Here is a 62,642-nt window from a genome sequence, read left to right as displayed (position 1 = left end):
CAAACAAGACTGTACCAAATAATAACATAATGTGGCACTTCACATACCTCTGCATGCTGGTTTCATCAACCAATTGTAATCTTTCTTTTAGATCTCGATCGAAGCCAGGTCAGTTTTATGCAGCTTGCTCTACAGTCTGACTTCCTTGGTGCAATCCCAAATTACTACAAACACTCCGTCTCTAAGGCTTCAAAACTACTCATAGTCATCCCTATGACTGGAAGACCGTTTATTGGAAGACAAAGGATAACAGCAACATCTTCCAGTGTCACAGCATATTCACCAACAAGAAGGTGAAAGGTATGTGTGTTTGGGTGCCACCTTTCAACTAGTTCATTTACCAGTACTTTTTGACATCGAACTACTCCAATTTCGAAAACATGCAAGAAACCAGTAAACCGTAAAAGCTCCTCAACCCTATCATTGTACCAATCTGGAGGGAGAGGGTGATCACATGTCAGATATCGTAAACTCTACAAAAACATATCAGATTATTAGTCAAATCATTAACAATGACTAATTTACTACTAAAAGATAATAACCATCTATGATATATAATTTAAATAATTTCCACAATTAACTAAACAAGACATAATAATTCAAATCGCAATTCTATGATATATAATTTTACTAAATCCCATTCAAACAAAAAATATTTTTAAAAAAATAATATTCACAGACACTATATAATTATAAAAAAATAAGTGAGTCTATAATTATTGTTAACTAAAAACATAATTAATTTAAGAATGAATGGGCTTATTATTAAAATTAAACTAAATTAAATAGAAGTAAGTTATTTGCTAAAAGAGATATATATATATTAATTTGCATATATATTAACAACAAGTTTAAGTGGTTGTGAGTATCATTTTTCTTCTTGAAGAGGGGGTTCGAACCCCATCTTCCACTTTTTGAGGAATTTTGAAACTCAAGCGGTTTGATCGAACTGGTCTAACCCTGTTTGACCAGCTTTGACCAATTCATTCCGGATTTGACCGGTTCGTTAACTTATGCAGTGACATCATCAGACCGGACCGATTTTCAATCCGACTCACCAGTTTCTTGATCGAACCGGCCAATCCAGTCCGGTCCGATTTTAATAACAATGCCCTCTGCTACACTAACATATTTATTTCAATTAAAAATCTAACAACAAACAAAAATTTATTACAAAAAATTCTGCCTAATTTACTCTAAATTTTCCAAACCATTTTCAAAAGTTATTCAACTTAAACGTAATAATTAATTATAATTTTTAAAATTATTACAAAAAATTCTAAACATATATTATTTTTACTAATCTATGAGATTACATCAATTTAAATATTATTATTAATAAAAAAGTTCACTAATCAACTACAACTATACATATACACATATATATAGACTGAACAACAAATTCCTAAGTTCTAACGATAATCACAATCTTAACCTATATGTTCCTAAATTCACTTCCTAACAAAAATAATATTAACTCTATAACATATAATATTTACTTTATTTAAATATATATTCCTAAACTTTTAACAATAATAATAATAAATCTGAAATATAAAAAATAAAAATTAAACTTACATAATTAGAATGGCTGAGATAATGTATAATATGAAGTTCAGGACGATCAACATCTTTATATTTTTGTTTCTTAGGCATTGTGAATTTTTCCTTCAAGCTTGCATGAAGAAAAATGGAGTTATGGAAGCTGAAGAAGAAGAAGAAGAATAAAGGAAAGAGATTGCTCGTGGGGTTGTATGAAAGAGACTCAGAGGGAGTGAGTTAGGCGTGAGGAAGCATGTTGGTATAAGGGGCACCGTCCTGGAGAGCAACGAGCGCGCGTCACGTGGCTGGGCCATCACAAAGCGGACGGTCCGAGTTGCTCCCTCTAATTGGACCGTCCGTGTTCCTGTTTCCAACTCCCTCGGTCCGAGTTGTGCTCCCCTGACACCACGTGCAGGTAAAGCATCTGTGTTCTCCATAACGTTGCAACACACTAAACTCTCCTCCATATTAAAAATAAAAAGCTTGTTTTTGTTGTTTTAAGAGTATATGGTGTGTTACAAAAATTACTACGAAGGATTTTATTTTTAAAAAATAAAAATCATTTTTCACGATTTCATGACTTAATTTTTAAAGTGGTCTATCAGATTTATATCTGTTCATACCCTGGCCCAACTCTAAGGCCCAGGTCCAAACTACAAGATCCAACCACAAGGTTGGGCTCCTCAGAACACCGACCTTCTCTTTAGAAGTCGGTTCTCCCCACGACTTGCTCTAAAGAAGTTGGGAGCAAAGATTAACTGGCAGATAATAACTGCCCCTAAAATCTCTCAACCCACTTCCAGGAGTCATATCGTAACCTTCCTAAGATAAAGGGATGGTTATCCACCCTAAAAGGTGGAACCACTCCAACGGTAGTTATTGGTTCACCACTATAAATACACTAACATCCCTCAGGTATCTCTAAGTCCCAATACTCTCTAGACCTGCTCACATTCTCGCTAACTTAGGCATCAGAGTGTCTTTGCAAGTATCACCCCCCATTCACTCACGCTCACAAGTCGGAAGGAGTCTCCAAAGGCGCAAACCCGCTCAAAGGATTCCTCCCTCATACGATTGGGCCAACCTAATGAGTCCAGCCCATTAACCTCCGGTTACCCAACGTAACATTGGCGCTGTTGCCGGGGACCCGAGGGATCAGCCCATAATGGCGGACAACTCACCAGAAGATGGTCATACAGCGTCTAATTCTGAGCAAGAAAATCCAAATATAGGAAACAATGACGCAGACCTGACCCTTCATCAAGGAACCAGTGACCAACATAGAGAAGGCACATCTGGACTCAAAAACCCAAAGATAAACTCCTCGGAAGGACGAGAATCCGGAAAGGAAGGGCCACCCAATGCGACCGAACTAATGGGGCTGGTCCACGGCCACCAAGGTTGTTTAGAGCAACTGGAACAAGAACTAGAACGACAGCGAGAGGCGGAACGAAACCTCCGGGAGGAAATAGAACGACGAAAAGACTTGGAAGAAAAACTCTTAAAACTTGAATCCTCCCTCAATAGCCGGAACTCCCGCAGCGACCGAGAACAGTTGCCCCTGGGAGGAGAGGACCCGCTCAGTGAGGACATAATGAGGGCGAAAGTTCCAAGAAACTTCAAAAGTCCTGCTATGAATCTCTATGACGGAACCACAGACCTGAAGCATCACTTAAGCAATTTCAAAAGTCGGATGTATCTGGCCGATGCTTCTGATGCAACTCGCTGCAAGGCTTTTCCGACCACCCTGTCGAAAGCGGCGATGAAGTGGTTTGATAGCTTCCCTCCAAGGCCGGTTACCAGCTTTGAGGACCTCTCAAGAAAATTTCTAATGCGATTCTCCATCCAGAAGGATAAAGTAAAACATGCGCCGAGCCTCCTGGGAGTTAAACAGGAGGTCGAGGAACCTCTGCGCGATTACATGGAAAGGTTCAACAAAGCGTGTTTGGAAATTCAAGATCTGCCCACAGAGGCAGTCATCATGGGATTAGTAAATGGACTTAGAGAAGGCCCCTTCTCTCAGTCCATATCAAAAAGGCACCCGACCTCTTTGAGTGATGTACAGGAGAGAGCAGAAAAGTACATCAACATGGAAGAAAATGCCAAGCTACGGGAGCCCAGCTGGCGATTGGGGCCCCCCCACTCAGCAAAAGAAAAAGAAAGGGAGCCTAAGAAAAAAGAGGAGGTCGGCCCCGACAGGCCTAGGAGATATCACTCCTACACTCCTCTAAAAGTCTCGCTAGTAGACGTACACAGAGAAATCTGCAACACTGAAAGATTGCCGCCCCCCAGACCCATCAAAAATAAAAAGGGGGGAGTCGCAGCGACTACTGTGAATACCATAAGATATATGGCCACTCAACAAATGATTGCTATGACCTTAAAAATGTGATAGAAAGGTTGGCCATGGAAGGCCGACTTGATAGATATCTCACGGATAGGTCGGACAATCATGGAGAAAGAAAGCGAGAAGATGAAGACAGAAGAGACCCGCTGCCACAAACCTCCGAGAGACACATGCATACAATCTCGGGAGGATTCGCAGGAGAGGGCTCACTAAATCATCTCGCAAAAGACACCTGAAGCGAGTTTATCAAGTTGGAAACGAATCTCCCGATCTCCCAACCATCTCGTTCACTAAAGAGGATGAACAGGGGATCGTCCCCGGGCATGACGACCCGGTGGTAATAACCATGATCTTGGCAAATGCCAACCTCCACAGGACCTTGGTGGATCAAGGGAGTTCGGCAGATATACTTTTTAAATCTGCATTCAATAAGTTAGGGTTAGATGAAAGGAAGCTAAAAGCTTACCCGGACAGCCTATATGGATTAGGAGACATGCCAATTAAGCCATTGGGATACATCCCCCTTCACACAACCTTCGAAAAGGGGGAAAATTCCAAAACTCTGAGCATTGACTTCATCGTCATTGATGTCGGATCGGCGTATAATGCCTTAATCGGCAGGACTACGTTAAATCGGCTCGGAGCGGTGGTGTCAACCCCTCACCTTTGCATGAAATTCCCAACACTTAAGGGAATAGCGACGGTACGAAGAGACCAAAAATTGGCAACAAAATGCTACAATGAAAGCGTAAACCTCCGAGGAAAGAACAAGGAAATCCACACCATAGAACTCGGGGGAATAAAAGCAAGGGAAGAGCTGCGACCACAATCGGGTGGAAGAACTGAAGAGGTTCAAATCGGAAAAGAGGAAGAAAAAAGAACCAACATAGGGGCCAGCCTAGGCGAAGATCTGAAACAAAGGCTAATAAAGCTCCTACAACAAAATTCTGACCTCTTCGCCTGGAAAGCTTCCGACATGCCAGGGATAGACCCTCGGCTCATGTCCCACAAGCTTTCGGTACACCCCGGATCACGACCCGTACAGCAGCGTAGGCGTAAGCTCGGCGCAAAACGAGCTCAGGTGGTGAAAGAGCAAGTGCAAGCCCTCTTGGAAGCCAACTTCATCCGATAGGTCAAATACCCGGCATGGCTAGCAAATGTAGTGCTAGTTAAAAAGCAAAACGGCAAGTGGAGGATGTGCGTCGACTATACCGACCTGAATAAAGCATGCCCCAAAGACACGTATCCACTTCCCAGTATTGACACCCTAGTAGATGCAAGCTCAGGGTATCAATACTTGTCGTTTATGGATGCTTACTTGGGATACAACCAAATCCCGATGTACAAGCTGGATGAGGAAAAAACTTCATTCATCACACCTAGAGCGAATTACTGCTATGTGGTGATGCTATTTGGGTTAAAAAATGCCGAGGCCACATATCAAAGATTGATGAATAAAGTGTTCGCCCCCCACCTTGGGGACTTAATGGAGGTCTATGTAGATGACATGCTGATAAAACTAAGGAGGAAACCGACCTTCTGACAGACCTTTTGCAAGTTTTAGACACCGTAAGGTCGCATGGGATGAGGCTAAATCCCACAAAATGCACCTTCGCGGTGGAGGCGGGAAAGTTTCTAGGGTTTATGCTTACACAAAGGGGAATCGAAACAAACCCCGATAAGTGTAAAGCCATCTTGGAAATGAAAAGCCCGACCTGCCTGAAGGAGGTTCAATAATTAAATGGAAGGCTTGCCGCCCTTTCCAGGTTCCTGGCGGGATCGGCACTAAGATCCCTTCCACTATTTTCCCTACTAAGAAAAGGATGCCAGTTTGAATGAACTCTAGAATGCGAAGAAGCTTTTCGGGAGTTCAAAAAGTTCTTAAGCCAGCCTCCAATCCTGACCCGACCCCTAGTCGGGGAAGAGCTCGTCCTATACCTGTCAGTAGCAGACAAAGCTATAGCATCAGCTCTAATACGGGAAGATGAAGTCGGGCAGCATCCTGTGTACTTCACTAGCAGAGTTCTACAGGGCCCAGAACTAAAGTATTAAAAACTTGAAAAGTTTGCATACTCCCTAGTAGTGGCCTGATGATTGGATTTTTGACGGTTTAGAATTTCACTAAGGAAATCTCGTTGCAAGTATAGTTTCTAAACCAATCAATAATCCTTTCATACAAAAAGTTGTTTGTCACTAGTACAAACCCCTAAAATTTATAAACCGAAGTATTGGACCTCGGGTCGTTCTCCCTAGGAATTACAATAAAGTGTCTTGTTATTGGTTGTGAATTATTTTGGGGTTTTGATAAGAAACATGAAAGATAAATGGCAAGAAAGTAAACTAATGGCTAAAAAGGTCTTGGCAAGGGTTGGTGGTCAAGGATCTCTATCCTAATCACTAACCACAATATGAGAATTGGCAAGGATTAATCTCATTAAATCATCCTCTAACTAGTAGTAAAGGAAAGTCAAATGAGCTATATCAATCCTAGTCCATAAGTCCTAACTCTCCACTAATTCAATTAGTGAGAACTAGAGTCAATGGCTCCCAATCATCAATCACTTGGTCATTAGTAACTCAAGAGGTCCTAAGTGACCTTTCCAAGCCAAGAGTATAGAATCCTACTCTAAAATCCAACCAAGCATTTCATCAAACACTTGAAAGGCATAAAAGGAAAACATAGTAAATCAACAACAAGAACAAAATCTAACAACAATTATTGAAAGGAATTAACAACACAAATCAAAAGGAACACAATTATTATGATTTACCTTGAATTGAATTGAAAGAGGAAGGAAGAAACAAAAGTAGATCTACAACAAAACACAAAAAAACAACATAAAGGAAATTACAACAAAAGAATAGAGGAAGATGAATGTAGCAACAAAGAATTGAAAGGTAGAAGTAGAAGAAAGCAAAGACTAAAACCTAGATCTAAGAATTAAACCTAATCCTAATCCTAATCCTAGAGAGAAGTGAGAGCTTCTCTCTCTAGAAACTACTTCTAAAACTAAACTATGACTAATGGTAACTAACATATGGTAAAGTATGAAAAGTATGTTCATTTCCCCTTCAATCCTTGGCTTAAATAGCATCAGAAATGAGTTGGATTGGGCCCACAAGGCTTTAGAATTTGCTGGCCACGTTTTGCTTTAAGTGAACCAGGTGGCAGCAACGGTGCGTGCGTGTACTTTGCGCGTGCGCGCCACCATACGTGTAGCAAATATGACAAATCTTATATCGTTTCGAAGCCCCGGATGTTAGCTTTCTAACCCAACTGGAACCGCATCATTTGGACCTCTGTAACTCAAGTTATGGTCGTTTAAGTGCGAAGAGGTCGGCTTGACAGCTTTCCGGTTCTTTCATTTCTTCATGAGTTCTCCAACTTTTCATGCTTCTTTCTTCATTCCCTTGATCCAATCTTTGCCTCCTAAACCTTAAATCACTTAACAAACATATCAAGGCATCTAATGGAATCAAGGAGAATTAGATTTAGCTATTTTAAGACCTAAAAAGCATGTTTTCACTCTTAAGCACAATTAAAGGAGAAGTTATAAAACCATGCTAATTCATAGGCTAAATGTGACAAAAGGTTATCAAAATACTCTAAATTCAATACAAAATAAACCGTCAAATTGGGGTTCGTCATGGCTTCACGCCGATTACGGCCAAATTTCCAAGCACACACGATAAAAGTCCGAACGAACCAGCCCATAAAGCAAGTACTTTAGAAGACAGACATTGCGGGAAGAATGGTCCAATGGACAATAGAACTCTCCGAGTTCGACTTGAAATACGAAGCCCGAACGGCAATAAAAGCTCAATGCCTCACCGACTTCCTAGCGGAATACGCGGGAGATCAAGAGGAGAAATTCACTGCATGGGAGTTATATGTAGATGGGTCCTCCAATAAAGCTGGAAGCGGGGCATGCATAATATTGGTCAGCGAAAGGGGAATGCAAATTGAAGTTTCCCTCAATTTCGAGTTCCCAGCTTCCAACAACCAGGTAGAATATGAAGCCTTGATCGCAGGGTTAAAGCTGGCAGAAGAAGTCGGTGCGACCAAAGTAATAATATACAGCGACTCTCAGGTGGTGACCTCCCAAATAAACGGAGAGTATCATGCCAAAGATCCCAACATGAAAAAATACTTAGACAAAACCTTGGAGCACCTTAGGCACTTTGAAGAGACCGAGGTAAAGCATATAACTCGGGACCTCAACAGCAGGGCAGATGCCCTCTCCAAGCTAACAAGTACCAAACCAGGAGGGAACAATAGAAGTCTGATCCAAGAAACTCTCCCTGAACCCTCCGTGGACAAAACGGAGGTTGCTCAAGATGTCTTTGAAATCACCGGGTTAGACCTCGGATAGATGAAGCCCTTTGTCGAAAACGTGAAATTAGACATCCTCCCCAAAGAGGAAAAAGAGGCCAAGAAAATCTGGAGGGAAGCACAAAGCTACACGATGGTGAAAAATATCCTCTATAAAAGGGGGATATCAACACTACTACTAAAGTGCGTTCCGACCTCAAAAACAACTGAGGTGCTAGAAGAGGTGCACAATGGAATCTGCGGGAACCATCTTGGAGCAAGGTCGTTAGCTAGAAAAGTAATCCGAGCTGGATTCTACTGGCCGACCTTACAAAAAGACTCCACGGAATTTGTGAAAAGGTGCCAGCCATGCCAAATGCATGCAAACTTCCATGTAGCCCCTCCCGAGGAACTCATTAGTATAACTTCCCCATGGCCTTTCGCAAAATGGGGATTGGACTTGCTAGGACCATTCCTACAAGCGCCGGGGCAAGTAAAATATCTAATAATGGGAGTGGATTACTTCACAAAGTGGATAGAAGCAGAACCATTGGCCACCATCACCGCTCAGAGAAGTCGAAAGTTCCTCTACAAGAACATTATCACCAGGTATGGGATACCCCACTCCATCACCACTGATAATGGCACTCAATTCACCGACTCGACCTTCGAAAACCTGGTAGCCAGTATGAAAATCAAACATCAATTCACATCAGTGGAACACCACAAGCAAATGGACAAGTCGAGACTGCAAACAAAGTCATATTGGCAGGGTTGAAGAAAAGATTGCAGGACGCAAAAGGAGCATGGGCCGAGGAACTACCACAAGTGCTTTGGGCTTATCGGACCACACCTCAGTCTGCCACAGGAGAAACACCCTTCCGACTTGCTTACAGCATAGAAGCCATGATACCGGTTGAAATCAACGAGCAAAGCCCAAGGGTGAACTTCCACGACGAGGTTGGAAACATAAATGGGCACAAAGAAGAACTTGAACTTCTTCCTGAAGTCCGCGAACGAGCCCATATTAGAGAAGTAGCATTGAAGCAAAGGATGACGAACAGATACAACCAGAAAGTCATTCGAAGGAGATTCACCTCAGACGACTTGGTCTTAATTAGAAATGACATAGGAGTCAACAAATCTGGGGAAGGAAAGCTCGCCGCTAATTGGAAGGGACCATACAAGATTAGTGAGGTCCTAGAAAAAGGTTATTATAAGGTGACCGACTTAAACGGCACCGAGTTACCCAAGTCGTGGCATGCTTGTAATATGAAAAGGTTCTACAGTTAAAAGCGAACTCTACTCCCTGATGTACTCTTTTCCCAACTTCATGATTTTTTCCCAAAGTAAAAGAGTTTTTTCTAAAGAAGGGTTTTTAACGAGGCATCACAGTAGAGACTAAGAGGTCATAGATACCCCGAAACCCTTAGTAGCGATAAAGTACATTTGCAAATAAATAAAGATCTTTCTCAAATATTTCTTATAAATTCCTTCTCGCTTTCTACGAAACGCACCGACTTAAGTTCGACAAAACGTGAAAATCCCATGAACCGACCTAAATGGTCGTCAGGATAAAACGACGAGGTACAAGTCGGTGTAAAGAGGTTATAAAAGACGATCGTGAATAAACTCGGAAATTAACCGATTAACAAATCGAAAATTCCGAAAAACAAAGAGATGCATCGCAAAAATAACCTAAGTTATGAAAAATCAATATATCAAAAATTGAGCACAAGGAATACTGAAAAGAGGTCAGAAAACTCATGGAAAGCAATAAAAGACTGTCTCAAACCTTCAAAACTCAAAAAGCTTAAAAAAGACAGCCGACCAAGAAAAGGTTTTCAAAACAAAAGATCAAAAAAGGGGTTTTTTCTTCAAAACCTAAAGAAGAAAAAGCATGCACACAACTAATAAAAAATAACCTAAACCCTTGTCTAAAAAAGGGTATTTTTAATTGTTCTTGCCTGGTAATCCCGAGGTATAGCTCGTCCTCTGGTTATCGCTTGGAATTACTTCCATGCAACCGCTCAGATCGGGTTTTTCATAGGAGAGAGGATTTTGAGAGTTTTTATATGTATAGTTGCGTGTTAGAGGAATTGAGGGTTCGACTCCCTTTTAGCCAGCTCGAATGTGATATTCTGAAACAATTGAACTGTGCTCCTTCACAAGTTCATCCTAACGGTTGGGCTTTCATAAGGTGTTTTCAGATTTTAATGGAATTTCTGGAGATTGAACCAGATTTGGAACTTTTCTTTTCTTTATTTCAGGCAAAGGGGGTATGGAAGGGGTTGTGGGTAAACTTGAACAACACACCTGGTTTTTCTATTTTCAAACTGTACAAATCTTCCTTTAAAAATTTTAAAGAAATGTTTCTGAAAGTCAAGTCTGTGGATGAGGATTTTCCTTTTTATGTGGACGAAAATCTTGGGGAAAAGTTTCCCTTGTACTGGTGTTGTCAACCTCAACAAATTTTGGGTCCTGAAATGATATCTGAAAGAAATGAGTGTATCATATCCTTTTTGATTGAAATGGTATCCAAGGGGGGATTGGTATCTGTGTCGGAGTTGCTTCCCTGGGAGGTTGATAGGTCGGCTGTTGTCGATTACCTTGGTGAGGTTATCAGGGTATGTTTTTGTTTTGATTTTTACTTAGATGAGGATTTTATTATGCTGATGATGTTGGTTCTGTTTCTGTGGCAGGTGGGAAGTTCCCTGGAGTTACCGCTTCGACTCTTAGGGCTCGATTTAAGACGAAGAACTTCGAAGGTTCCTCTTCGAATGCGGAAAAGGTGGATGTTGGGGGAGAGGTCGATCAGCCTCTCCCAAGAAAGAAGGGGATTGTCTTTAAGAAAAGAAAGACAGAAGGTACTGCTACCTCTGGAGATCAGGGCAAGGAAGCCGTTATTCAACTTGATGACTTATCGAGTTTTAGTGCGAAGCAGGAGAAGCTTCACGTTTTTGACAACAATGGAGATAGTTCATCTCTTTGGGACCAAGGCTTTCCGTTTAATGTTATTGCAGACGAGGTTGTGCAGGGCGTTGCTGACATAGCTCAGGTGGAAGAGGTCGGGGATGTTGGAGTTGATCAGTTTCTGCAGGTAAATTCATTCTAACTATTGGTTCTGTTTAACTACTTATATTTGTAAGGTTTTTAATAGTTGGATATTTAAATCTCAGGTGTTGGGCTTTCAATTGGCTTGTGTTGGCCGTAGCCAGGAAAAAAGGCATAAGAAAATGGCTACCGAGGCTGAACAGGTCGGCTCCCTAAAGGAACAATTATCGGCTAAAGAATTAGCCTTAACAGAACTGCAGAAAAAGTTTTCTGATTTGGAGAAGGAACTAAAGGTTGAAAAAGAGAATCGTGAAAATGATGCTGAACTGTTAAAAAAGAAGAATAGTGATGTTGAAAATATGAACAAGCGAGTTGTTGATCTTACCACTCAGATGAAGGAATTCAAGCAAGTAGAGAAGGTGACATTCTTGATGCTTTTGCCGAAGGATTTTACCGTGCTGTGACGCAGGCGAAGTTTCTGATGCCTGATGCCGATTTTGGGGAGATGGATCCGGGCAAAGTGATTCGGGACGGTCAGCTTGTAGATGACGAGGAAGTGATTGAGGAAGGTGGTGATAACTTAGTTAAGTAGTAGTTGTAGTATTTTAGCAGTTTCTCTGTTGTTTTGTAGAACGAATATTCATGACTGTTTATTGTTAACGATCTGCGTAATTAGGTTTTGGATAGTCCTAATTACTTTGTCTGATACCCGTAAATGGGGCTGGAATGATATTTTGATGACTTGTTTGTCTGTAACGGGAGTTATTTGGTAACAAACGCCTCGTGATATTGATTGATCATATAAACTCGGTTAGACAGAACTTGTTAAAAGTATATAAATGCATGTAAACTTTTTCAAAGCAGTACCTTACAATTTTATCTCGGGCAGGCTGGCCTCGTTAAAACCTCCTTGAGCAAAACCCTTTTTGGGAAAAATCTCAAGTGAGGAAAAAGAGTACCAGCACTCTGCTTTGCGTTAACTGAAATATTGCTTTAAAGAGCTAACATTCCATGAACTCGGAATCTTAGTGCCATCCAAATGTTCTAGTTTGTAAGCTCCTCTGCCGAGGACTTCGAATATACGGTAGGGTCCGTCCCATGTTGCTGCAAGTTTTCCATGGGAGGGTGGTCGGCGAGCCGCTTCAGTTTTCCTCAGTACCAGATCTCCGACATTGAAGGACCTTGGTTGAACTCGTTTGGCATGTCTTCGACTTAGTTGTTGCTGTAGAGCTTGGTGGCGAATGGCTGCCGTATTCCTAATTTCCTCTATTAAGTTAAGTGCTGCTTGGCGAGCTTGATCATGATTTTCAGCTAGGGCTCTTAAGGATTGTTGTGAAACTTCTAAGGGAATCATAGCCTCGGAACCATAGACCAACCTAAAAGGGGTTTCTTTGGTTGATGTATGCACCGTAGTATTGTATGACCATAATACCTCTGGGAGCAGTTCGGCCCAGAGCCCATTGGCGTTGTCGAGCTTTTTCCTTAAAGCGTGCAGGACGACCTTATTGGCGGCTTCAGCTAAGCCATTAGATTGTGGGTGTTCCACCGATGAAAAGTGGTGATTTATCTTCAGTTTTTGTAAAAAGTCTTTAAAATTATGATCGGTAAATTGCCGACCATTGTCGGTGATAACATGCCGGGGAATTCCGAATCTGCATATAATGTATTTCCAAACAAAAGATATCATCTGGGAGGATGTGATTCTTGCCAGGGGTTGTGCTTCAATCCATTTGCTGAAGTAATCAATAGCCACGACCAAATATTTCAACTGCCCGGGTGCGGTAGGGAATGGACCGAGGATGTCAATCCCCCACTGGTTAAATGGCTAGCTTACTACGGACTGGTGAAGCTGCTCGGCTAGGATGTTGATGATCGGTGCGTGCTTTTGACACTGGTCACAAGTTCTGACTTTCTTTCTGCTATCCTCCCACAGACTTGGCCAATAAAAACCGGCTCGAAGTATTTTCTGTGCCAGGCTTCTTGCCCTCGAGTGTATGCCACATATTCCTTCATGAGCCTCGGCTAGTGCAAGATCGGCCTCATTCCTGTCCAAACATTTCAAAAGTGGTCGGGAGTATCCCCGCCTATACAGAGTGTTATTCATTAGCGTGAAGAAAGAAGCTTGTCGTCGAAACCTTTTCTTATCTGAGATCTCTTTCGGAAGAGAACCCTCTTTTAAATACTGTATGTAAGGTAGTTGCCAACTTGTTTCATTGAAAGCGTTTAAAGTGCTCATGACATATATGCTCGGCTTGTCTAAAGTTGACTGTAATAATGTTGCTGTGTGTGACTGTGTAGTAGCTAGTTTTGATAAAATGTCAGCCCTATGATTTTTTTCTCTAGGAATGTGGTAAATTTTGAATTTTTGAAAGGCATTTATCAATTGCTGTACAAGCTCTAAGTATTTCAATAAAAGCTGATCTTTTGTTTGAAAGACCTGATTAACCTGTTGGACTATTAATAGAGAATCGCAATAAACCTTTAAGGTTGTAATGTGTAAATCAATTGCTAACCTGAGCCCGGCGACGAGGGCTTCGTACTCGGCTTGGTTATTACTGGCTTTAAAGGAGAATCGAAGAGAATGTTCGAGGATGATACCTTCAGGACTTTCGAGTAATATTCCTGCTCCTGACCCTTGGGGGTTTGAGGCTCCATCCACAAACAGGCTCCAGTCCGAGTTCTGTTCATCCATACTTGGTTGGGTAAGCTCTGCAACGAAATCGGCTAAGTGTTGGGATTTAATGGATCCTCTTGGTTGGTATTGGATATCAAATTCAGAAAGTTCAATTGCCCATTTGATAAGTCTGCCTGCTAATTCCGGCTTTGAAAGGACGTGCCGAAGGGGTTGTTCGGTCCTGACGATGATAGTGTGTCCCTGGAAATATGGTCGGAGTCGTCTTGAGGAGAAGACTAAGGCCAACGTCAGCTTTTCCAACCTTGGGTAACGAAGCTCGGCACCCTGCAGTGATTTACTTACAAAATAGATCGGTTGTTGACCTTTCTCCGTTTCTGTTACAAGGACAGAACTAATTGCTGTATCAGTAATAGACAGGTATATACATAATGGCTCATTAGGTCTTGGCTTTTGTAAAACAGGTGGTTTTGAAAGGAATTGTTTTAAATTTTGAAATGCTGATTCACAGTCTTCAGTCCATTCAAAATGTTTTGTTTTCTTTTTTAAACATTGGAAAAAGGTAAAAGATTTTGCTGCCAAACAGGGTAGAAATCTGGATAAGGCGGCGAGGCGTCCTGTGAGCCGTTGCACCTCCTTTACCGTTTTTGGGCTTTGCATATCAAGGATCGCCTGACACTTTTCAGGATTTGCTTCAATTCCTCGGCTGGTAAGAATAAATCCGAGGAATTTTCCTCCGCGTACTCTGAATGCACACTTTTCAGGATTCAGTCTCATGTTATATCGTCGGATCTGCCCGAAAATCTCGGCTAGGTCAAGTATGAGAGAGTTGCCGACTATGGTCTTTGCCACCATGTCGTCCACATAGACTTCGATATTCCGACCTATCTGGTTCTCGAAGACCTTATTCATTAATCGCTGATATGTTGCACCTGCATTCTTTAGACCAAAAGGCATAACATTATAGCAGTAATTGCCATATTCAGTTATAAAGGCAGTTTTGTCTTTGTCTGATGGATGCATGAGGATCTGGTTATAACCAGAGTATGCGTCCATAAAACTTAACGAACCATAACCGCAAGAATTGTCAACTAAAGTGTCAATGCAAGGTAAAGGATAAGCATCTTTGGGACATGCCCTATTTAGGTCAGTAAAATCGACGCACATGCGCCACTTACCGTTACTCTTTTTTACCATAACAACATTGGCGAGCCATGTTGTGAACCTGATTTCTTTGATGAAATTTGCCGCAATGAGCTTTTTGACCTCGGCAAGGGACGCAAGGCGTTTTTCTGCTCCGAGGTTTCTTTTCTTTTGAGAAACTGGGCGAGCTTCTGGATTAATTGCTAATTTGTGGGTGATAACAGATGGGTCTATTCCGGGCATATCGGCAGATGTCCAGGCAAACAAGTCGGCATTTTGTCGCAAAAACTTTATGAGTGATTCCTTCTCCTCCTTGCTGATTGACGTCCCCATAAAGGTGTATTTGGTGGGGTCTTCGGTCAAGGCTACCTTTGTTAAATCCTCGTTTGGCATGGGCCGATCTTCAAAGTCGGCTCTTGGATCGATTTCTGTTAAACTCGGCTGGTCGGGTTGGATGGAGTTGACCTGAACCATGTGGTTCCTTTTGATGGGCTTCAGGCTTGTATTATAGCATTGCCGAGCTTCATGGAGGTCGCCATGTATCGTTGCCACTAAATTGTCCTGCACAGGGAACTTAACACAAAGGTGAACTGTAGACACAATTGCCGTGAACTTATTCAAAAATGGTCTACCTAATATGAGATTGTAAGGACTAAAACAGTCGACAACAAGATATTGAATGTCTTGTGTCTTAAATAATGGTTGCTCACCGAGTGTGGTTTGTAACCACACGGAACCCAAAACAGGGACTCGCTCCCCGGAAAATCCGACCAAGTCTCCATGGTATGGTTGCAAAATTTTGTTACTTAGTTTCATCTTTTCGAAGGTGGTAAAGAATAAGACGTCTGCACTACTTCCGGGGTCGAGAAGTACTTTGCGGACTATTAGATCCCCCAACTGGATAGAAATCACCACAGGATCGTCATAATTAGCATCGGTATGATTAAAGTCGGTTGATCCGAAAGTCATTTCTGGGAAATCTTGGGCCGGCTGAGGAACTTTGGGGGCATCTGTGACGGCCAACATGGCCCGATAAGTTCTCTTGCGGGCTGAGCGAGTATGTCCACCTCCTGCATATCCTCCTGAAATACAGTTAATGATTCCTCTGGGTTGGGCTGGTGCCTTATCTTTTTCTTTTGATGAGGGACTTGCTGTCCCAAGGTCGGAAGCCGAGGTTGCATTCTTCTGCATACGCCCGACAATGAACTTGTCGAGATGTCCTTGTCTTGCGAGGCGCTCTAGGAGATCTTTAGCGATCACACATTCATCCGTTGTGTGACCGTGTTTCTGATGAAAGGTGCAATATTTGGATTTATCAACGGTCTTGGACTCCGGATAAGTGCCGGCTTTACGAGGAGGCTTGATTAATTTGGAGTTGAGTATTTCTTTAATAATATCATCTCTCTTTGTGTTGAATTGAGTGTATGACTCATAACGGGGAACTGGCATGAATGCTTTCTTACTGTCGCGGGGCTTATCTTCATCCTTAGCCGCGGTTGACTTTTCTGTTTTGCGGGCTTGCCAAAGTTCTTCCACATCTATCTGTCCCTTGGCTTTTTCACGGAATTCGGCCAAGGTTTTCGGTTTACTCACAGCTATTGTCTCCTGAAACTTGCCCGGACGGAGGCCGCTCTTAAATGCATGGAGATGGACTTCTGGATGAAGGTCGGGGATCCTCATGGCGACTTTTGTAAAGCGTGTGATATAGTCCTTCAGGCTCTCTTGCGGCCCTTGTTTGATGGTCGTCAGGTAGTCAGAATCGTGCAGGTATATTGCAGATGCTGCGAAGTGGTCTTCGAACTGCTTTGCCAATTCTTGAAAACGTGATATTGAATCTGCAGGCAAAGAACAAAACCAGTCAAGTGCAGGACCGTCTAAAAAAGATGGGAAACAACGGCATAAAATAGGATCAGATGCACCATTAACGATCATGATAGATCGGAATTTCTTAATATGCTGCTTGGGATCTCCCAACCCATCATAAGGGGTCAGAGTGGTCGGCAGGGTGAACTGTCGGGGAAGCTGAAAATTCATAATGTCGGCCGTGAATGGTCCGGCAGAATTGTCGCGCTCATCTTCCTCACCCTCTGGTCGGGACCTTTCTGTTTGGTGGGCTTCTTCTTCTTCCTGTTGTGGTGTTTCAGAAACATGGGTCGGGATTGACCGACGTTCATGATTTTCCTCTCGGTTATGAAGATCATCATTGTGTTCCAGCCGATTAGTGACCAATTGTGCAATTTGTTCCTGCATTCTTCGGTTTTCCTCCGCCATTTGTTGATTTGCTTGTTGAAGCTCGGTCACCATCCGAAGGAGCTCGGATGGGGTCGGGGGAGGAGCGTCAGCCATGGTAGTATTTTAAGGGTGTCTTGGGACCTTTGCGAATGGGTTTTCAAGTTGCTCGGCCCCACGGTGGGCGCCAAATGTTCTTGCCTGGTAATCCCGAGGTATAGCTCGTCCTCTGGTAAGATCGGCGGACTCCTAGAATGGACCGAGGTATACGTCGGCGATGGATGAACGGCGAGGGCGGGTACCTGCAAAGGCACTCCGACGCTCAAGTAAGTATTTGAAGGGATAATAGTTCTTAATTTAGAAAAGTGACGTACCTTCTTTTGGTCTTTTGCCTGCTTTATATTAGCAGGAGAAGTCGGCCGTTATCCTTTTGATGTAACGTCTAGGGAGAGGATAAATTGTAGATCCGACGTTATTGATTTGGGGCCATTTATGGCCATGATGAAATCGTCGGTTATGATTGGGCCTGAAGTGTAACCGAGCTATAATGTGTAACCGATGTTTACTGGTCATATCATTAATTTTTTGTTTACAGCCATAAAAGGCCAAGAAAATGTCAACCACCTACCACGAGAACATAAAGATAAATAGTTTAAAAAAGTGGGGACCCACAGGCCAGGCCCCCATATAGCCAAAGATAATTTTTCAAAGAGCATCACCATCACCACCTGGAAGAGTAATCAAAGCACCACCAGAGTCAGGGAGAGAGACATCTATAGGAGTTGGAGGGAAAGTTTCAGGAACCTTGGAGGAACTCGGAGCATCATCTGGTTTGGGAGGAGACTCTATAATTCTCTGGCCCCAAGTCTTCAGTTCGGATTCAGAAACAGGTCGAGGAGGAGACACGATCGCCCTATCAATTATAACCTTGTCCAGGTCCAAGGGTGAGAGGTCCAAGTCGGGAGCAATAACCCCGACATGTTCCCTAAAAACCCTCCAAGCTTCCTCGGATCCCTCGGCAATAGAATCCTCCAGCTCCGCATAAGCATCCCGAGCCTTCATTAGATCTTTTTTGACCTCCACAAGGTCCTGGAACAAACTCGAGTAGCTCAGTTCCGCCTTCTCCCATAGGCCCTCCGCCATAGAGCATCGGCTCATCAACTTTTCCCCCTCCGTTCGGAGATTATCCCTCTCTTCCCTCAACTTGGTGACCTCCTCCCTCAGGCTCCTCTCAGACTCTTGATACAAAAGAATCCTCCCCTCTAGCTCCTCAACCCTCTGGGATGAGCCCAAAGAACTAAGGGGAGTCTTCCCAAAGATGTCAAGAAACTTAGTGCACACCCCCACCGCCCTAATATTCTCCTAGGCCAGAATAGTAAGGTTGTTTCGAAGAGAAGCATCATCCATACTTATACGAGTATAAGGATAAATATGCTCCTGGATGAATTGACGAGCATCCACCTTGACCTCACCTTCAAAAGGAGAGCCAGACTCTAGAGCCTTGCGTTTTTTCTTTTCTGGCTCAGGAGAAGGTCGGGAAGAAGGGGGCAGCAGAGAAGAAGCCAAGGAAGAAATAACGATAGGTCGGGCAGGGGTCCCCAAGCCGTGAAAAGAAGGGGGAGGAGAAGGACCGGTCGCCCTGGCACCACCAACCCTGGCGCGGGATCTAGCCTTGGCCTCCTGAACCCTCTGGTAAGACTCCCTCGAATTCCTCTTCGCCATCTCTGCAAAAACCATTAGGTAAAAAGCCAACAAAGCATATCGAAAAATCAAGAAAAATAACTCGGAAAGTCGAAAAACCCAACAAACCAATACGACACTACCTAATTGGGCCTGCACAAAGGTCGGAGAGCCCTGAAGGAACTTATTGGTATCCAAATAACGGGCTCTCCCCCAAACTTCTCGGAGGAACCCAACGATGGCGGCCTCCACCTCGTCCAAATTTATCTAAACTATATTTCTCGCAAGGAGAAGCCTTTAACCAGTACAGAGGAAAGCGATGGGAAGAATTTTCATCTAGGAAAAAAGGGTGGTGACCCTCTACAGCTTGCACTTTGAAAAAGAAGTTCTTAAAGTCATGAAAGGATTCATCAAAAAGGGTAAAGACTCTCCGGCCTTGTATAGCCCGGAAAGAAACTCATTGTTGTTTGTTATTTTGCCCACTGAAGGGCTTAGTCATGTGAAAAAAAAATAAAATCCTCAAAGAAGTCAGAAAATCTAGGGCATGGCTAATGAATTGATAAATTTTTAAAAAACCCCAAGAGCTGGGGTGGAGTTGTGTAGGAGCAACACGGCAGTGGCCTAAAACATCCATTTCAAAGTCGGAAAAAGGGAGAAAAACGTCCAGGCGGGTAATCATACTCTCATACATATAGAAAAAATGAGGGGCTGCCTCAGAGGCCCTCCCAAAGCAAACCCGGTCTTCGGGACTCGGGACAACCAGTTCATATTTCGGCTCGTCCTCATCAGAAGTACAAAGCCTATGATGAGTGCGGAGGTTGGTGATGAAGTCCGTGTCAACAAGGGGTTCTTCCCCCAAAACCGTGACATCCACCCACTGAGCGAGAATTTCAACAGAAGACATTTTTTATTTTTCTAGAAAAAACCTACAAAGAAAAAGAAAATGGGATAAAAAATAGGGTCTCTAAGGGGGCCTGAAGTCAGATCCCTGACAAAACAAAGTCTACGACCGACTCTCATCTCAAATAAAAAAAAACATGCAACTCTACAAAGAAAGGATAAGAAGCTGACCTTTTTTTTTCTTGCAAGAAAATGGAAGCAACAGCACTCGAAAAGGAAGGAGCTTTCTTCTTTCAATCAAAGGGTGCAGATGGAAAAGTTTTCAAAAACGAAACAAGCAAGAAGAAGGGAAAGTATTTATACACACGTTAGGGGCATAAAAGCAAAACGACACAGGCCATTCAAAAGTTGCACCGTTACCAATGTGACCGCCCCCGCGCATAAATGGTCAAACCCCTAAGTGACGCGATGTTTGATTTGACGAGACTGTTGAAAACTTTTGAAACACGTCAGTTCCGAAAAATCACGTCGGATCCTCATCAAGTTGGCTACGGTCCCGAGTTATAATACTCGACCCCAATCCTTAAAAGGAATTGGGCTCGAGTAGGGGCACTGTTCATACCCTGGCCCAACTCTAAGACTCAGGTCCAAACTACAAGATCCAACCACAAGGTTGGGCTCCTCAGAACACCGACCTTCTCTTTAGAAGTCGGTTCTCCCCACGACTTGCTCTAAAGAAGTCGCGAGTAAAGATTAGCTGGCAGATAATAACTGTCCCTAAAATCTCTCAACCCACTTCCAGGAGTCATATCGTAACCTCCCTAAGATAAAGGGGCGGTTATCCACCCTAAAAGGTGGAACCACTCTAACGGTGGTTATTGGTTCACCACTATAAATACACTGACATCCCTCAGGTATCTCTAAGTCCCAATACTCTTTAGACCTGCTCACACTCTCGCTAACTTAGGCATCAGAGTGTCTTTGCAGGTACCACCCCCCATTCACTCACACTCACAAGTCGAAAGGAGTCTCCAAAGGCGCAAACCCGCTCAAAGGCTTCCTCCCTCATACGATTGGGCCAACCTAATGAGTCCAGCCCATTAACTTTCGGTTACCCAACGTAACAATATCTTACATTGATTTGGTCTTTAAATTTTTAACTTTATTATTATAGTATTTAAGAGTGAATTTTAAACATCATAATAATTCATTAATCTCTTTTTAACAGTAACTCAGTAAATAAAGTGATGAGCTAATATTTTCTTACCACGTTAGACACTACAACAATCATATAAGATAACAAAATTTATATTATGACCCAATTTGATTTTTCTCCCTTTATAACCCTAAATCCCTACAATTTCAAACAATATAAAAAATAACAAAAAACAGCATAATCTATTTTTTTGAGATATTGTACACATCATAATTAATCAAACTCTCAAACCAAAATCTATCATCATATACTTCTACTCACAAACAAAATTCAAGGCCATTGACCACAATTTTGAACAAAAAGAATTATAAAAAATATATAATTTTTTTTTTTTTTTGGTTTCCCACGGTATCCCCCAGCCCGGCTGACCAAGGACTAATCCGCCGCGGTATATAATTTATTGACTCTGGCATCTCCTCACACAATACACATGTCCCTTCACCCTTATTAGTTTGTTTTTTCTATTCGGCCCATTTATTATTACAAATCACATTAGCATTTCAATTTAAGGTGATACCAATCCTCTTTATAGATTATCAAAATATGTTTCCTAATTGGCTCTCATATATCTTCTTTTCGACTACGTTCGTGAATGATTTCACATTGTATCTTCCTTACTAGAGACTCCATATTCATGATGAACCAATCTATACCTCATAATCTATCATATATAGTGATATTCTTTTAATTTGAAAAAACAAATAATCTTAAAAATTTCTCTCGTAATAACACATTCTCAACCTATATATCTTTTCAAAACCTCATTACTTCACCATTTTCAACACATTTTTTTCATCTCTCATTACATATACATCTCTTTTTTCGTGATCTCCTTCCAAAAACCCATTAGATCTTTTAAATTATTATGCTCTTCCACTGGCATGTTTTTATCCACATCATAATACAATTCGATCATTTTTTTTTATAGTAGTTCATTTTTATTTGAATATTTCTACTACCATTTAAACAACATGATTGTATTTTTTTATTTTTATATATCCAACTCCAAGACTTCCTTGCTTTTTAGCTAGGCTTTTGAACAGTGTTTTATTTGGTTGTTGGCATCAATTTCTTTTATATTTTTTTTTCAAAAGAATCTCTTTTGTTCTTGTATAATTTTTTTTTAACTTTTTTTAGCATCTTGAAGAGATTAAGAAAAGTACATAGATAAGCTATTTATAATTGATTTTATAATTATTAGTATCTCCGCCTTTATTAACAAATTTGACTTCCAACTACTTAGTGATATATTGCATGTTTGAGAACAATGTATTTGGTTAATGAACTTTTTTATGTGACATGTATGTTATGAAGTTATGAATGGTGAAACAACATTATTATTTGTATAATTTCGATTGTTTATGTTAGTCTAATAATATAATATAATTAATTTTTTATGTTAAGTACTTTTTTCGTCCCTTACGTCTTGGGTTAAAATTAAAATCATTTCTGACATTTTTTCGTTATTAATATCATTCTCCATGTTTAAAAATACTTTAAAATCATTCTTTTCCTAATTCTTGAACCAAAATATCCTTCATCATCATAATCCTCCTCTTCACCTTCCTCACCCCACCACTTTCATTGCCACCAACATTGCCGGTGAGAAGAAGAAGAGGAAAAAGAAAGCTTCGCCGGCGAAAAAACGACGTAGCGACAGCATTGGCAACCCGCAACCCCTCCCTCATTAGCATCGCTTCTCTCTTTCTTTTCCGATGAACTAGCGGCGGCAGCACCTCCTTCGCATCGCTTCTCTCTCTCTCTCTCTCTCTCTCTCTCTCTCTCTCTCTCCTCCGACGAAACAGCGACCCCGCGACAGCAGCAACCCGTCCCTCCCTCTCTTCGCATCGCTTCTCTCTCTTCCCTGATGAGCCAGCGGCGACAGCGCCTCCTTCGCATCGCTTCTCTCTCTCTCTCTCTCTCTCTCTCTCTCTCTCTCTTCTCCGATGAACCAGCGGCAGCAGCGACCCAGCGGTAGCAACGACGACCCTGCAGCAGCAACGGCGCCCTACAACAGCAACTCATCTCTCCTTTCTTCGCATTGCTTTTCTCTCTTTCTATTCTCCGATGAACCAGCAGCGACAGCGGTGATCTAAATGATGACCTTGTAGCGGCAATGGCAACCCAGTGGCAGCGGCAATCCAATGGCAGCCCCTCGCTTTGTTATGGTGGCAGTGGATATGGTGGAGGTGGTGGAAGTGAGGAAGGTGAGGAGAAGGATGATGGTGATTAAGGGTATTTTAGTCCAAAAATTTGAAAAAGGATTATTTTAAAGCGTTTTTAAATGTTGAGGATGATTTTAATAACAAAAAAAAGTTGGGAACGATTTTGATTTTAACCCAAAATGTTAGAGACGAAAAAAGTACTTAACCCTTAATTTTCCTATAATTAACATATTATATATGCAAATATTGTAATTGTTGATACAAAAAAATTAGATTTTTTCCGATAAGAGGGTGCGTCGACTGCCAACGATATTGACTACTAAAAGATAAGTTGAAGTCGAAAAATGATGATGCAAAGAGTATCGAAGTCAAAAGGTAGTTATTGCCTTTTCTTGAGTAGCAAGACTTACTACTCGACCTTCCAGTTGAGTGGAGAACATGTGTGCGAAATTTGAGGAGCGTGCTAAAGAAAACGTGAGACTTGAAAACCAAGAAAGACATGGTTGTCAAAACTTAGGGGTCAAGATTCTTCATGGTCAATAGGTCATGGCTGAGAAAAATGAGAAAGTAAGATCGTAGACGGCATGCTCCATGGCAAGTCTATCTTCATGGTTTATAAATAGTAGAAACTAAGAGTTCTAGGACATCTTCAAAAACACTATATCATCACACATAAGCTTCCATTGAAATTCTCAGTCCCAGCAATGCAACGGAAGATCATGGAGCACAAATGCATGTGAGTGTTGGAAGTTCACTTTTATTTGTTTTTCTTTTATTTTTTCTTTTCATTATTTGCTTTACGCATTTTATTTTTTATTTTTTTTCTTTAAGTATTTTGCTTTCTTTCAATTGTAATTTTAAAGTTTCATCTATTATATTACAATTTTTTATTATTTACTATAATTTAAACATCTCATACATTTTGATACTAACACTAAATAATTTTTTAGTCAAATTCACTCTTTTTTAAAGAAATTATATCTATTTTTTAAATACTTAAAATTTTAATACAAATTTAATTTAACATTTTATTAAAAAATTATATTAAAATTTACTAAAAATCAAGTGAAACAATAATAAAAAGTTAAACCATTTAGAACTGAGTTATATTTAAGTAATTGTTAAAGTTGTGACAAAAATGATGCAAACAAACATCATGAATTAAAAGAGCCAATGTGCCAACAAAAGAGTCACAATCATAGGGGTGCTAGAAAAAAGCTACATAAATAAAATAAATAAAGGGTAAAATATATCTTTTATTTTTAAAATTTTGTTAAAAGTTTTTAAAATATCTTTAGATTTTATTTTGTTTTAAAAAAATTTTATTTGTATTAAATGTATTTTTGGCGATTAATTTTTAAAAAAATTTAGGATCAATTCAATAACAATTTCACAATAACAACTTTTAACACAAGTAAATTAGACATAGTTGTCATTAGGGATGGAAATGAATTAAGCCAGCTCGAACTCAACTCGTTAATAGCTCGATAAGTTGAACTCGTAAGCTGATGAGCCGAGCTTAACCTTGGAATTGAGCTCATAAATTAAATAAGTCGAACTTGAGTTTGAATAAGCTCAATTTATTAACTCGTGAACTGGCTCAATTATATATAATATTAAAAGTATAAATTAAATACATATAAGATATTCGTATTAATAATTTAATATATATATATATATATATATATAATTTTACATATATATTACTGTTCTTAATTATTTAAAATTTTATAATAATTTTTATATATAATTTTGACGTAGGATATAAATAAAAAATTTATAATTGATAGATAGATAATATATAAAATTAATTTTTTTTAATATTTTTTAATATATATAAGTTATAATTTTTAATATAGAATTATAGATTATGTTCCTATTTGAGTCAACTTGTGAGCTTTCGTTGAGTCGAGCTTGAGTTTACGAAATAGGTTCGATTGTTAATGAATCGAGTCATGAGCCAAGCTTAATTTTCGTGAGCCAAATTTGAGCTTGGTTTAGCTCGATTCAACTCGATTTATTTCTAACTCTAGTTGTCATGCATTATTATTGGATTCGTTATAAAATTTTCGAAATGTTAACTATCAGAAATATATTTGATGCAAATTAAAAATATTAAGAATAAAATTTAAACATAATAAAATCTAAGAATGTTTTAAATTTTTTAAATAATATTTAAGAACAAAAAATATACTTTACCCGTGAATCAACTATCATATTTTTTAAAGTTTTACCAAATACATGTAAAACAAAAATTTTTTGTTCTTCTTTTTTGATATTGTTCCCGAGCTAGTCTTTGCATGGAATTTATCCGAGTAGAAGTTGATAATGGAAAAAATCTTTTTTATTGTGGACAATTTTCAGACTTTGTTAAAGAAAAAGGGATTAAATTGAGCATAATATAAAGGTGAATGTTATGGTATTCTTAAGAATGTATCTAATTTATCAAAAAAGGTAAATAGATAATATTTAATAAATTTTAAATATTTAACTTTTTTAAATATTTTATTTTTTTATCTTTAAAAATAAGTTAGATAATTTAGACACCATAGCACCATTAAAATCTTATGAACCAAATTGATATACAAATTACAACATAAATACGAGAATCACTATAAAAATCTAGTCTAATTTTACCTTTTTTTTTTTAATTAGAAATTATTTACAATTTCATTACTTTTTTTAATTTGAAGAATAGAACTTGCTACCAACCATTTCGCTCTGCTAGTATACTCCATATTTCAGTAAAATCCGAAAACAACTACCCTTTGGTATTTTGTGTCTCCCCAAGCATGAATTTAAATATCCCCCCCCCCCCCCCCCCCCCCCTTTTCTCTCTTCTCTCGTCTTCCTTTTTTTTTGGTCTATTTGAAACGGTGATATTAATCGCCTGCTAATCCCCGCTTGGCGTGGCACAATGTTGGCATGAGCTCATTCTAGAAAGAAGACAAATGAGATTTTCTTTGATATCACAAGGTTGAAACACATGTTATGTGGCCAAATGTACAAAAACAGTTCATCCATTCACCAACCCCGTCACTTCATCCTCCTTAATCCTTTATTATTTCTCTCTAAATTCTTATAGCCACCAAACCCGCAAGAAAATAATAAGAACCCAACGTTATGGCGGCACACATACATATATCTGCCACCCCCTCTATGTGGTCCAGGAGCCAGGAGGTTCTAAAGAGAAAGCACATCCACCATATCACATAATGCGATTTATGCTTAGTACACCACCACACATAGACATTTGTCATGTTCCATGCAAAACAAATTCTTATGATTCGGTTCACTCTTGTTCAACAACAATTGAATTCATTCGCCTTTTATCTCTGTCCATAAAAACTAACAACAAATTAATTGCTATTCACTCAAAAAATGATAATCAGCCTAGGCTATTGTGAGGATAACAATGAAGAAAATAGCTGCTAAGGTTGACTAATTGAACGGTAGTAATTAAGTTGAAAGAATGTTGTTTAAGGCATTGTTATTGTGACTTGTGAGTTGTGAGTGATGCTTTCTTGTATCTGTTGATAGAATTGGAACCACGACTTCCATCCCTTTATCGCCGACCAAACCAAGAGAGTCCACCACATCTTCCCTGCTCCAACCCGCACGCAGAAGCACCAAAGACAGCACCCTCGCCTGCCACGTCATCCCCTCCATGTCCTTCACCCTCACATTCACCTTCTTCTCTTCTTCCTCTCCATGATCACCACCGTCGTCCATGACCATCATCATGTCGCGAATCTCCTCCTCCCTCCACCCTCCGTCTCTCAGCTTCCACACCGCCCCTTCCATGCACCCTCCAATCTCCCCTTCAAACCTTCTCCACCACCACTTGTTTGCCAATTCCCCCTCCACCACCTCTTCCGCCATCTCCGACCAAAACCTTATTCTCCTCGCACTCTTGGCCGCCCAAACCGGCTCATCCTGTTCCCCTTCCCACTCCGACATGAACTCCGCCTTCTCGAAGAATCCCGCCACGTCGAAACTCAACAACCTAAGATCGCCGCCGTGATCGACGTAAAAGACGGGATTCCCGGCTACGTTCGGCGACGCAGGGATGTAGCAATGCCGGTAAATAGGTATGAGCTGCGGAGCCTGGTTCAAGATGCGCCACGCGGAGCTGGTGGCCCGGGTCGGGTCACTGGGCTCGGGGCCCCAGGAAGGATGCCAGAATCCGGTTTTTGAGACCTGACGGAGGATGGAGGAGGTTGGGAGGTTGAGGAGAATCTGGAGCTGCTGATCGGAGGAGGAGCGCCAGTTTGGGAAGCCCGGCGAGATCGGGAGGCCGTGGTGGAGGATGGCGCGGAGGTCCGGCGGAAAGGTGATGTTGAATTTTGATTCGAGTTGCGAGAATTCAGCATCGGAGAGGCCATCGGAGACGATGATGTTGGAGGATTTGAGGCGGTCCATGAGAGCGGCGGCGTACGCGGCGAAGGAGAAGCATATCCGGTTGGGCCTTGGTGGCTTCTTTGAATAATTGGTGGTGAGGTTGGGCATGGTGGAAAAAAAGCGAAACGCAGTTATGAGTGTGAAGTTTGAAGAGATGACAAGAAAAGTGAAATGGTTACGTAAATGATGTTGTTGTTGTCATCAGTCATCACTGTTCCGTTTTGAACGCAGTGATGCACCGAATAAGGCGTAGCGCTTAATTGAGTTAGAGATCGTCGATTCTTCTTTTATACCATATGTAGTGTGGAAGACATTAAGATAAAGACACTTTAAACTTTTTTCTTAATGATATTTTTTAACTATTAAAATTAAATTAAATAAATTAATTTGGTTGAAAAATTAGTGAATTGAATTTTGAATTGATTTAACTATTAAAATTAAATTAAATAAATTAGTGTGTGTTTGGATTTTAGTTTGAAAATGAGAATTTGTATAAAATTATTTTGTAAACATGATTTTGATTAAAAGTAAGTTTGTATTAAAGTGATTTATGTTTGATAATCTTTATATCAAAATAGATTATAGTAGAGTAAATATGATTTTGATTACACTACTCAAAATTATTTTTAAATAAAAAATTATTAAAATAGACATCAATTTAAATAAATTTTTTATATTATTCTATCATTTTAATTTAGATATTTAAATAGATATTATTAATTAATTTTATAATAAAATTAATATTTACTTACTAAAATAAAAATAATATATAAAAATTGGTAAAAAATATTTTTATATCAAAAGCAAAAATAATATATAAAAAATATATTAAAATATATTTTATTATATTATATTACTTATAATTTTTTAGTACTTTTGGTAATTTTTTATTTAATATTATTTTAAACTATAAATTTTAATTATTTATGATTTTATTGTTAGTTATAATTAGATTTTTATTTATTTTATTTTTTTAATGGAATTAATAATTTATATTATAACAAAATTATAATAATAAATTATTGTACAAAAATTACATTTACAAATTTTAATAGAGTCAAACAAAAAATAAATTTTTTTATACAAAATCAACAGTAAAAATTTAATAAAAAAATATAATTATATATTTAAAATACTTAAATACTAAAGAGACTACAAGCAAAGAAATAAAATGTAAAATTGATAAGAAAAAATAAATTTAATACTAACGTGATTTTCTAAAAGCATTAGCTACAAATTCTAACTTTTTAAGATCGTAAAATTACGTTGACGTTTAGAGAAAAAAATGGATTTGAATTCTCTAAAGTTTGAATTTCACTTTAAAGAGTAAAGTATGATTTTTCACCATTTATTTCATAGGTGGGACCAAAAATAAATATAAAAGAGAAACTATTCAAGGGTAGAAGATCACACTCTACTCTTTAAAATAAAATTCAAACTTTAAAGGATCCAAATCTAAAAAAAAAATACCCAAACATAAAAATGAAGCGTTGAATGCATTCAAATGTGTTTCTCTTCTTTCTAAACCAAACACAGCCTAAGGCTTAGCGCTTAATTGAGTTAGAGATTGTCTATTCTTCTTTTATACCGTATGTAGTATGGAAGACATTAAGATAAAGACACTTTAAACTTTTTTTAAATGATATTTTTTAACTATTAAAATTAAATTAAATAAATCAATTTAGTTAAAAAATTAGTGAATTAAATTTTGAATTGATTTAAATTAATTTTTTTAATAAAAAATAATTACAATTATCTTTATTATAAAAAGTAATTTAAAATATTTTTTATGATATATATACATATTAATTTTAAAAATTCAAAATTATAATTCTATGATTACAGAAAGAAAAAAAGATTAAAATTTAAAATTTTTAAAATTAATATATATATATAATAATAATAATAAGAATATTTTAATTACTTTATATAATAGAGATATTGTAATCATTTTCTATTAAAAGGATATTAATTTAGACTCATTTAAAATTTGGTTAATCGATTTTTTTGTTAAATCGATTTATCCAGTATAATTTTGATAATATAACATAATTTAATCAATTATATGTATTAAATTTTAATAGCTAAAAAATATTTTTTAAAAAAAGACATTTTAAACTTCTTTATCAAAATAATTTTCATATAGTATTGTCTTTTTCTTATTTTCTACTTTTTTAAAAATATTTTTAAAAGTATATTGTTTGTTGTTGTTACATTGGGAAGATGCATAATTTATTGAGATAATATCCTAATCTACATATTAGTCTCAATTTAATCTTTAAAATTTTAATTATTTTTATTTAATTTTTAAAATTTAAGAACATGATTTATATTAATTTCGAAATAATTTTTGACACACAAATTTAACAGATCATTAACGTAAACATTTTGTTACTATATTGGATTTTATAAAATCACCACGTTTTAATTTTAGTATTTAAATAACTCAAAAATAATTTTATAAGTAGCTTGAAATTTTTCTTCTCAAAGCAACTAATATGGTGTTATTTTTAAATTATTTGTCAAAATTAAAATGATATCATTTTACGTTTTTTAGTGTCACATATATTTATTATTTATGTCAATACTCTATTAATGTTTTGTATGCCAAAAATTATCCAAAAACTACTGTGAATCACATTGTGTACAAATTTAAGAACCAAAATAAATATTAACTCCAATTTATTTTACTTTTTAAATAAATGTGTAGAATAGATAGAAAGTCCTTTCTCTTTGATCACTTTCTTTTTATTTGAAGATTTTATGTTTTTTTTTTTTTTTAAGTTAGGAGCGAGACTCGAACTCGCGACCTCTAAGTAAGTATGAAAAAACTATGTCATTTTTTTTCTCAAAGATAGATATTATTTTATAATTGTTTCCATAAGGAAGTATAAAAGAAGTTGGGTATTCCCAATTATCACCAAATGTGATCCGAAGACAAATAGCTTAAAAAATAGTAAAGTAAGAATAAAGAAAATTTTTTAGCATTTATCAGGTATGACTATTAAGTTCACGCATTAGACTGCTGGCTTCTTATACTATCTCCGGTGTTGGACTCATTAGCTTCTCAAAGACACACCTATTCCTCGCTTTTCAAGTGTTCCAACAGAACGCTGCGATAAAGGAGATTTTTTTCTACCTTCGATTTGAATTATACCTTCGATTTGAATTATAGTTGATTGACAATTTTATGTTATTTTTGTTAAAATATAATAATTTTTCCTTTTTCTTTAAAATAATTTTGTTTGAATAAAGTAAAGTTAGATATCATTGAATTTTGATAATTAAATAAATAAATATTAATTATACATGCTTATTTATTTTAAATAAATCCATCTATTAATATTATATTATTTTATACAATACCGAATTTCATTCTTATTTTTTGACTGCAAGAGTAGTGCTAGATTGAAAGGTTGAAAATTTATTTATTTTGGTAGGTTAAGGTAGAGAATTAATTCCAAGCATAATAAGTGTATATTATTCTGAACCTTAATTATTTTAATATTTAATATTTAATGTTTAAATTAAAAATTAACTAAAAGAATATCTTAAACATATTATTAAAAGAATTAAATAAAAGTTCTCTTAAAATTATTTAAAAAGAATGTTTATGCATAAATGATCAAATTGGAAATGTTTAAATTTATTAAAAATAACTTAATTCCTCAAATCATTATAGATAGGGTCATAGAGACAAACGTAATTGACATTGATAAATTTAAGAAATTAATTTGAGTCATAAATAAAATTTGAGAAACTCATTATTTATTGAATATTTTTTGATTAAAAAATCCTATATGTATATAATATTCTTGACAAATATCTACAAAAGAAGCTCTTAACTTAAATCATATTAAGACTATTAGATATCCATCTTTATCTGTCCCAAGATTGATGACTTTGAGAGAGTGTTTGCGGCCATATGCAAATTGGCACTGGCGCACGTGGTAATCCTCCATTGGCAATTTATTTGCTTTATTATTTGTCATATAATTGGATTTCCTTTTTGTTCTTTGTATGAATGGCGGTGCCGGCGGTGAAATGGTGTTCTTAGGTTGCACTCTACACTCTATAGAGTCTAGGCTTATTTCATCCTATAATAATTGGTTACGACATCTCTCTTCTAAATCGGGCACATCCAACTTTAGGTAAAAAATACATGTCAAATGACATAAAATACATGTATTAATATTGATATAATATAGTGTCCATTCATAGCTTTTTGACATTAAATAAAAATGATTCTCTTCTATATTGATTTGTAGTGGCATTAATGTAAATTTCCATAGCTGGACCAATGACGATTCGGGTGTATTGTATATTTGTATTCATGGATTCTTAAAGAAGAAATGAATACTACGACATTTAAATACAAGTCCCATGTGACATTATTTATTTATTTATTTATTTTTGTTTATCCAAACGGTATCTTCCAACCCGACAAATTAAGAATTAATCTGTCGCGAATTTGAGCTCTATTTAAGGATTTACCGTTGGCCAATAAGTTGCTACATATACAAGACGGAGTTTGAATTCCCGACACTTACTTAAGCAGACAAGTGAACTGACCACTCGACCAACACAAGTTAGTTACCTTATTATTTATTTTGTTAATCACTTGGACTCCCCATTATTGCGGTCACTGTTTCGAAATTTCCACATCTAAATTCCCACTATGGATTAGTCACCTTAATACACGGATCACAAATGTTATACACCATTTTTTGAAACCATTTTTTGAAAATGACAATGCTAACCAATTTTTTGCACTTTTTAAAATCCGGTGCGTTTTCCACATCTAAATTCCCATTATGGATTGGTCATCTTAATGCACGGATCACAAATGTTATACACCATTGTTTGAAAATGACAATGCTAACCAAATAACCAATTATTTGTACCTTTTAAAATCGGTGCGTTCCTTTCCATACTCACTTTGCCATGGGGCCTTGAAATACTCATATCATAGTTCGTAGTTATTCATATTTACTATTTATGAACCAAAAAAAAAGTACTCGTATTTTTGTATTCTCCTTTCCCGTGTACTTAAGAGTTATGAAAACTGATTTTCTTCTTATAATATAGGTTATTTGCATTTTTCTTTTAACGTTTCTAAGCAGATTATGTTTACGCAATTGACTTTATATCAGTTAACACTTAACAGTTAACAGCTAGGGGAAGACTTTTCTTCCTTTCTCCTATTATTTATTTATTTTATTTTTTTAAAGAAAAACCAATTAAACAATTTTTTTTTGGTGTCTAAACAAAAGAGAAGACCAAAACAAATATCTATCTTAAATAAAAACTGATGGTTTTTCGAAAAATATCACTAGGCTCTGACTTAAACAATGCCTTATGAAATACATTTTTTCAAGTATAATAAAATACAAGAGTTGAATTTAGGCATTTTTTGGGTCTTAACAAAAAGGAAGACCTATAAGGTTTGATGTTTTAAAACAATGAATAAAATCCCATCCTGACCTTTAATCATTTTGCGAACTTCTATTTCGTCCACATTAATTGAAAAATAACATTGCGGTCCTTAATAATTGTCTCCGTCAGACCTTTTGTCCCCTTTGTTAATGTCTCCGCCTATAATTAACGATGTTACTTACGTGTACTATTAGCTCATGTGTCAAACAAATATTTAAAGAGACAAATCACCTCTTGATAACTCAGCAAAACACTGCATTTTAGAGAGGTCAAGAACACTTTACTTCTTCCTTTCGTTGATCAACTTCATTGTTCCATTTTTGCTTCTTGCAGAGAAAAACAAACATCTCAAGACGTCAATCAAATCTATCATTATCTAGCAGAAAATCATCCAAGTCATTTGAGTCAAAGGCTACAAAGAAGCTTATAACCTATCATTATCTGTCATTATCCTCACCCTCAGAATGCTTAAAATCAGACAACCTCCCTCCTCAACCTTCTCTTTCTCTCTTTTCTCCTTGTGTTCCAACCTCAATTGCACACCAAAATTATCAAATTGATTCAATCCCCCACCCTCACCACACAAACACAATCCACCCTCCAATTTTACATCACTATTACTTACTATGCGCATTGAATCTTCTCCCTCCAAATCCGATAACCCATCACCCTCTACTCTCTCCACATCATCCAATTGATCTATTCCACTTTCCGATTTCACATCACCATCACCAACCCCACAATTCTCACTAACCTCAACCATAGCATTACCATTATTATCATAATTCCCAATCCTAACAACTCCGACGAATCAAGCACAATCATAGCAAGCTCATCACTGCAATCTCTGTACAATTTCAATCTGCTAGAACCATACCGGAAGCTTTGCCTTCAATCACCGTCGTGATTTGTTTCTTCCCTTCCTCCTCTGCCAAGAGTGAAATGATCTAAACCGATAGCGAAATCAGCTTTGGAGAAATCATTGAAGAGGGGGCAACAAAATGCAGCGTTTTCATTGAGTCATAGGGGGCCAATTAGTCCCTTCAAATGGTTGCTTGACACGTGTTGAGTTAACGGTACACGTTAACAACATTCTTTAACTATAATGGGGCAATATCATTCTTTAACTAAAAAGGTTTGGCAAAGACACTGATTAAGGGCTGCAATATCATTTTTCAATTGATAAGGGGTGGAATGGGAGTTCGCAAAATGATTAAGGCCCAAAGTGGGGTTTTACTCTAAAACAATTTCAGAAAATAGAAAAAGGGTTCTATGAAAATCTACAGCTTCGTCGTCTACAAGTAAAAATTCATCAGGGACATAAGAAGACTCAATGTATCTAACTGTTCCGTATTAGACACGTATTATGTTGTATGATGCACAATAAAAATAGAATATCTCAAATTCTTTTACAACCATCGAATAGGATTCATTATTTTCTGAAACAAAATGCGGATCTATAGACTATAGCATCTAACAAATGCAGTTTCAGATAAAAATAAAGAAAGAATAATATTTTTTCAACTTCTAATGATTAATACATGCATTTCCTTTTCGTGCAGTATTTATTTATACTAAAAATTAGTTCCAAGTAGTGTTAATAATAAAATAATCAAAGTAATCTTCTTGGTCATGGCATATATAAAATTATTCGAAATGCATGGAGCGCCTCGATTAATATGGTGAAATATTATGGTAATCTACATACTGATACTGGTCCCTAGTTCCTACCAAAACTCTGGGAAACCATTAAAAAAGTTAGTAAGAAAATGGTCCCATTGCTCAGTTTACTATAGTCAGTGATTTGGAATGCAAAAAGACTTGAAATAATACTGTCAACTATTATTCATGGTGCACTCACCCTCATCTTTAGGCACATCAGTTTCTTCAGCACTGGAGCCAGTGTCATCTTCCATTTCATCCTCATTTTCATCTTCGGCTGATCCTGAATTAGTATCTTCCGCCTCCTCTGTTTCATTAGCAGAACTCTGTCCAGGTGATACCTTTGCTCCTTCTTCTTGTTCTTGTTTGATAACAATGCCATTATGGAAATGACCTTTACTTGCTGCATTTAACAGTTCCTTAGCAGAGTTTTGAATGGGTATGCAATGAGTTCCCCCATGACTCCCTTTATCAGTATCTCCTCGGTATCTAGCCGAAACAATCCCGTTACTCCATCGTACTTCTTTTGGATTTGGAAGTACACAATAGGCTGTTACCATGTCTAAATTTTTAAAACTAACCCATGCTCCCGAAGCATAAGCGCTGCCACTAGCATATGATTGGGGTCCCTGATATTCCTGATAAACTTCGCTTCCGTGTGTAGGCAACAATGATTTGCCTTGATTGTTTTGGATGTTGCCACTCACTTCTGGTGTTACGGCATCTAAGATCTTTTCATTGGTTTGCTGCTTTGCCATTGTAGAGTGATTTGGCACACCTTGATCATGTGGCTTAAGGATAACTTTCTCAAAGAGAGATGGTTTAATTTCAAAGTGAGGCTTAATTAGTGGCGCTGGCTTTCTACACTGAGTTTGTGGTTGAGATTCTTGATGGATTGGATACGGATACAGTATATCCAGTGGCCGCTTACGTGGCCTCCCTCTCTTTCGTGGCTGTCCTGTTCCAAAAGGGATATTTCCATTAACTTCCCCTAAAGGGATATTACCTTTAACTTCATTACGGGGAGGCACTGCCGCTTTAGGGATATTACCCTTAACTTCATTATGGGGAGGCGCTGCTGCTTTTTGTTTGAGTGATGAAACTTCTTCTTCAAGCCTTGTGAGACGAACCTTGTAATCAGAAACTTCAGCCTGCAATTTATCTATTATGCTCCAGAGCTGGACATTCTCTGCTGACTGCAAGAATAAGCTTGTTGATATTATTAATACAATGAAGTAACAATAAATTATTAGTGCAATGCAGGAGTGAGAATTTGGGAAGAAAATCATCCACCTGAGCTTCCCAGAGTTGCTGGTGCTTCTGAGAAAGATTTGCAGGTGGTCTGATAGTTCCTTTATGGGAAGATTGCTCTCCAGAAGCTGAGAAGCCAGGCGCAGTAGGAGCTGCCGAAGAATAGCCATGCGCACCAGGAAAATTGTAAGCATAGAGATGCTGTAATTGCTGCATTTGACTCAACCAAGATGATGGATCACAAGGACCTGTAGAGTGTAGGCAACACCTTAACCTTAATAATACATTATACGAACACCCTGAAATGCATCCGAACATTGACAAGTATAACATGGAAAATGAAGCATTACCTCATGAAAATTACTATGTCCAAATACTTATTTACCCAAATAGATATACACTCTAATTAAAATCCAAAACAAAATCCTTTTGTTTTGTTGGGGGGATTATACCTCTGTCTCCCATATACTTGGTAATGAAAATATTAAAAAGAACTACAAGATTGCTTAATTACCTGGAAATCCAGGATACGGGTAGGGAATAGGGTAATGCATATCCGGAACTAGAGGCCGGGTAGTTGAGGAAGTTCCAACACCTTGGCAGCTAGGATCAGTGGTGCCATTAGGAGGGAATGGCTGATAAATTGGGGGAAAATTTGATCCCATAAATGGAGCAACACCAGAAGGCCACTGAGGTTGCCAATAGGTTGGTGGTGGCGGTGTTGTTAACTGTGCAAACATCTGAGCTTGTTGCCACTGATTGGTGGGCATGGTCATTGCCAGGAACTGTTCTGTAGCACTTTGAGGAGTGTAGGGTTTAGGGGCAATGGATAGCTGCTGCTGTTGTTTTGAGTTAGGCAAAACTGTCACATTTGCTTGGCCTTTCTGTTTGTTGCCCTGTTATTCAGATATACACTCTCATCTCAGCAAAATCAACAGGATAAACAACACTACAAATGATGCATGTTACCAACACATAGGTGTTATAAATTACTCCCTAAAATATGATTCTAATTATGATTACCGACACACTCCATCCATACAGTGGTTGTTACGAAATTCTGGCTTCTCTAACAACCAAACTAAAATATGCAATGTTTAGCGACTCGAACAATAGTAGGCCATAGGATCGCCGTTGAAAGAAAACAGGGGCGAGACGGTTAAAAAGCTTTTTTTTTTTAACGAAAAAACAATTTTTGGACAAAAGATTGAACTTTTCATAATAAGAAGACAAATTAGAGTGTGGTACCTGCGGTTCATTTGTCGGAGGTTGTTGACCAGAAGCGGAACCCAGAATCTGATACTTGTTCTTTTCCATCGGTTGAAAAAATAAAATAATTAAAAAAAAAACTAGAAAGTAATATAAGAGTTGCAGCCAAAATGCAGGTCAGTACTAACTAATCAGTAGGTGGGAACGATGTAATGCCATGCCATGCCATAACCATAGAAAACCCTTCCGTTTCTCCTTTTTACTGCAGTCTCTTGTTTTTCTCCTTTGATGGGTCCAAGCCACATTAAAAAGAAAGAGAGATAAAAGGGGGCCGAATTAGGACTACAACGCCGCACCTCCTTTCAGAGAAGCACCTCACGCGAAAATCACATTCAATTCATTCGCTGTTTAGGGTGGGGTACTGGGTATCTTTTTCAATAAAATTAATTATGAAACTTGGATATTTTATTGTTTCCAGAAATTACTCATTTTAATAGTCACCCAAAAAAAAAGTACTCATTTTAATCGGAAAAAATATTTATTTATACCTAAACTTTTTTTAATTCTTTATATGAAATTAGTGATTTTTTCTGATTTTAAAAAAGAATTTTACCTCTGAAATATGAAATATCTGAAACATTTTATAGATGTTCCAACTTCCAAGAGTATGCAACTTATGCATCTAATGACTAGATTACAGCGTATTTTCCCCGGGTTTTTTGAGATTCAATATTTGCAACAATAACATTTACATTAAGAGGCACATTAATAGGCCTGTTGGGGGAAGCGATGGGATTAAATATTGAATCATGTACGGAAAAGATATTTGCAGGGATGAGTTGGTAAGTGATGTTGTTTCTTGGCGAAGTGCTTTAACTTTGTTCTTATCCATGTTAGCATTTAGGAGAGACTTTAGAAAAAGGAATTATGCATGGAATACTAGCACCACCACAGTGTCGTGGTCAAAGTCAATAACTTAATTCTACTAGGCCAGTTCCTAGAAGATATAACACCTTCTCTAAGTTTGTACTTGTACAAGGCGCCAGGACTTTCTTATATAAATAAATGTGAAAAAATTTTTATTATTAAAATGTGTATCAGGTAAAATAATTTCAAGAATACACGTGACCATTTTAAGAATGACGTTCGTAAAGTGAGTTTGTATTCTATTTAGCTTTAGTGACTACAAAATGGAGCAGAGCAGAAACCATTTCAGGTATAGCGTCTACGAAATTGGGAGCTATCTGGCGTCAGAATTGAGCTTATCAGAACAGCATCCACGAAATTGTAGCCAATCTAGTGATACTGGTGTCATTTGAACTTCAACAGCTTTCATTACCAATTATGTGTTTAAATTAGAATTTACAAACGAAAATTTATATAAGATTGATTTTACAAACTCAATTTTGATAAAAATTGAATTGGTATTAATGTGATTTATATTTGATAATTTTGTATCAAAATTGATTATAATAAGATGAATGTTGTTTGGTTAAATCATTCAAAATTAGGTTTAAACAAAAATTACTAAAATAGACATAAATTTATATAATTCAAAATTATATTATTTTAACTTTTAAAAAGAATTTAAATTTATGTGTTTAAATTTAGTACTTTTTATTATAATTTGTTAGTACTTTTCTTTAGTACTCTTTTTATATTTAATTATATCATTTTAATAAAATTTATATTATAAAATTAACAATAATAAATAAAATATATACTAATTTAAGAATATATAGTAAAAAATATACAAAGTCCAATAAGAAAACAAAATTCTATAAAAAAAATACGTATTAATAAAAATGACTAAAAAATTTTATATGAATAATAAATACTAAAAATTCTATTAAAAAAATATAATAATATGCATAAGTAAAGATAAAAAAAATTCTAAAAAAAATATTCATACTATCAACAAGAAAAATAAATAAAAAATTGATAAAAATTAAAAGTTAACAAAGAGTACTAACAATAATATTAAAAAATATTTATTTTTAAAGCATAGCTAATGCACCACTATTTCGTGGTACATCTTGTGCTTAATTTAGTAGATTTTATTCACTATTCTCACACTTATTCATTTAAATCGCATGTTTTATATTTTCCTTCCTAATTTTGTGCTATGATTGAAAACATGCTTCTTTAGTCTTAATTTTGCTATGTTTAATCCTCTCTTATTACCATTCGATGCCTTGATATGTGTGTTAAGTGTTTTCAGAAATCACAGGACACGAATGGCTTAGAAGATAGAAAGGAAGCATGCAAAAGTGGAAAGAATACAAGAAGTTGAAGGAACTGCAAAGCTGTTAGCCCTGATCTCTTCACACTCAATCGATCATAACTTGAGCTACAGAAGTCTAAATGAGGCGGTTTCAGTTGCGTTGGAAAGCTAACATTCGCGGCTTCGCAACAATATATAATTTGTCATAGTTGCCTTGCTGTTAGGTGATGCGCACGCGTGAATTGTGCCGCAGACGAGTGACGCGTACACGTGGGCGACGCGTACGCGTAACATAGTCATGTGCTGGACGTATTAGAAATCACTGGGGTGATATCTGGACTATTTATGACCCAGTTTTCGACCCAGAAAACACATATTAGAGGCTGCAGAGTGGGAGAATCATTCATACACTTTTTATTCACAATTTTAGGTCTTAGATGTAGTTTCTAGAGAGAGTCTCCTCTCTCTTAGTTTTATGTTTATTTCTTCATCAAATTCAGGTTCAATATTCCTTTACTTTACTTTCTCTTCTACTTTTATTTATTCTATTACTTTTATTTATGAATTCTCATGTTAGATTTGATTTCTTTTATTAATGTAATTTGAGGTATTTCATGTTTATTGCTTGCTTCTCCATTTGTTGTTATTGAATCTTTTGACTTTGGTTGAATAATTAGAGACTCTTGAATTATTAAACTCCTTTGTTGATTGATAATTGTGAGTTGCTAATTGATTTGCTTTTCAATAACTCTAGTCTTTCCTTAGGAGTTGACTAGGACATGAGAAAATCAAATTGATTTATCCACTTAACATACCTTCATTGTTAGATGTTGACAAAGCGGGAGTAATGAACAGTTCTCATCACAATTGATAAAGATAACTAGGATAGGACGTCTATTTCTCATACTTTGCCAAGGGTTTTCATGATCATTAGTTTACTTTCTTGTCATTTACATTCTTTGTTTAAACCTTTCAAAAACCTAAAAAGATACTTTTCTCATCACCAACAATAAACACACCTCCCTGCAATTCCTTGAGAGACGACCCGAGATTTAAATACTTCAATTTATTTTTATTGGCTTTACTTTAGTGAATAACAAGTTTTTATACAAAATAATTATTGTTGGTTTAGAAGCTATACTTTCAACGAGAACTTAAATTCTAGACCACGCGAGAATCCGTTCGTCAATAGCCATGAAAAAAATTTAAGATTATTATTTTTTTGTATCTTTTATTTGTTGTAAATGAGATTGAATGGCAAAATTGGTAGAATGGTAATTAACTTTTTAATTTATCAAGTGAACGTAAAAACTACAATTTATTAATTCTGGTGAACGACAGTTCAAATCCAGAATCAAACAAAACTTACAGCATTTAAGAAGATTAGACCGCCACTGATTTGGGTAGACCAAGTCTTTGATCCATTTCGTGCGTGCCAGGTGCGAAGAGGGCGAACTGTAATTTTACTGATGTTGTCTGCTTCATTTCGTGGTCGCTAAAGTTAAAATGGAGTATAAATCCACCTCGGTGCCATTCTTAAAATGGGCATGCGTATTCTTGGAATTATTTTGTTTGGTGCGTATTTTGATAAATAAGTTTTTTCATATTTATTTATTATAAAAAAGCCAGGCGCCAGCAGCGTGTTGTGTGATTTCTTATCTGTTTAATTAAAAACATAAGAGTACAGTTCCCAATCATTTTAGCTAAGAGCCACGACATACATTGAAACTGAGTACTGGAACAAAGCAATCTCCACGATGGGAACACCAAACAAACAAGAGCAACGATAACTTATTCACGAAACATAATAGAATAAAGCAAAGCTACACACTGCACGAGCAAACTTACAAATCAATACTCCTCTCCTTCTTCACCTTCATCACCTTCTGTAGCCTCTGCACCAACCTCCTCATAGTCCTTCTCAAGGGCAGCAAGATCTTCACGAGCCTCAGAGAACTCACCCTCTTCCATCCCCTCACCAACGTACCAGTGAACGAAGGCCCTCTTTGCATACATAAGGTCGAATTTGTGGTCAATGCGGGAGAAAACCTCAGCAACACTGGTGGAGTTTGAGATCATGCAAACAGCCCTCTGCACCTTGGCAAGATCACCTCCTGGAACAACAGTTGGAGGTTGATAATTGATTCCGCACTTGAATCCAGTGGGGCACCAGTCAACAAACTGAATAGTGCGCTTGGTCTTAATAGTTGCCACAGCTGCATTGACATCTTTAGGCACCACATCACCTCTGTACATGAGACAGCAAGCCATATATTTTCCATGGCGTGGATCACATTTTGCCATCATAGAAGATGGCTCAAATGCGCTGTTGGTGATTTCATTCACTGATAGTTGTTCATGGTATGCCTTCTCTGCTGAGATCACAGGTGCATAGGATGAAAGCATGAAGTGGATCCTGGGGTATGGTACCAAGTTAGTTTGGAACTCGGTGACATCAACGTTCAGCGCACCATCAAACCGCAGAGAGGCTGTCAGCGATGAAATCACCTGAAGATATTATGATGAACATGATATCATGCAATAAATTGATAAATCAGAATTGTATTTAAACATATGTAACAATAAGAGGTGAAGAAAGTACTTGAGAGACAAGGCGATTGAGGTTAGTGTAGGTTGGTCGGTCAATGTCAAGGGAGCGCCTGCAAATATCATATATGGCTTCATTGTCGAGCAACACAGCAACATCAGTGTGCTCAAGAAGGGAATGGGTAGAGAGGACACTGTTGTAAGGCTCAACAACAGAAGTTGAAACCTGTGGTGAAGGATAGACAGTGAAACCAAGCTTGGACTTCTTGCCATAATCCACTGAAAGCCTCTCCAGCAAAAGGGATCCGAGGCCAGAACCAGTGCCACCACCCACGGCATTGAACACCAGAAAACCTTGCAGACCAGTACAGTTATCTGCAAGCTTTCTGATACGGTCCAAGCAAAGATCAACTATCTCCTTCCCAACTGAATTTAAACAAGACAATCATCGAATTAGTAAAAAACAATTTAAAGAACAAAATGCAGAGGCTGTTGAGGCATTACTGGTATAGTGGCCACGGGCAAAGTTGTTTGCCGCGTCCTCCTTTCCGCTAATGAGTTGCTCAGGATGGAATAGTTGACGATATGTGCCAGTCCTCACTTCATCAATGACAGTGGGCTCAAGATCTACAAAAACTGCACGGGGTACATGCTTTCCAGCTCCAGTTTCACTGAAGAAGGTGTTGAAAGCATCATCACCTCCCCCAACGGTCTTATCACCTGGCATCTGGCCATCAGGCTAAGCGATCCACAAGAAAAATAAATAAATAAAAGCCTAGTTAGCGGAAGCTTCAAACAGGAATTACCAATACCAATAATAGATCCAGATTTGGAAGAGACACAACACAATAGATAGTAATCTTCAAGATCCAGGCAATATCGTGAAAGTAAAGCCACTAGAAAATGCTGTTAACATTATGATCTATGATCTATATCAAATGACGCAAAACGGAAAGATACGAGAAACGTTCGCTAAAATGTGGCGTAGAAAAATGTAGATCTATTGAGATGGGAAGTACCTGAATGCCGTGTTCGAGGCAGTAGAGCTCCCAGCAAGCATTTCCGACCTGAATACCGGCCTGACCAATGTGGATCGAAATGCACTCTCTCATTTTCTCAGGTTAATCGCAGAAAGAGTATCGAAATCTAAGGAGGAGAAGGAAGATTGAAGAAGAAGGAGCAGAGCACCTAGGAGAGGTTAGCGTTTATTAAGACGCTTCTCTGAAACTGTGTTTGGAAACTACCCGCTAATGGCGTTCCTTCATTTTATATCGCGGGATCGGAAGTGTGTCACTCAAAACACGAGAGTTTGGGGTCCAGATTTAATCATTATTATTATTATTTTAATCTCTTTAAAAGGATTTAAAACAAAATTTGTTTTTTCTTTATTTATATTGGGCTACTTTTGCCGTCAAAATTTAGTTGGATCGCTGTAGATTTTCACGGGCAGCGTCTCACTCTCACCAAGAGCAAGATGCCTTCACGTTTACATGCGGATTCTCCAATTCGAAAGAATCACACTGATTATTATTATTGTTACGTACTTGATTTGATGGACATGACTAAGTAAATTCTAAATGTAAGTAGGTGACTTTATGAATTAATCTCTTGTTTAATTTATACCGGGGCTCGCGATGTCTCCTGCATGTAGATGAAATTATTAAATTTTCATCCTATGCTAATACGTGGAGCTTTGAGGCTGAGTCCAAGCAAATGCCAAAATATTGCTTTTTATTTGTTGCGGGGGATAATTTAGGCAGATTCCGTTTATCTTTCCTAACTTAGTTGGGTAGAATTTTTATTTAAAAATTATAATATTTATATTTAATATTCATTTAAAAAATACAGCAGAATTTTTTTAATTTTTGAATTATAAAAATTTATAATAGGCATGTTTGATACTGTTTAAAAAAAAAAGTTTTTTTCAATTGACAGTATTTTAAAGAAATAAAAATATATGACTCATTTTATTATCTCTGTAAAAATATTTCTATTTTTGTTAAAAATACTAGTCTCCGCAAAGTTCTATCCGTTATAAGTACGGGCCTTTTATCATCATTTTCACCATCATTTTTACACAATATTTCATCTCTTTAAATTATTGGTCCTTCACCATCATTTTTATGTAATGATTCATCTGCTTAAATGACTCTCCACCACTATTTTAAAATAATGTTCCATCTGAATCACTTACTGCATATATTTCTTCTAATTTTTTTTAATTTATTTTTTTCACGTGTGATTTTATTTTTATATAACTTGCTATTATTTTTATAATTAGTTATAACAAGTATTGACCTCAATAAAAGAGAAGGCTAATAGGAGTAAAAATAAAAAATAAAAAACAGCAACTTAATATACATTGACACACATCTTATATTTGTTTTTTATTTTCACCTACTATAATATCATACACAATAAAACAGTAAACACTAACTGCACAATAATTTCTTTGGCATTGCCATTAAAATTTATTATGAATTAAAATTTTATTACTATTCACCACATATAAGAAGGCTCATTTTTATGGTTATGGAGGGCATGTGTGTGCTATGCTTGGATATGGAGTTAGGGGGGACTACACGTATATGTGGGACAGATTTTTATCAGTTTGAGATGAAGGAACTCGGACCGTGCGTGTTGTTTGGGTTGATATTTTTTATTAACAAATCGCACGATCCGAATTGTTTGGTAATGAGATAGAAATTCGAGTAGAAGAATTCGGACCGAATGAATTCACAACTAAGGAATGCGAACGCAAATCGCATGGTCCGAGTTCTTAGCTGAGAGTCTGAATTGGAGATCATTCAACTCGAACCCTCCGTTTTGTGGAACGGTTTGGAAGAAATCGGATGGTCTGAATTCAAGCTTTTAATTTTTTTTTCTTTTGGTTGAAGTTAACCTAGTCGTAGGGTTCGAGTTCCTTAAAGTTGGTGATATAAAAGGGTGAAGTGAAGTGGTGGGACATTAGCTCCGTTTTCCTTCTTCTTCTTGAACGGCTGCGTCTTCCTTCTTCTTAAAAAACTCTCTCTTTTTTTCAGTTTTGATTTTGATAAGGTAGTATCTAAGACTAAGGTTATGCTTCTTTTGTGAAAAAAATGAGTGATAGAGTATTGCTAAAAATATTTTATTTTGGTCAGATTTTGTTAGAAACGGCTGAAGGAGTAAAATTTATTTGTGAAAACGCAGTAGATGTTGTTATTCCTTTTATTATCTCATTTGAGGAGCTCAAAGGAGTAATCTGTGAAAAAATTGGTTCTGAGAGGGCAAGAAAGATATCATGTATTCTATACAGATAACCCCTTCCGGTGTTTGGTGGATTCGTACAGTATCAAACCAAATATGTGACGAACGAAGTGAGCATGCAGGAGATGTTTTCAATGTATATTAAAAACCGGTCTCAGATTTCGTTCATCGAGTTGTATGTTGAGTTTGAACAATCTGAGGCTGACCGGAATATTCTACAGGAAGATTATTATAGTGACAGTGAAGAAGAGTTCGAAAGCAACTATGAATTTGTTGTTCTAGATGGTGATGAAGATCAAGGTGACAGAACCATGAAGCCAGATGTGACAGAAGTGGCAAATGCACTCGCAAACGAAGTGCCGTTTGAGGAGCCATCATTCATGAGAGTTTTAGACTTGGAAGCCATGCATGTTCCGGAATTTCCGGAATATATGACTGCAGGTACGTAATCGTGGTAGAAGTGTTTTTTTAGTTAGACATTGATTGAGTTATTACTAATTTACCCTTTTTTAGCATTATTTAATCATGTGTTATGTGTCGTAGTTGTCAAGATCTAATCGGTCCTCGACCCGTTAAGGAGTTTTTATTTTCTTTTATATGCTTCAAGTGTTTATTAGGAAATAATATTTAAGTTGTCTACGATATGGTTGTAGCAAGTTGCATGAGTTTGTAATTATTATGTGCACATGTTCGATCTATTGTACGGTTCAAATGCCATGAACCGGACAGGACCGGTGCGGTTCGGTTGGTTTCTCGGTCGATCCGGTCGGTCCGGTCTGGTTTTTTACATTTGCTGCTGATGTGCTTATTTTGTTTAGCGTGACATCATAACATGTTGAAGGTTTTGATTTATAGCATACTAGATGCAGTAAAATTTGATTTACCTTTAGAATCGGTTTTGAAATATCTACGTATTAATGAAATTTATCTTATGGCGTTTGTCCCAGCAAAAATTCCTATCGTCGCAGATGGTGAATTTGCCGTTGGGATGGAGTTCAGTTCTAGAGAAGCTGTTATTAAGGCGGTAAAAGAGTATACCATACGACGAAGCGTAGACTACCGGGTATATGAGTCTGAGCCGTTGACATTTTATGCCAAGTGTACACAGTATGGGTCTGGGTGTGATTGGCTTATCAGGGTTAGCTTGATCAGCAGGAAGTACTGTTGGGTTATAAGGAGGTATAATGGTAGCCACACCTGTACCACAGCCACCATTTCACAGGATCATTTGAAGCTGGACTCTATCACAATTGCAGAAGCAATAAAGCCACTTGTTGAAGCTGACCCCTCCTTAAAGGTAAAATCGGTTATAGCAAAAGAGCAATCGAAATTCAACTACACCGTCAGTTATCGGAAAGCATGGTTGGCTAAGCAGAGGGCAGTAGAAAAAATATTTGGAGGTTGGGAAGCATCGTATGAAGCGTTGCCTATATGGTTTGAGGCCATGTATCACAAGGAGCCATCAGCTGTTGTCCATTTTGAGACTATGCCTGCATATCAAGGCGATGACTTGGTGGGTGATATTCGGGTACTGCATCGTATTTTGGAGTTATTACCCTTGTATTAGGGCATTCAGACATTGTAAGCCAATTGTCCAGGTGGATGGGACTCACTTGTACGGAAAGTATAAGGGTTGTCTGCTTGTGGCAGTTTCACAGGATGGCAACAACAATATCGTTTCGATTGCGTTTGCTATTGTTGAGGGAGAGACTTCTGAGGCATGACATTTTTTCCTGAGTAACCTCTATCAACATGTTGTTACTCGGGATGGAGTGGGTCTAATATCTGATAGGCACGAGTCCATCAATGCAGCTGTGGAACGTAGTAACGGAGCTTGGTCACCTCCTAGAGCTTTTCATATGTTTTGCATCAGGCATATAGAGTCGAATTTTCTGAGAAAGTTCAAGGCACCGCACCTCCAAAAATTGGTCGTTAACATCGGTAAACATTTACTAAATTTAATCAAATTATTTATAGATTTGCCTTAAATAAATCTATTGAACTCAATTACTTTGCTTTCTATATGCTTTGATCTGCTAGGATATTCCAGGACGGTGCGGGAGTACGAAGTGCGTTACCAGCGGTTAAGGAACCGCGGCGAGGCATATATAAACTAGTTAAACCGAATTCCTTGCGAACAGTACGCATTGGCCTTTGATGGCGGGTACCGATGGGGTCACATGACGACGAATCTTGTGGAGTGCATCAACTCAGTTTTGAAGGGTGCACGCAATCTTCCCATTACTGCTCTTGTGAAGGCAACATTTTACAGGCTAAATGAGTTGTTCACCCGTAAAAGAGCGGAGGCGGAAGCCCGGATCAATGCTGGCCATGCGTTTTCTGAGATAGTGACATCGAAGTTGCATGCAAACCAACTTGCATCAGGAAACATCCAAGTTAGTTGTTTTGACCGCCAGAATGAGGTCTTTGAGGTTCGTGAGATGCCAAGTGGACTGGAGTTTGCAGTTGATCTACGTAGCCTTCGATGTGACTGTGGTGAGTTCCAGGTGGACCGGATTCCCTGCAGACATGTGTTCGCATGTTGTGCCAACCAGCGACTGGATTGGCGATCGTACGTAGCCTTCGATTGTATCTTCATTGTTCTCATCCATATCCTGACTACCCTCATCGGTATCTTGATTACCCTCATCCATATCCTCATTGCCCACATCCAGAACCTAGTTACCTTCATCATTCTCTTCACCCACAAGATTCGACAAGGCTAAGCGGTCCCCATATTTTGATCGGTACCAGTTCATGTAAGTATCCAACGGATGCTGTGAAGGCATGTGAAGCTCAGAAAGAACGTAGTGATACCTGTTTGTCCAATGCATCACCCAAATTGAATGAGTCGGTGTCGTTACCCAGTTAAGATTTTTAGGTCCAGTCAGAATCTCTCCATGCGCCTTATCCAAACTCTGTTCCTGAGTAGGTACTCCCTGAACGAGACCGAACTGTCGCTTGACCCTATCGGTGGCATGCCACTCGATACATTCAAACGACACCAATGAAACTGTAGCACTCCAGACAACCGATTGCAAGTAGATTTCAGCAGGAATTATGTTCGGATCCATACGATCCACAACATAGGCAACCCAGACAAACTGGAAAAATAAAGGAAACTCATGATTACAACCCACAATTCAAATAACAATAACAATGACTGATAGTTTTGTCAAAGCCCAATATTCCCAAAACTAATACTTCTTTAATTAAAACACACCTGGCCTTCCTGAAGTTCATCAAAGCCTTCCTGAAGTGAGCTAGCTTTAGATATCTATATCGTCGGTCACCTCGCTCCCAGTTACGCCACCTAATACGATGTCCTCAATTAGCTCAACTGAATCTTAAATATCAAGAAACGGATGCATTGTAACATAATATTACCTGTTTGCTAGTGGAAAACTGCGGGGTTCTCTAGGAAGCGGCGATAGATAGGGCAATCGGATCCAAGCCCAGCCGAGCAGAAGTGTTAGTGGACCATCTATTTTCTTACAGTTATAACGAGATGCCCTGCATAACGCCCTGTAAAGGTGTGCTAGGCAGGCCGAACCCCAACTAAACTGTCCAATATTGACAAAATCACGAAGCAAGGGTAGAAAATTTGATCTACAGTCCTCCTTACAAGGTGCAACCCCAAATTGAAGCAAACACTCCACCTCCATGGCTTCAAAACTACTCATTATCATCCTTGTCACTGGAAGACCATCTGTGGGAAGACCAAATATTAGAGCCACGTCTTCAAGAGTCATGGAACATTCACCAATGGGAAAGTGAAACGTATGTGTGTCTGGGTGCCAACATTCGATTAGAACATTTACCAATGCTTTCTGACACTGAACTATCCCAATCTGAGACACATGATAGAACCCGGTAATTCGTAAATGCTCCTCCACCCTATCGTTGTACCGATTCGGAGGAACTGGGTGGTTACATGTCAACATTCTTAATTTCTACAAAAAAACATAACAAATTACTAGTCATATAATTATCAATTACTAACTTACCATCATCAATCATTTCACTAATTCATTATATAACTAATTCTTTTAACTTCTAAAATTATTTAATTAATCCTTAAAATTATTCATAATTACAAATAAAATTCATTACCAATACATTTATTCTTAATGAAAATTCTCAACAATATTACAACATCTTAAATAGTATCTAATACTACTTACACATTTGTTAAACATTTTCTCCTCAATAATAAAAAATATTAACAATCATTGTATGCCATCATTCATATTCTACAAAATATTAACATTCATATTCTAAAAACTACAAACATTATCATAATAAAAAATCTAGCATGGCTTAATTAAAATGATTCTATTAATCATTCAACATTAACACTTTCTCACTCACAATAACAATAACAATAACATTAACATTTAAATTCTTCGATAATAGTTATAGTTTCTTTTTTAAATAAACATTTAAATATGATTAACTAACAAATAATTATACTCAAAATTTATAAAAAATTAAAAAAATAACATTCTCTACTGAATAAGAGATCTATTTACTTCTTTTTTTATTACTACCGAAAGCTCTCCATCAATAATAATGATAATGTTTTCTTATTAATAATAATATTTTTTATTAAAAATCTGTAAAAAAAAATCTAGAAAAATTTAACAAATATTGAAAAATTAGTCATAATCCATCTATTTTTATATTTTTCAACTGCATTTCTAACAACAACCATAATAATTAAATTCTTAATATTAATAATTATAAATATAAAAAAAATTTTAAAATTTAAAAATAATTAAAAAAAACTTACATAATCAGGATCACTGAAATAATGAATAATATAAAACTCAGATCGATCAACATCTTTAACTTTATATTTTTTGGGCATTATTTCTTCTCCTCTACCATGCAAAGCTCAGCTTCAGAAAGGAAGAAGAAGGTGTGAGAGTGAAGTGTGAGTGATGGCTTTGGTTTTTGGATGATGAGAGAGGGTTAAAGTTGTTTGTTTCTTCAAAAAAGGGCACCGTTCGGGGATAAACCAGAGAGCGACGCGTGTTCAGTGCATGAGTGAACTCGGACCGTGCGATTGGTTTGAGTAGAAATCGGACGGTCCGTAACGTTATGCAACTCGGAGGGTCCGAGTTGGGCACTTGCCTCAACGGATTACACGCTACTCGGACCGTGCGTCTTGTGACTCGCACTCGGAGGGTCCGAGTTGTTCCCCCTGACACCACCATTCTGTATAGCACTCCTCTCCCCCATATTAGCGCACTACACCTTCGATGGTTCCATATGTAAATTAAAAAGCGATATAAGAACACCATTATGGGTGAAGGTGAAATAGAAGAATCAATTTCTATTGATATTATGTGACAAGAACTAATTGTTTAAAAAATAGAACTAATAAGAGAGCAAATAAAAAATCAATTGCCTAAACAATTGTAATCTTAGTGATTAGGTTATGTAAAATCAACATTTAATATTGAAAAATATTGGTTATCATCGTTATTTTAATTTTCAATTTTTTTGTATAAAAAAATATTATATTTTTTGAGTTATTTATCCAAACACTACAACTTTAAAATAAGTATTTCTATAACAAAAAATTTAAATACAAAATAACTTATTTATAAGCTGCTATTAATAAAAGTCCTTATACTTTAAGCTCTTTTTCCAAAAGAACTTATTTAAGTTGTTTATTCAAATTGGGTCTTAGTTAATAAACACAAGCAACATCAATTGCGTTTGATAAAATAGCCTTTAAAATTTAAAAATACTATAATAGACATGAATGTAAGCATTAAATTTAAAAATTAGTTAACATATGAGGTTATATTAAACTTTTAAATTTTGAAAAGTACAAGCTAAATTTGAACAACTCTATCTTAGGTGCTTTCAAAAGCAACTCGATCTTTTAAAACTACAAACACAAGTACATGGTCTTTGTGATTTACCAAATATAAAATAAGGAGCTTGAGCTTTCAAAAAATACAAGTACCTCTTCAAAAAACTTTACCAAACCAAGCAAAGTTGATATGGGTAGTTATGGTCATTAGGGATGGCAACATGCACCCTACCCGCAGGTAACCAATTCGATCCAATCCGATCGGGTAAGATTGTCAATCCGATCCATAGTGGGTAGGGTAGGGTCCGAGTAAGGTTTTCGTGCGGATTGGGTAGGGTGCGGGTTGAGCCTCAACCCTACCCGACCAATCCATATCCTATATATGTATATATACTTATATAAAAATATATTTTAAGTGGATGTTGAATCAAAAATCTTTCGCTAAATGCAAAAGATCCTTAGTCACTGAGAGAAGATCATTAATTGATAATTTAATACATTTTTTTTACATAAAAGTGAGTTCTATTTTAAATTATTATCAAATTATATAATAATGTTGCATCTTTGGTAGGGTCGGGTAACTGCCAATTAAGAATTAATAGAGTTAGGATTGGGATATTCTCAACCTGCGATAAAGTAGAGTTGAATTTATATAAAAATCTCAACCGCAGGTAAAATTAGGGTTGGATTCAAATCCTATCCTATCTTACCTATTGTCACACCTAATAGCTACAGTGGTATATATTTTAGTAAATTGTACTCCTCTAAAAAATATTTAAGCTGCATTTGTTTACAGAGACAGGACATTGAGACAGGGACAAAGAGACACAAAATCGTGTTTGACAAAAGAGACATGGACAGAGATAATGTGTCCAGTGATATTAAATTAGTGTATTTTGTGTCTATCCTGACAGAAAGAACACCGAGACACTAATAAGAGACACAACTTATTTTTTATATTTTTTTTCATTATTCTTGTTAATTTTTTATTATTATATTTTTCATTTCAAAATTTTTGAATAAAAAAAATATTTTCATAATTTGTTCTAGTTTAACAGCAAATATTATACAAGAACACAAAATTTTGTGTATCTGTTCTTTATATCTTGTTTTCAGTATCTTGTCCTGTTTTTAGAAACAAACGCAGTCTTAGGTACTATTGAATTTTAAATATGAAAAGATAAATGAGAAATTATTTTAATGACGTCTATAAAAACTTAAATTTTCTGACAAATAATTATCTAATATCTACAAAGAGGAAAAATAATTACAAGACAGGCAGAAAATTTTGTTTTTCCTACTAGGGTGGAGTGTTGTTTAAAGCCGAAAAGGAAACATGCCAGGGCAAGTTGTTAACATTTAAGGTTTGACCTATGAAGAGAATGCAAGTATGTCATACATGAACTAGACTGCTGCAGAAAGTATATATACCTTAATCCCTGAACTAGATTTCTACACAAAATTCTTGAAAACCAAGCAAGAGTAAAGGTAAAAGAACAGAATTCCACTGTACCTCGGTAACTTTAGCCTAAGTTTTCATATAAGGAAGAACAACGATTCCTGCTACTATCCAATCTCTAGTATTAATCTTGAATACAACACTTTTAACAGCTAGGGATATAAAATGTACATGTGGCACCGTGCAGGACAGTGTTTCTTACTGCCTGTAGCTTTGCCTATATCAGACAAAAATCACTAAAGAGAATAAAATATACGATGGAGATTAACCAGCAATTAAGTCCCAATAATCACTCATAATAACTATTCAATTACTCAATAATTAATAATTAGTATGTCAGAGTTTACTGTATGTAATTTCACCTGCAAAAAAGAGCCAACAATCGCTTTGATTTGGTGTCTAGTACATAGTGCCTGCTGCCTACTGCCTCCCACTTGTGCACTTCAAATTTTGTGTCCTTTTGGAAACTTGAGAGTGTATTATCATAACTTGGGACAAGGCAGCTTATGGTCCTTGAGCAATTCAACCACCCTTCTCATTGAGGGTCTGTTAATGGGAAACACTGAGGTGCAAAGTAGGGCCACATTTAGAACTTTCTCAAACTCTTCATAATCACAAGTTGCTGGGTTCAATCTTGGGTCCACAATCTTAGCGATAATATCAATATGATCGTGACCACCCTCAAAACTGCCATTTTCTCCTTCAACAGATGATAGCAAAGAAGTCTCAGTGACCCATCTCACTATGTCCTTGTTCTCACCAAAAGAAGGGTCATTTGGCCTCTTGCCCGTGATCAGTTCCATCAAAACCACACCAAAACTGTAGACATCACTCTTTTCAGTTACTTTGAGTGTATAAGCATACTCTGCAAGTGGATCAATTAGGTAGATATTAGCAATAAATCTTCCCAAAACAAATAACTTGAACCTTAACTCAAATTGACACATCCCAATAGTCTAAACTAAGCTGCTAGCAACTTATCATGATTCATGGTGGTCATTACTTTCCCTTGAATGGTGATCTCATTTATTGGTTCTCTTGAATCAATGTCCCCAATATACACTACACTGAAAACTTATGCACCAAATAATAAAGCCTCTTTTTTTGGTTATTATCTGAATTCTAAATGCAAATGCTACTACAAAATTCTAAGTTCTAACACCTAGACAATGACAGGTTTTAGCTTGTAACTAGCTTTTGTGTTTATCAATTAAGAGTATGGACTATGAAAACAAAAAAGTCTACATATGTGGTGATCAATTTGAATAATACCCCAAAATCTTCCAAAGAACTTACCCGGGGCAATGTAACCATATGATCCAGCAACCCTGGACATGGCACCGGCACCAGCACCTCCCTCACCAGCCTCACGCTGCAAGGTCTTAGCAAGCCCAAAATCCGCTACACGAGGCCTAAACTCATGATCAAGCAATATGTTATTGCTCTTCACATCCCTATGAACTATAGCAGGCACACAATCATGGTGCAAATAAGCCAACCCCATAGCCGCACCCACAGCAATTTCAAACCTCTTGTTCCAATCCAACAACTCACCACACTTTTCCCCATGCAAAACATCACCCAAACTTCCATTCTCCATGTATTCATACGCCAATATCCTGAAATCATCACCACTGCAACTGAACAACAGCTTCACAATGTTAGCATGCCGGATCATCCCCAAGGTCTCAATCTCCGATCTGAACACCAATTCAGTCTCCGTGTCTGGCTCTTGTCTTCCTCCTCCCCAAAGCTTCTTCACCGCCACTTTCTGACCCGTCTTGGCAAGGTTCACTCTGTAGACCCGACCGGAACTTCCAGAAGCAATCACATTCTCATCAGTTAACAAGGGAAATATATCTTCTTCGTTGAAAGCAACCCGTTGGAAAGTTGTTGTCTTGAATGAACGCTTGGACTTGGCACCAAAATGAATTGACTTTGTTTTCTTCAAGAAACAGAACAAAGACAGCAGAAGGAGCACTACACTTGCAGATAAAGCAAGTATAGCAATGATGGAAAAGGGTCTGCGTTTGGAACAAGGAGAAAGCTCTTTAATAACTGAGCTACAGAGACCAGGGTTTCCCATTAGACCTGACAAGTAAACTTGGTGGTTGAAACCTGAAGGAACTTCTCCGTACAATTTGTTGTCAGATATATTGAATTGATTGAGTGTGAGTTTCGTCAGCTCCACCGGAATCTCACCTGTCAGCAAGTTTCCGGCGAGATCAAGGTAAGTCAACTGCGGCAAGTCACCGAGTTTTGGCGGGATCGAACCGGAGAACTGGTTATGAGACAAGTTCAACTCAGTCAACTCGGTCCATGAGCTCACATTACCGGGAATATCACCGGAGAACGCGTTATTCTGCATCCTAAGCTTCTGCAACCTTTTCAACCCTGTTATGCAACCGGGAACTTCGCCGGAAAACCTGTTCTTGCTGATGTCAATCTTCACAAGCTGATCGAGTTCGCAAAATTCCCTCGGAATATTCCCTGAGAAGCTGTTACCGGATAAAAGAAGAACAGTGATTCCCCTGGCGCTGGATACAGAAGAAGAGACAGAACCTTCAAACCTGTTGTTATCCATTTGAAGAAGCTGAAGCTTCGGGAGGCTCCAGAACTTCGGTGGTACTTGACCGGAGAACTGGTTGTTCTCGATTCTGACATATTCAAGAGAATCACAGTCTCCGTATTGATCAGGAATAGTTCCGGAAAACCGATTCGTGAAAGTGAGGAAACGCTGAAGCTTGTTCCCTTGGCAAAGGTACTTGGGCAATTCACCGGCGAAATCATTGGTTGAGACATCGAATTCCTCTAACTCAGAGTATCTTCCGAGATCTTCCGGTAGTTTCCCGGTGAAACTGTTGTTGAAGAGCTTCAATTGCTGCAACTTAGGGTTCGAAGATAGACTAATAGGGATTTCTCCACTGAGAAGGTTGTCGTTCAAGTTAAGAGAATTAAGGCGCAATGCAGCAACTGAATCTGGCAGTGTTCCCGTGAGAGCGTTCTGAGAGAGGTCCAAACGAACCAAACTTGTGAGGTTTCCTACGCCACGTGGAACTTCGCCAGAAAGCTGGTTATAGAATAGCTCTATTTGCTTCACACTCTTCAATCTTGAAATGCTGCTTGGGATCTTACCTGACAATGAGTTCTGAGACAAATCCAAGTTCTTGAGCTTCATGAGGTTTCCAATGGAGTCTGGTATTTCACCTATGAGGTTATTTTGTGCGAGGAACAGAATTTCCAGGTTAGAGAGGTTTCCTATTTGTGAAGGTAATGATCCTGGTTTCAATGGGTTATACGCGAGTTCAAGATGAACTAGCGCACTGAGGTTCCCCAAGAATGGAGGAATGGTTCCATTGAGAAGGTTCCCTGATAGAACGAGCACGTTCACGTTCGGGAACCGGCCGAAACTGGCCGGAATTTCGCCGCTGAAGTTGTTCTTTGAGAGGTCGAGTTCTGTTAGTTGAGAAAATTCCAGCGAGAATTCCGGCAGAGGTCCGACGAAGAGGTTGTCAGAGAGGTTCAAAAGGCGGAGGTGGGAACACAGAGAGAGTGATTCAGAGGAGATGGCGCCGCCTAGAAAGTTGGAAGCGAGGTTGAGGGTTTGGAGAGTCTGAATGCGGCAAAAACCGGATGGGAAAGAGCCGGAGACGCCGGTTTCGGAGAGGTCGATGGAGAGAACCGATTGGTTCCGTGCGTCACAGGTAATGCCGGTCCAGTTACAAGGACTAGTGCTGTGTGCGTCGAGTGACCAGTTTTTGAGGCTGTCGTTTTGGTCTTGAAGCTCAGTGTTCTTCACTTGCTGCAAAATCTGGGTGCCTCTTGTGAGAGAAAGTGAAAACGACATCCCTTGAGTCAAACGACTTGAGCATAGTAAAACCAGTAGCAAGAATCGCACAGGGTTGAAAATGTGTTGCGGCATGTTGAGAAGTGAGAACAGAATGATCAAATTCTGAGTTGAATAGAGTCAATGATTATTATCGGTCTTATTTTACTAGTTAATGCATGTAGATGATGGCGGTGAACGGTGAGGGGTTGTCTTTTGGGAGCACGCAGTGTGTTCAATGATCACTTTTCAAAGTTCTTTTTGAAGCAGGAGGCATATTTCTAGAAGAAGAATCGTTTTCTAGCTAGTGCATTGCACTTAGCAACCAGCTATGATACGCCCCCTGCCATCACCAATTAGGGGCTGTAAAAAATGAGAATAATGGACAAACATCGTCAACCATGTTTGGTTAAATCAACTCCAACAGAGAACAAATTCTTCTTTTTACTGTAGGAGGAGATATGACCACCAAATGAGAACAGTGACAAAGCATAAGAACATTTAAGGCCTTAATTTTCAAAATTGGACTTATTCCGCTTAGCCAATATAGTAGTAACCAATATCATTATTTTAGAAGACTTCAAGTAAATGATCCACTACTTACTAAAGAATGATTCGAAAACTAATCTAACCACCCATGTATTAACGTTCTACAAGCATTGCAATTTCCCACGTGCACCAACCATATAATGCTCAAAGCCAGAGGAAAATGAGAATTAACAATAGCATCAAGTAGGCTAATTCAGTTCCCTTTCCTTACGTTTTTTTACTATTAAAAAAGACAACAAGTAGTTAATGCTTGGCGAAGAATCAGTGGCTATGGCTCTGCGTCGTCGTGAAGAATCAGCTGTTTGATAGAGGACAATATAGCTGTCGCCAACCCCTCTTTTCTAGATAAACAAATACTTATTAATTGTATGTATGTTAAACATGAATTACTACTGTATTAAACTCAATAGACCAATGATACATAATGATGCAGTGGAGGCTCATTTATGTTAAGATTGCTGTTTTTTCTTGTAGTGATGATGGTGCAGTGGAGCCTCGTTCATTCAATATGATGAGAAAGACAATTGCTAAATGGGACAAGGTTTAATAACTCGTTGAAAATGCCATGACAAAACTATTGCTTGTGGGTTGGGGACACAGGACATCATATCATATCATTTGGTCACTGAAATCAAGGAGAGAAAATAAAACATGACTCCTCTGTCATTAAGCAATGGTTCCATGGCACTTATCATAGTGTCATGGACTGCTACTACTACTAATACTTAATGGTTTTGTGCGTCACCTTGCAATTTCAAGTGCATATATTGCGTATAGTATGATGTTGCATTACTTATAGCATGAGCTAAGAAGATAACTCTTAACTCTCTTAAGTATGCTAAGCATATAATAACTTTGAATCAAACCTAAAGGGATAATTAGTTGAACTAATTAATGAGTTAGCCCATTTGGTTTATAATAATAATATGAATCATATGGTAGTAGGTCAAAAGGCTGTTGTTGCCACACTCAACATGAAACCATATTAAAAAGCGACAAAAGAAGGCTCACTAACCTTCTATGCTTGGGGTATCACTTTTTTGACTTGGTAAAGAAAAATTGGGAGCCTTCATTGTCAGTCAAATAATTAATCATATAGCTAGGCCAGGATTCAAATTCGAAAAGAAAATGCTTGAAAATTATAGGCAATAAAACCAGCAGCACCTCATCCCTCGTCCCATGTCATGTATGTTTCAGTGTCCAAACAAAATGCTTCATATTATGTTGACTTCTTGTCAACTATGTATATACAGTCTTAAATATTATTTTCAAACATTTAATATTTAGACAATGGGTTTGTTGTGTATTAAGATTATTACTTATGAAATAATAATGAATTCTATTTGGTAGCTAATAACTCGAGTGCAACATCTCTGAGTGAGGGACTGGTTCGATCACATTATAACCTAAAGTTTCATAAGAATTTATTCCTATGCTTTCATTTTATTTTTTTTTTCTTTGATAAATAAAGCACTTATCTCGAAAACCATCATACAGTATTCAAAGAGAGAGTTGCCGTAATGGTTGACTATTATGTTATACATACATATTATTCGTATATCAAAATTATTTATTATTTAAGTATAAATATATGTATAATTTAATTTATTTTTAATATATATTTATATTTTAATATATATTTTATATTAATAATGATTGAAATTCAAGTGTAGTTAATTTTACGTGAAGTTAATATTTAAAAATTATTAAATAATTTGACTGATTTAATTAAATTTTTATCTAACATTTTTATATATCAACTTCACTTAAAATTAACTTCACTTAAATTTCTACCATTATAAATTAATTTTGATGGTTAATTTTAGCCTACCATATACATAGGCGTATATTATAAAACCAAATCCTATATATACATTATTTTAGTCGTTGGGAGAAAGAGAAAAGGTGTATACGTACAGATCAGATAAATTTTGGATATAGAACTCCAGCAGGAAGAAAATTATTTTTGGTAATATCAAATAGGTGTTTCATTTTAATTTTTAAATTCTACTTATTATTCAATTGATGCTTTAATTTTTAGTGAATACCAAATTTTTATTATCTTATAAGATTTTTAAATAAATTAGTCTTATAATAATAATTTTTAGAATTTAGGTAGACAATAATTTTTATAAATAACACTATAAGAAAATAGAGTTATTTTAACACTTTATTTTTTAACACTATAATTAAATGTCAAAATTAATATATATTTTTGACAAATATCACAAATGTCAAATTTTCTATATTTTCTTGACGAAAAAATTTGACCGTAAAAAATTACTCCTCAATTTTGACACTCATTTGTTTTCAATTTACTCTACTATTTTTTTTTCTTTGGGCTCTGTTAATTTTGACATCACACTGCTCTCAATTTAGGATTATACTACTCATTCTTTATCTTCAAAATCTCAATTTATTCTTTAGTTTCAAGAACACATCTCATTCTTTGTTAAAATTTTTTGTTGAGAATATTTTATAGTCAATAAGTGTCAAAATAAATAGTATTTTTGACAATTAATAAATATCACAGAAAATATATTCTCAAAATTTTCTAACAAATTATTTTTGACAGCTAATATTTATCAAAATAAGATTTAATTTTTTTTCACAATCGCTTATATGTTAAAACTACTATTTTTGACAAAACTTTTATTAACATATTTTCATAGTTAAAATAGTGTCAAAATTTATTTTTTTGACAAATTTTAATTTTCTTTTACACATTATAACCCTAAAAAATAATCTATATTGTTGTAGTGAATATAAATAATAGGCTTTAAAATTGACCTAATAAAATAAAAATACACTGCACATCAAATTATCCACCTAAATCTTAATATTAGGATAATTATTCGCACACCTAGTGAATTAAACATTCGATGTATCCATTGTTCACATTATTTAGTATTTTTATTGTCTATCTATATTTTTTATAATTTTTATACTCATTTTATATTTAAATTTGTTATAAATTTATTTAATTTGTCTAATACACATATTAAAATTTTTTAACGAATAATCTATCCAATAGGATATTTCTAATATAATAAAAATATATTAAAAAGTAAAATATCCAATTTAGATTTTTAAAAATTAAAGATTAATTTAAGTATGTATTATTTATTAATTTTACATTCATCATTATTTATGTACCCGCCGAGAGGTTTTGTGATAGAGTATTCTATTATTCTGCGGTATGAGAATAGGCCAAGCTCAAGTCATAATATAAGGGATCAGATTTCACACTGCCCATGAAATCTCTTATAAATATAAGCATATTCAACATAAATCTTGGCAAATGTACCACTATTTGTACAACATCAGGATTCAGGAAGCCTAACCAGGAATTTATTTATTCAGAAAAAGATTCTTTCACTATTTTTTTTTATATACACATCGTTTTTATACCTTTTTTTTTATGACAAAAAAAATCTTTTCTCACTTTTTATCATTATTTACCTTTAATATTAAAAAATAGATGATGTATACAAAAATTATATATATAACATGTTGTTTGGGTGAATTTTTAAGAAAATATTTTTTTTTGAATTATTTTTTTTAAAGATTTTATAAAAAAATAAAAGTAATTTTATATTTGGATATCTTATGCAAAAAGTTCTTTTTTATTTATCAATTATGTTTGGATTTAACAATATAAAAATACTTTTTTGTTTATTTACTACATAAAAAAATCTTTTTAAAAAAAAACTTTTAAAAAAATATAAATTGCAGTTTTTTTAAAAAAAATTAATTTTTTTAGTACTTTTACTATTACTATTAGAAATTTGTCAAACACACTAAAATATAAAAAAAAAATCTTTTTTCATTAAATTTTTTGTTTATAAAGATAATAACCCCAAACAAACACTTAATGAAGTCCTTTCAGTTCCAATACAAATTGTAAAATCAACTTCTGTACGTTTTACCTACATTATTAGGATTAGAAACTAACAAACAGTTTATTGTTATTGTTAATTAAGGGAAAAGTATTGAAATATTAGCAGGTAACAAACATGACAATAGTATTTGTGAAGGTTAATCATGAACTATATATTGTTGTAGTAAAAAATGAAGGAAACCTTAGGGAACAGTGAGATGCTCCGTGTTTGATGGTATAAGAATGGTATTGTAATGTCTTCATTAATATTACTTTCAAAACCATGACCTACACATTACTACGGAATTGAATTTCACAATGTTGTTTCATTTCAGTGGACCCTCATCATCACCAAAAGTTTGCTGCCACAATCTATCAAACACTACTAACATCCAACTAATCACAAATTAGACATAACTTAACCTACCTTCAATTATTCATCTAGATTAAATTAAACTCACTAGCTAGCCAGTTAGGCATTTTGGGTTCTTAATAATTAAAACAATACAATGAATGAAAAAGCTAAGGGATCAAGAAAATTTATGCTCAGGCCGGCGAAACAAACATTAGAATTGAAGACTGATTATCCATTTATCATTATTGCCACAATAATATATATAATACACGTATAAATTAGGATAAGCTAATATCTACCTATCATCAATTAAAGTGAAAACTCAGTTAAAGTCGACTTCACGTGAAGTTAATATATGAGAAAATTTAGTTAACTTAGTCAAATTATCTAACGAATCTCAGGTATCAACTTCACACGAAGTCACTGTACCTGAGTTTCCACCATCAATTAAACCCTTCATCAATTCTTCATGAAGAGTTAGATAGAAGCTCCTTATCTGAAAAGGGAAAAGAAGTAAGAAAAATAAAAAGGAACCACATAAATCTATAAAACTACTTGCCTGGCTCCATCCTGTCTGCCTGTATTTTTTTTCTTTGTTTTCTTTTTATAAATAAAAAGAAAAAAGAAGGGTGAAGAGATCCAAGTTACATTGCAATAATGCTTCCGTGTGATCCTTCATCAAGTGAGAGTGTGTATAGAAGGCATGGAAACAAGTGTTTCCTTTTCTTCATTATTAATCTTCAGAACAAGAGATGGATTTATAAGAAGAGAAGAGGAGCATATTTGTCGTGGATTTGGCTTGTTTGGGCCGGTGAGCCCCCCTTTTCGACTTAAGCTTTGTCTCCATTTTCTACTAACACACAAAACTCTCCTTTTCTCTTCTTTTTCCCATATATTATATTCTATATTCATTAATCTTCTTTATAATGCTTCACTTATATTACCACTATATATTTCTCTAAATCATCATGTCCCACTAGCTCCCATTCACAAACCACAACCTCATGCTGACGAATTCTTTTATAGATGCAGTTTTTGGCCGGTCTTGTGTGACAAAAATCGCGTCAAAATAAACCCACCATTATTCTTCGTTATTGCTCTTGCTTCTCTTATTTAATATTTTTGTCATATTTCACTCAACTTAGAAGCAAATAATCTAATATGACCGACAAGTTAAGCATGGAAAGAGAAAAAAAAAACTTTATACATATAAATTTTATTTTCATACACTTTATAAAGATAATTAATTATATATTATTGCATAAAAAATTATTTAAACAAATAAATTTGTTATTGAATGATTATTATATAAAATATTTTTTACCGTGCATGAAATTAAACTCATATTAAATTAAGGATTTTTTTAGGTAGACAATGACTTTTGTGAACAATATGAACAATAAGTTTTAGAATTGATCCAATAAAGTAAAAAAAATACTCCACCCTCAAATTACCTTTTAAACCCTAATATTAGGATAACAATCCGCAGAACTGGTAAATTGAACATTCTGTCATTTTTAATTGTGCATGAGTAAATCAAATCAAAATGAATAACGATCATAATTATCTACATATCTATTAAATTGAACATTCGACATATCCATTATTCA

General features: G+C 36.7%; 6 protein-coding genes across 10 annotated transcripts; all 6 read right to left on the bottom strand.

Moving 5' to 3' along the window:
• Positions 1-12,231: 12,231 nt before the first annotated feature.
• On the bottom strand, positions 12,232-17,376 carry LOC140184789 (uncharacterized). The gene is made up of 3 exons (XM_072237962.1): positions 14,820-17,376; positions 13,769-14,771; positions 12,232-12,907 (listed from the first exon to the last, which is right to left on the bottom strand). The coding sequence occupies exons 1-3, from the start codon at positions 17,374-17,376 to the stop codon at positions 12,232-12,234; spliced, it is 4,236 nt and encodes a 1,411-aa protein (XP_072094063.1).
• Positions 17,377-26,619: 9,243 nt separating this feature from the next.
• Positions 26,620-27,669, bottom strand: LOC112803183 (uncharacterized). The gene has a single exon (XM_025846696.1). The coding sequence runs from the start codon at positions 27,667-27,669 to the stop codon at positions 26,620-26,622; it is 1,050 nt and encodes a 349-aa protein (XP_025702481.1).
• A 6,975-nt stretch (positions 27,670-34,644) lies between these two features.
• Positions 34,645-38,097, bottom strand: LOC112800447 (uncharacterized). 4 transcript variants are annotated; one of them, XM_025842729.3, is made up of 5 exons: positions 37,308-37,586; positions 37,159-37,218; positions 36,425-36,806; positions 35,953-36,209; positions 34,645-35,855 (listed from the first exon to the last, which is right to left on the bottom strand). In XM_025842729.3, exons 3-5 carry the CDS (start codon positions 36,684-36,686, stop codon positions 34,833-34,835), a joined length of 1,542 nt encoding a protein of 513 aa, XP_025698514.1. In that variant the 5' UTR covers positions 36,687-36,806; positions 37,159-37,218; positions 37,308-37,586; the 3' UTR covers positions 34,645-34,832. The 4 variants fall into 4 exon arrangements, with proteins under 4 accessions (XP_025698514.1, XP_072092742.1, XP_025698513.1 ...); XM_072236641.1 differs by having other exon boundaries at positions 35,953-36,158; positions 37,308-37,581; XM_025842728.3 differs by having other exon boundaries at positions 35,953-36,158; positions 37,159-38,097.
• A 2,887-nt stretch (positions 38,098-40,984) lies between these two features.
• Positions 40,985-43,412, bottom strand: LOC112800446 (tubulin alpha-3 chain). 2 transcript variants are annotated; one of them, XM_072196330.1, is made up of 5 exons: positions 42,910-43,412; positions 42,395-42,629; positions 41,946-42,316; positions 41,393-41,851; positions 40,985-41,307 (listed from the first exon to the last, which is right to left on the bottom strand). In XM_072196330.1, the coding sequence occupies exons 1-5, from the start codon at positions 43,000-43,002 to the stop codon at positions 41,188-41,190; spliced, it is 1,278 nt and encodes a 425-aa protein (XP_072052431.1). In that variant the 5' UTR covers positions 43,003-43,412; the 3' UTR covers positions 40,985-41,187. The 2 variants fall into 2 exon arrangements, with proteins under 2 accessions (XP_072052431.1, XP_025698511.1); XM_025842726.2 differs by having other exon boundaries at positions 40,985-41,851.
• Positions 43,413-47,087: 3,675 nt separating this feature from the next.
• On the bottom strand, positions 47,088-49,083 carry LOC112803182 (serine/threonine-protein phosphatase 7 long form homolog). The gene is made up of 3 exons (XM_072196331.1): positions 48,524-49,083; positions 48,360-48,449; positions 47,088-48,240 (listed from the first exon to the last, which is right to left on the bottom strand). The coding sequence occupies exons 1-3, from the start codon at positions 49,078-49,080 to the stop codon at positions 48,195-48,197; spliced, it is 693 nt and encodes a 230-aa protein (XP_072052432.1). The 5' UTR covers positions 49,081-49,083; the 3' UTR covers positions 47,088-48,194.
• Positions 49,084-52,471: 3,388 nt separating this feature from the next.
• Positions 52,472-57,104, bottom strand: LOC112800444 (LRR receptor-like serine/threonine-protein kinase HSL2). The gene is made up of 2 exons (XM_025842725.3): positions 53,719-57,104; positions 52,472-53,287 (listed from the first exon to the last, which is right to left on the bottom strand). The coding sequence occupies exons 1-2, from the start codon at positions 56,342-56,344 to the stop codon at positions 52,905-52,907; spliced, it is 3,009 nt and encodes a 1,002-aa protein (XP_025698510.1). The 5' UTR covers positions 56,345-57,104; the 3' UTR covers positions 52,472-52,904.
• Positions 57,105-62,642: the final 5,538 nt, after the last annotated feature.

This window comes from Arachis hypogaea, chromosome 5 (assembly GCF_003086295.3).
Source record: "Arachis hypogaea cultivar Tifrunner chromosome 5, arahy.Tifrunner.gnm2.J5K5, whole genome shotgun sequence".
Lineage (NCBI taxonomy): Eukaryota > Viridiplantae > Streptophyta > Magnoliopsida > Fabales > Fabaceae > Arachis > Arachis hypogaea.
The sequence above is the reverse complement of the archived record's forward strand: the minus strand, read 5'-3'. Positions and strand labels throughout refer to the sequence as shown.

Coding starts and splice junctions, on each gene's coding strand:
- LOC112800444 (XM_025842725.3), bottom strand. CDS start 56,344: ATGCCGCAACACATTTTCAACCCTGTGCGATTCTTGCTACTGGTTTTA. Junction 53,288..53,718: donor ATATGGTTACATTGCCCCGG/GTAAGTTCTTTG, acceptor ATCCACTTGCAG/AGTATGCTTATACACTCAAA.
- LOC112800446 (XM_025842726.2), bottom strand. CDS start 43,002: ATGAGAGAGTGCATTTCGATCCACATTGGTCAGGCCGGTATTCAGGTC. Junction 42,630..42,909: donor GCCTCGAACACGGCATTCAG/GTACTTCCCATC, acceptor TGGATCGCTTAG/CCTGATGGCCAGATGCCAGG. Junction 42,317..42,394: donor TGCCCGTGGCCACTATACCA/GTAATGCCTCAA, acceptor GTTTAAATTCAG/TTGGGAAGGAGATAGTTGAT.
- LOC112803182 (XM_072196331.1), bottom strand. CDS start 49,080: ATGTTGACATGTAACCACCCAGTTCCTCCGAATCGGTACAACGATAGG. Junction 48,450..48,523: donor AGTTTTCCACTAGCAAACAG/GTAATATTATGT, acceptor ACATCGTATTAG/GTGGCGTAACTGGGAGCGAG. Junction 48,241..48,359: donor ATGAACTTCAGGAAGGCCAG/GTGTGTTTTAAT, acceptor TTATTTTTCCAG/TTTGTCTGGGTTGCCTATGT.
- LOC112800447 (XM_025842727.3), bottom strand. CDS start 37,227: ATGGAAAAGAACAAGTATCAGATTCTGGGTTCCGCTTCTGGTCAACAA. Junction 36,210..36,424: donor CCCGTATCCTGGATTTCCAG/GTAATTAAGCAA, acceptor GATGCATTTCAG/GGTGTTCGTATAATGTATTA. Junction 35,856..35,952: donor AGCAACTCTGGGAAGCTCAG/GTGGATGATTTT, acceptor TTATTCTTGCAG/TCAGCAGAGAATGTCCAGCT.
- LOC112803183 (XM_025846696.1), bottom strand. CDS start 27,669: ATGCCCAACCTCACCACCAATTATTCAAAGAAGCCACCAAGGCCCAAC.
- LOC140184789 (XM_072237962.1), bottom strand. CDS start 17,376: ATGGCTGACGCTCCTCCCCCGACCCCATCCGAGCTCCTTCGGATGGTG. Junction 14,772..14,819: donor TTTTGGTCTAAAGAATGCAG/GTGCAACATATC, acceptor AGAACCAGATAG/GTCGGAATATCGAAGTCTAT. Junction 12,908..13,768: donor GCCCTCGTCGCCGGGCTCAG/GTTAGCAATTGA, acceptor CATTATATGCAG/ATTCGGAATTCCCCGGCATG.